A 72,089-nucleotide genomic window follows, 5' to 3' on the forward strand; every position below is an offset into this window, starting at 1 on the left:
TCCTCTCATCTGGCCAGTTAACAATACCTGCTCTGATGTTGGCTGTAGATTTAAATTTTCTTGTAGGGTCATTCAAACTCAATTGGAATGATGAGCTAAGTCTCAATAAGAAATTAACCTCTCAGCTATTAAAAGAAAAACTCCCACAATTACTGGGTGGATCTACATGGTTAACACCAGGCTATGATTATTTAAGTTTAAATACTCCTTTATGTTGGGAATGGTTAAATCATACTAAAAATGATCAACCTGATAATTATGAGACAAGGCTGGATCCTTTATGAACTATGTCTATTATTACCCTTAGAGAGAGAGATTGGTATGGAACTCAGTGGATTTGTGGCACTAATTTATGGCCCTGACATCTACAGGGATGAATATGAAGGTGTAGCCTGGAAGTCCCATGAAAATTAGAGGTAACCCCAACCAATCTACTATTGGTATGATCCCAGTGGATCAAAGATCTGTATTCTATTGGTATGACCATTTAGCAGTTTTGTGTGTGTGTGTGTGTGTGTGTGTGTGACCTCAGTGGGGTTAGAGGATGTAATTGGTCATATCAAAGCCTTAAATTTCATAAGCTTTAAATGATAGTAACTGGGCCTATTGAATTCTGAGATCTCTGTGATGAGAAAGACAGTGCTACACAACCACAAGGCCCTTGACACCTTACAACATCTCAGAGAGATATCTGTGCTACAATTCAAAGTGAATGCTGTGTTTTCATTCCTGGATATCCTTTAATGTAACACATTTGATGAACCATATGAAAACTCAGATTTCTGCTTTAAGTGACCCTAGTCTTGATGATCTTTTAAAAAACTGGTTTGGTGTGGGAGGCTCATGGCTAAAATATTTACTTTTAATTCCACTAATAATATTAACTATACTATTTGTATTTTGCCCATTTCACAAGATTATTACTTCTTGTATTACCAAGTGTATGACTCAGTCTCGAAAGAAAATAATGATGACTAAAGCAGTTGATCAAATGTATAGCTCAATATATGATCAGTGATTGTAATAGTGTAACTCTAGATACAGGAAGATGCAATGAAAGGGAATACTTTACTGGACTATAACTAGAAGACAGGTGTCCAGAGATCTTTGACTTTTAAGACCTAGTCCAGTAATAAATAATAAATTGAGTGGCCTAGCAATAAAACCTTCTTCAGAACTGGTAATGAGCCTTCCCAGCAACGTGGGACAAAATAGTCATGAAATGCCCCCAAAGTATGGTCGGATATATGACCACAAGGAGACCATGTCAGGTAGAAATTGGCACTTACCAAGAGCACTGCCAACAACTGAACAACAAAGGCATTTGCCATCTGCCTCTACAGGAGATTGAGCCCCATGCTGCTATAGATGTTGACCTTCAACATCCCCTGAGGGAGTTCAGGGTGGCATGAGGTACTCTGTGCTCCAGGGAATCTGGTGGGACAGGTCTTTAGATAGGAACAGATTTTATGATCTCAATCCTTGCATCTCCTCAGATCTAAAGAAACACTAAATCCCTTCATGGTGACATCATATCTTCATGACTAACAAAATTCCTTTTGTAAAATGAGTGCTTCATAGTCTTGAACTCCCCCTTCACGAAAACCTTTTATATTGACCTTCTCCCGCTGTCGCTTTGCAGCAGTCTCTCAGAGCTATTTGCGATGCTCTCTCCTGGGCTGCAGTTCTGATTTTGCCCCAAAGAAAACTTAACTTGCAACTCTCAATTTGTACATCGCTTTTTAGTCGACAAACATATGGGTTTTCTTTCATAATCTATTAATAACTTATTGACCAGAGATGTATGAATACAACATTAACCAGAGTGTTTCAGTGATCACTTACATGACAAATTGCTGGCCACAGGCATTAGTTTCTTCAAAAATTCCCCATTCAATAATATGTTAATATGGTGACTCCATTGATAGATTTTTGAGTGTTATATCAAACTTGCATTTCTGGGATAGACACCCAACTTGTCCTGATATATATTATCATTTTCATATGTATTGTTGTGTTAGATATATTATGATTTTGTTTATAATTTTTGCATCTAGTTTATGAGAAATATTGTCTTGCAATTTCTTTTCTTGTCATGTAATTGTCTGATTTTTGTATTGGAGTATGCTGACTTCATCATGGTTGTTATGTAGAACTCATATTATTTTTCCTAGAAATTCAGTAGAATTCACAAGTGAAATTATCTGAGCCTGAATTTTGGGGGGAAAGTTTTAAACTACAAATTAATTCCTTTAATCCATGTGGGCTACTGTGAATATTTGTTTATTCTTGATTGGGCCTTTGTAGTTTAAGACTTTCAAGGATTTTTTTAAATTTCATCTACATTGCTAAAGTAATTACATAAAATAATCTATAATATTTCATCTTTATCTTTTGGTGTTATTGACTTTGTTGTGATATCAACACTCTCACTCCTGATACTGATAATTTGTCTGTTCTCTCTGTGCTTCCCACCTAGAACTTGATTATTTTTATTGAATTTATAAAAAACCAGCTTTTCCCACTTATTTTCTCTCTCTCTTTTTTTTTTTTCTGTTTAAATGACTTTCGTCCTGGTATTTACTATTTCTTTCTTCTCCTTATTGAGGTGCAATTTATCTTTACTTGGTTCTAATTTGCCTTCAGGTAGATTCTAAGGCGATTGCTTTGAAAATTTTTTTTTTTTTTACAAAATATATTTTGTTTCGATTTCTGTTACCTTTAAAATATTTTCTATTTTCCATTTTGATTTTTTTGACTTCTAAATTATTTAGAAGAAAGTGATTTAGCTTCCGAACATTTCAATTTTTCAAGTTTACTTTCTGTTATGTATTTCTAATTTAATTTTATTGTGGTCAAATGACATATTTTATATGATTTGATTACTTTTACATTTATGGTGACTTCTTTAATGGGCCAGATTATTTTGGTTTGAGTTAATGTTCTACAAATGAGTCGACTCATTGGAAAAGACCCTGATGCTGGGAAAGACTGAAGGCAAAAGGAGAAGAGGGTGGCAGAGGACGAGCATAACCGACTCAATGGACATGAATTTGAGCAAACTCTAGGAGACAGTGAAAGACAGAGGAGCCTGGTGTGCTGCAGTCTATGGGGGGTCACAAAGAGTCAGATGTGACTTATCAACTGAAAAACAACTGTGTTCCACATACATTTGAAAAAGTACATTGACTCTTGGATTCATGGGATCTTATTTTAGATGGAATATTTTAAAGACATCAACAAAGTCAACTTAGTTGAGTATTTTTCACACCTTTCATATACTTATTTATAGCCTGTATACTTATATTGATAATTAAGCCTGTGTGCGTGCATGCATGCTCAGTTGCTCAGTCAAGTCCGACTCTCTGGGATCCCATAGACAAAGAGTAGGTTATTAAAATTCCTTAGTACCATTGTGGATTGCTCATTTCCCTTTGTAGTTCTATCCATTTTCCCTTCGTGGTCTGGTGCATGATCACTTATGTGATCAGGATATGATTACATATGACTGTTGTGTCCTCTGGATGAACTGACTCTGTTCTCATTTTGAAATGGTCATGTTTATCCTTAGTAATATTTATTACTCTGAAATCTACTTCCTCTGATATTAGTAGAGCCATTCCTTCTTTCTTTTTATTGGTGGTTTCCTGGCATATATTTTTCTTACTCTTTTACATTTAACCTATTTTTATCCTTATGTGACATCAGTGTAAAACAGGATCTTGCTCATTTAGGCAAAATGATCACATCTGCCTTTTAACTGGGATATCCAGACAATATCATACATTATCATTATTGACAAAGTTAGATTCAAATCTATTTGTTTAAAAAGTTTCCCCATTTTCCTCTCTTTTCTCTGGCTTTCTTTTAATCAAGTATTTCTCATAATTGCATTTGATTTCACTTGTTGCCACCTGAGGTATAATTATTTGTAGTGTTGTTTTAGCAGTTACTTTTGGATTTGTATTATATGTCATTTACTTATCATATTGCACATTCAAGTGACATTATAATCACTTCACATGTAAGAATCCTATGAAAATGTACTTCTCTTTCTGTCTTCCTATTCTTTGAACTAGTCTTATCATACATTTACTTATGAATCAGACAGTTATTATATTTGCCTTAGTACATACTCTGTTTTTTTTAATAGACTTTGCTTTTTAGAGCAGCTCTAAGTGCATAGAAATATTGATCAGAGTTCCTGTGTAGACTTTGCCTCTCCAAACCTACAACCCAATACACTATCAACATACTGCACCAGAATTGGTATAGTTGTTACAATCAGTGAACCTATATTGATATATCATTATCATCTGTAGTCCATAGTTTACCTTGGCTTGTCCTATGGGTTTTTTACATTCTGTGATATTGCACATTCTGTGAGTTTTGTCAGATGTATATTGACATGTATCCACCATTGTATCACATAGAATAGTTCAACTGTCCCCAAAATATTTTGTTCTGCCTATTTTTCCTTCCTCATTACCCCTAAAAATCACTGAACTTTTAATTGGAATCATACAATGTTTTCAGATGGCTTCTTTCATTTAGGAATATGCATTTAAGTGCATTTCTCATGATTTAATAGCTCATTTATTTTTGGCACTGAATAATATTTCATTGTCTGGATATATTAATACCATGGTTTATATATTCATTCACTTACTGAAGGACATCTTGATTGTTTCCAAATCTTGGCAATAATAAAGAAATCTTCTATAAATATCCACATACAGGTCTTTGTGTAGACATAAAATTTCAACTCATTTGAATAAATACCTGGGAGAGTGATTGCTGGATCATATGAGAAAAGTATGCTTAATTTTGCAAAAAACCTATTAAACTGTCTCCCAAAATGGCATTACCATTTTGTATTTCCACCAGCAGTAGTTGAGATTCCCTTGCCAGAATTTGGTGTTGTCAAGTGTTTTAGAATTTATTCTAAATAAATTTATATAAACTCAAAATGGATTAAAGATCTAAGTGTAAGACCAGAAACTATAAAACTCCTAGAGGAGAACATAGGCAAAACACTCTCCGACATAAATCACAGCAGGATCCTCTATGACCCACTTCCAAGAATATTGGATATAAAAGCAAAAATAAACAAATGGGACCTAATGAAACGTAAAAGCTTTTGCACAACAAAGGAAACTATAAGCAAGGTGAAAAGGCAGCCCTCAGATTGGGAGAAAATAATAGCAAACGAAGCAACAGAGAAAGGATTAATCTAAAAAATATACAAGCAACTCCTGAAGCTCAATTCCAGAAAAATAAACGACCCAATCAAAAAATGGGCCAAAGAACTAAACAGACATTTCTCCAAAGAAGACATACAGATGGCTAACGAACACATGAAAAGATGCTCAACATCACTCATTATCAGAGAAATGCAAATCAAAACCACAATGAGGTACCATTACACGCCAGTCAGGATGGCTGCTATCCAAAAGTCTACAAGCAGTAAATGCTGGAGAAGGTGTGGAGATAAGCGAACCCTCTTGCACTGTTGGTGGGAATGCAAATTAGTACAGCCGCTATGGAGAACAGTGTGGAGATTCCTTAAAAAACTGGAAATAGAACTGCCATATGACCCAGCAATCCCACTTCTGGGCATACACACTGAGGAAACCAGATCTGAAAGAGACACGTGCACCCCAATGTTCATCACAGCACTGTTTATAATAGCCAGGACATGGAAGCAACCTAGATGCCCATCAGCAGATGAATGGATAAGGAAGCTGTGGTACATATACACCATGGAATATTACTCAGCTATTAAAAAGAATTCATTTGAATCAGTTCTAATGAGATGGATGAAACTGGAGCCCATTATACAGAGTGAAGTAAGCCAGAAAGATAAAAAACATTACAGCATACTAACACATATATATGGAATTTAGAAAGATGGTAACGATAACCCTATATGCAAAACAGAAAAAGAGACACAGATGTACAGAACAGACTTTTGGACTCTGTGGGAGAAGGCGAGGGTAGGATGTTTTGAGAGAACAGCATTGAAACATTTATATTATCTAGGGTGAAACAGATCACCAGCCCAGGTTGGATGCATGAGACAAGTGCTTGGGCCTGATGCACTGGGAAGACCCAGAGGGATCGGGTAGAGAGGGAGGTGGGAGGGGGGATCAGGATGGGAAATACATGTAAATCCATGGCTGATTCATGTCAATGTATGACAAAAGCCACTACAATATTGTAAAGTAATTAGCCTCCAACTAATAAAAATAAATGGAAAATTTTTTTTCATAATTTGGTGTTGTCAGTATTTTAGAATTTATTCTAAATTTATTCGAAATTCATTTCATAGACATGTAGTAGTATCTCATTGTTGCATTTCCTTGGTCACATATGATGTGGAGCATATTTTCACATGGATATTCATCTGTAAATCTTTGGCAAGATAGCTGTTCAGATCTTTTGCTTCTCAGGTTTTGTTTGTTTGTTTAGTCTGTGTCCTGTCTTCTCTTTCTCTTGATCCATTCCCCTTTAAAGAGTTTAAATAGTTATAAATATGGTCTTTAATGTTATCTATGTTATTGACAATTCTGGTGCTCTTCATTCCTGTGTATAGGTCTATAATTTTACCTTACATCATTTTCCCTCTCCCTTTGACCTTTCAGTGTACTTCTGCTATACTTAGGAACTCATTCAGTTTTGCTATGTGTTGAAAGTACTTATCTTGTCTTTAGTTCTAAAAAATATTTCCAATGGGTATAGAAGTCAAAGTGAGAGTATATCTGTTTAATCATTTTACTGCTTTGAATTTTTTCCTCCACTGTCAATTGGCAGGCATTGTTTCTGATGAGAAGTCTGCAGCTATTATGATACCCTTCTTTTGGAACATATGTGTGATGGCTATTCTTGTTAAACTTGGATATTTGAGACATTATTTCTTAACATGTTTTTCCTTTACAGACTCCAATTAAGCTGTTTGAAGTTTTCTCAGAAATCATGATATTCTGTTTACTTTATACCTATTTTTTCCCCTCTGTATTTCATTTGTATGGTTTTTATTGCTATATCTTCAAATTTAGTAATATAATCTATGGCACTGTATAATAAACTGTTAAACTGTTAAACCTTTTGGATATTTTTTACCTCATACATTGCAGTTTTCATCTCTAGAAGTCCAGTTTGGGTCTTTTCTCTCTTTTATCTTTCATTCCTCTATATAATATCCTCAATCATTCTCCTAGTTTTTTCTCATATTATATATACAGTTATAATAACTATTTTGATGTGTTTGTCTACTTAATCTATTGTCTGTTCCATTTCTGGTATGGTTTTTGCAGATTGTGTTTTCTGTTAATTATGAAAAATATTTCTGCTCCTTTGTCTGTTTAGATGTTTTGTATTGAATTTTACTCATTATGTCCTGATATTTTTGCTTTCTTATAAATATTTTTGAGAAGTTTTAAAAGAGATTTGGCTAAATTGTTAGGAAATTGATCTTTTTAGGCCTAACATTTTCAAATATGGAACAAAGAAGTTGTTATCTAGGGTTAACTTTGACTCATTACTGAAGCAAAGTTTTTCTGCATGCTCTATGTGATACCCTCTGAATTACTCCGTCTTTGTAGGAAAAGGAGTTATTTTCAACCAGGTTTGAACCCTTGGAGTTTGTCCTTCTAATCCTTTTAATGGTACTTTCCCACATGCATTCACTGATCAGTATTCAGCTGAAGACTTAAGGGAGATCCTCTACAGATCTTTAGAGATCTCTTTCTGTGTGTAGCTCTCTCTCTCTCTCTCTCCCCTATAAATTTTAGGTATCTTTCCTGATCAGAATTCAAGATTTAGTCCATCATAAAGAGATCTCTGGGTACTGCTCTGGTTCCCCATCTTATGCTGTGCCTGGGAAACTGTCAGTTGGTGATAAACTGATGAATGTAAGAGCTCATCTCATTTGTTTCTTGTCTCTCATAAATCATTGCCCTCTGTTGCCTGATGTTCTATTTCTTTTAAATCATTTTCCTTATATTTTGCTGGTTTTTTTTACCTTAGTTGTCTCTGGTGAGAAGGTGAATTATGGTCTGTAACTTTATCTGGTTTAGAACATATATTTTTTCTCTGCTATTTTAAAGCCAGTTCAGCTTGGGTTTCTGATCCATGCTAATTATCTTATTTACTATTTTATTGAGTTTGAATATTGATATAACCAGAAAACTATTGAAATTCTAAAGATGCAACATCTGGACATATTTTACTTTGGAATTGCAATAGCCACAATCCAGTCATCTACTCTTTTTTTTAAATGAGCACTTGCATATACATTAAAAAAATTATATAAAGCCAAATTCAAACATTTTTTTCCTCTGTTTTTATGTAACATTTTGAAAAAATAATTTCCTATAGGGTTGTGAAGTGCTGTAGATTTTACTGAAGAATATGTTGCTCCTTCTTTGGATGGGAACATTTTAATGAGGTACTCTTTCAAGACAAAAGATGATTTTTAAGGCCCTTTCCAAGGTCTTTCACACTCTGTAATGCTAAAAGTTGCTTTCATTGCTAATTTTTATAATCTCATGTATAATTTTTCTTTGTCATAACAATTCTCATGCATTTTAAAATTTTATCTAGGTTTACAGGAAGCAATTCCAAATTTTAACCTTAAATTGGTAAACTTCCTTGTAAATATTAACACTATTATTGGACTTGTAAATACAGTAAAGTTAGAAGAGAGTTCCATAAAGTCAATGTTTGAAAATATCTCCTAATATTTAAAGTATGAAAGTCAACCCCAAACACTTTCCATTTAATAGATGCTAAATTAAATGCAGAATAACAATGGACTCTTAAGAGCATTTTGATTTCCAGGCAGCTCCACTTACAACTAAATCAGCTTTACTGGTTCATTATTCTTCCTTCTTTCCTTCTTTTTTTCCCCTTTTTAGGGGTATGTTGGAAGTGGCATTAAGTTACAATGGTAAGTAATAATTGTAAAGTGGTACCTAGTAGATTTGAATTCTAGCACAAATAAAAGTGAATAGGATTTACTTTACTTTTCTCCACATTTTTTTCAGTTAAAAGTACAAAGAATAGCTTTAGATTCATGCAGGTAGAAGTCTCACAAATACATACACGATGAAAAAAATTCAAAGCATTTACTCAGAATTAAGGCCTTAACATTCTCACTTTCATCTGATATTTCAAAATAATAATTTCAAAAACTGTTTTTCCTTAAAGTTTCTAGACCTATGTCTTATTTGCACTATGCCTTTTGCGTACAAACATATCTTAATTGTTTCTTGAAGTCTTCCAGTCACGTTAGAGTTTTTTAATTGATTTGACTGGTAATCTCACAATTTTATTTAGATATTTATATCCAGGCAATCATCAGGTACTAAAATAAGCTTTGTTAAATGACAAATATAAAAACTTTTCCCAGTTGAATAGTGGCTGAGCTGAAACAGACTTGTGAATTTAATGATCCCAAAACCTGGGATGTATGTGTATTGATATATCTAAATAAAGAATATCCAGTCTTATACTTTTCTCAAGTTTTTATCCACCAAGCCAGCTTTATGAAACAGATGTGCTATTTATCATGTCTTTGTCTTCTCCAAGTTGGTGTCAATTTTAGAAGTCAATGAGAAGCATTAACTCTAAAAGCTAAAAGCCTTTGTCAAAATAAATGTGGCAGAGAAGACATCAGAATATTACAAGCATCTATTGGAAATATATCTGCTCATTGGTTCTTATATAGTCATCTTTCTGCAGGAATCTATATTTATGCATGTTCCTTGTTTGCTTCCTTGGAAATCTATAAATTATATCTGTATCCGTCAGTCTGATAAATGTATTACTTTAAACACCAAAGGAGAATTTTATCAGGAGAATTTTAATGGCCTGTAGCTATCGAACACAGCTGGTGACAAATCATTTCTTCTGGTCAATAAGACCAGAGTTTTAGAACAGCTTTCAAAAACAGCATCCTAGAAAATCAGGAAAATTGGGTACAATATGCCCTCTTTCATTTAAAACAAGATGGTATTAATAGAACAAAAATGTAGATTAAATTTAAATTGCAATTGAAGAAATTGAAGAAATGCCATAATTATTATATCTGACCCTCTGAAAAAAAAAATCTTTACATTTAAATCCTGAAAAAAAATGTTATAATATTATACCACTTAGGGGACCAGAAGAGGTTCAGTAATTCTATTCATAACCCTTCACATTCAAAGTACAACCTTCATCTCAAAGTTTTCCAAAATGTTTCCATTCACTGTATGTCTGGTACTTTAATGTATTATTTAATATTCAGAAAAAAAATTTTTTCATGAGGTAGGAAATCTTTTACTAATGAGAAGACTAAAACTTGATTAAAATCAGTATATATAGTTGACATTTGAACTAGGACTTTTCTACTTAGAATTTTTGTTTGTTTTAGTTTTAATTACACAATATGCTCTCAGTTATGTAGTAGACAGTGATGTTATAAGTGAGAACTTCAGTTAGATTGTTGATTTCAAAAATATTTACAACCTAAAATTTGAGAATTGTTTTATTTGATGGGAATTTTTAGGACTTTAAGCCCGGGAGACAGCATCTCAAGTAACTCAGAGAGAACTGCTCTGAGGAGATGAGGAGTCAGATTATATAGAAGTTTTGCAACAAGGGCAGGTAGTCAGAACATCAAAAGAGTATTGCTAATTAAAGAAAACCAGATAACCGAAGTTAAGGAATTTAGCACTTTCTTATGTATGGGAAGATGTAAGAGTCTGGGCTCACTGAAATCATCCCTTTGATAGGCCCTTCAGCTATATGGGGCCATTGTCCTATGCTTTCTACATCCTGAGCGTCCTTGAGGATCACCTTTAGGAGTGGGGAGTAGTTGCAGCCTGATGGCTGTTGGGATGGCAGGTATCCCTCCTGAGTGCCCTTAGAGCTCGGGAATTCACATTGGAGGGCTGCAATCGCTGATGACCGTGACAGCCTTGTTTACTGATAAGGCAAGGAATATTTCGTTTCTCAGGCAGATAGTAAAAACAGGGATTTAGATATTCCTTAGCACATACTCTGTATTAGATGAAATAATGGGTGAATAAATTGAACATCAAGAGGAGGAGATACATTTCTTCTTGAAGTGTTTCCATTCTTTTTCTCCTCTTGCCTTTCTTGCTCTATAGTATTTAATAATGTAACATTGTAAGAAAATAAAACTAAAAGTTCATAGAAATGGTCATTAAGCACTTCAGGTAGAAGAAGTCATAAACCCATTTTATTTCAGAATACTTTTCAAACCACTGTGTTTGAGAAATTGCCATGCATTTTCAGAATCAACAAGTAAGACACTTTCTTTATAGGTTGTTTTATGGTAATAGATGCTATTTACATGTGTGCCATCAATTGCAATATTACACTGAGATTTTAGTAATTGGCTTTCTTTTAAAAAAAAAATTGTATTCTTTAGAGTGCCTTAACTGGAATTCCATTATTACTTTCTTGAAAGTTGGCCCAAGCTAGACCATAGAGGCAGGTAACTGCATTAATTAGTAGCGCTTTTACTACTTTAAAGATGTTACTCTATTTCAAATGCTTAATTTTGTGTCTTGAATGTGAAGTTCAGATACTATCTCTTGTAATAAAAGAAAGAGGGCTTCCCTGGTGGCTCAGGGGATGCAGGAGACCCAGGTTCGAACTCTGGGTAGGGAAGATTCCCTGGAGAAGGGAATGACAGCCTGCTCTGGTATTCTTGCCTTGAGAAATGTATGGACAGAGGAGCCTTTCTCTTCTTTTGAATTGTATGACTCTATGATCCTTTTCTTTTTTAATCAAATTCATATCTTAGGGATAGTGACTCTTTTCAAATAATGAAATAATTATAAACTTATTTCCTCAGGCCTATCCTATTTAATAATTTCCAACCTTAAAGTTAGATTTTCATTGATTCATTCATTTATGAAATATTATTGAACACCTGGACTTCCCTGGTGGCTCAGCTGGTAAAGAATCTGCCTGCAATGCAGGAGACCTGGGTTTGTGCACCTGGGAGGGAAGATCCCCTGGAGAAGGGAATGGCAGCCCACTCTAGTATTCTTGCCTGGGAAATCCCATGGACAGAGGAGCATGCCGGGTCAAAGTCCGTGGGGTTGCAAAGAGTTGGACATGACTGAGCGACTAGCACTTTCTTTCTCACTTTGAACATCTACTATATGCCACCTCTGATGCTATATTCTAAGAATAAAGTGATACAACAAAGGAAATATGAACTTTTGCAGTGGTCTGTAGTAGGTTGGCTTGGAAGATATTAATCACATTAGGTTAGAAATGCATTTAATTTTTTATCAAATCACTTACTTCTGATCAGTGATGTCAAGTGCTTAGAAGAAAAAGGACAGGGTGTTCTAGAAATATACATCGGGAGACCTGATGTGGTCTGGTATGGGATGGGGAAGTAAGCTTGAAAATCTTCCCTTAGAATGATGTTAAAATTGATATATAAAAGGATGTGTAAAAATTAATTAGGCAAAGAAAGAAGGGAAACAGTAATTCAGAATAAGAAATGATACAAGCAGACTCCTGAGATGAATAAGAGCATTGCTGGCTTAGAAGGAAAGCAAGAGTGACATGAGATTAGCTAAGAGAGAGAGAGAGAGGTAGGCCAGATTGCATAAGACTTTGAGATTATTCTATGTTTTTTAGTCTCTATCCCAAGACCATTTGGGAAACCATTGAAGGATTATGCCTTATTGCCCCTGAATAAATATCTAGACCTTCTATCCCTCCTAACTACCCCACAAGATAGAAGAGGAAATATTCTCTTTGGTTGTACATTTTAAGTTGAATGTGGTAGAGTATATATTCAGTCTTGAAGTATAATGCTATCTTCCTGTAAGTGAATAATGACTTAGGACAAAAAAAAAAAAAATCACAATATTCACTGTTTGTTAAAGGAAGGCTTGATGAATGTTACTACAGAATTGCTCTGTGGTGGCTATAGGATATGAGCATTCTAAACTAAATTCTGTTGCAATAAGTGCTTAACCCCACATCCCATTCCTTGAAAAATTTGATTCTCCTTGAAGTTCCAATAGAGAAGTTAATTAAATTCTGAAAGAATTAAGTGTGGAGAATCTGTCATCTGCAGGTGCTTGGTCATCACATTACTCTTTCCTGACAACTTATTTTCTATTTATCTAATATATCTTCAAATAATGTTTATGTCCTCCTAAACTTCTTTTTAAAAATTAGTTATGACTGTGCTGGGTCTTTGTAAAGTCATTTCCCAGTTTTTCAGTCCATTTTTCTTTCACATATTAGGCTTTGTTTTTAGAAATACTTCCTAATTTCATCAAAGATTGAGTTTATTTTTCCAGTTCTCAAACTTCTAAAAATTACTCATTTTAACAATGATTTACTTATTTGAAGTTTAGATGAACGCCAACTCTTTGCCAACTAGTAGAGCATGCATGCGTGCTCAGGCTCTCCAGTCATGTCCGACTCTTTGTGACCCTGTGGACTTTAGCCCGCCAGGCTACTGTGTCCATGGGATTCTCCAAGCAAGAATACTAGAGTGGGTTGCCATGTCCTCCTCCAGGGGATCCTCCTGACCCTGAATTGAACTCGTGTCTGCCTGTGTCTCCTGCTTTGTAGATGGATTCTTTACCTACTGAGTCACTTGAGAAGCCCAACCAAAAGAGCACACACATGCAAAGAGTAAAAATCCCTTTCAACACTTACTGCATTAATTAAGCCTCACATTGAATAAAGTTTCTAGTTTTATTTAAAGGGAGTTAGACTCTAAGGCCAGGGGAAGGGTATTACCAGTCAGGTGGGTCAGGCATTGGAACTCCACGGGTGCTGTTGCATAAAATGAGATATGCAATGGAAAGGTGGCTAAAAGAAGATGAAAAATAAAGATTTCTGTCTTAGTCTAAATGTTCAAAGATAATACAAGAACATAGATCTTCAGGAAATGGAGTCTGAGATTTATTGTGGCTTTGGTTCTTTATTCCATAATAGGAACTTTAATACCAGCTATTTTTACAGTGTTGCTTCAACATGTGCATCTCCACACTCCCTAACTATTCTTTCTATCCTTAAAATCCCTAATCTGAGTGTATGAGACCTATCTTCCTCAGCACGTATTTACTAGTGCAAAAGACAGACCATACAGAGGGTCTGAACTGCAATCTCTGTTAGGAATTCAGGGGTAGAAATCAAAGGGGACCATGTATCAAGGTGTAGCAAGAAATCTGGGTCTAGATAAGAATGAAAGAAACAGGCAAATTATCTGATTTATTTTATTTTATTTTGGCTGCACTTGTGTGATATATGGGATCTTATTAGTTTCTTGACCAAGAAAGGATGAGGTCCTGCCTTTAGTTTCACACAAATTGAACTGGAAATTTTAGAGGACAGCAGGATTTATAAGTATAATTATTTATATTTGTCCTGGAAGTTGGAAGGAAGGTATTGTGATAGGCAGATGGAAAAAGAATATTCCATTAGGGTGATTCTCAATCCTGTCCTGACCAATCAACTATTTTGTAATTCTTATTTACTATCCTGAAATTAAATTTATAGATGGCAGAACCTTCATACACACATTTTAAAGCTATTATAATTATAATATAAAGTAGCAATTAAAAGGAGACAATTTATATTTAAATGATAGATGTTTCCACATTTAAATACTTGGGCAAATAACTAGAAGATTCAGTATTCAAATGTTTGCATCTATCTTTAGAATGACCAGACAAGTGGTAGCTTTAGAAGGAGGGAAAAAATAGGTCGATTATGTTGGTTACTTAAGTGCAATGAGTATAATTGTTAAGGTTGGCATAATTTTTTTGAAAATGCAGAACATGAAACGCCCCAACATTCGAATCATAGGAGTCCCAGAAGAAGAAGACAAAAAGAAAGGCCATGAGAAAATACTCGAGGAGATAATAGCTGAAAACTTCCCTAAAATGGGGAAGGAAATAGCCACCCAAGTCCAAGAAACCCAGAGAGTCCCAAACAGGATAAACCCAAGGCGAAACACCCCAAGACACATATTAATCAAATTAACAAAGATCAAACACAAAGAACAACTACTAAAAGCAGCAAGGGAGAAACAACAAATAACACACAAAGGGATTCCTAGAAGGATAACAGCTGACCTATCAATAGAAACCCTCCAGGCCAGAAGGGAATGGCAGGACATACTGAAAGTAATGAAAGAGAATAACCTACAACCTAGATTACTGTACCCAGCAAGGATCTCATTCAGATATGAAGGAGAATTCAAAAGCTTTACAGACAAGCAAAAGCTGAGAGAATTCAGCACCACCAAACCAGCTCTTCAACAAATGCTAAAGGATCTTCTCTAGACAGGAAATGCAGAAAGGTTGTATAAACGTGAACCCAAAACAACAAAGTAAATGACAACGGAACCACACCTATCAATAATTACCTTAAATGTAAATGGGTTGAATGCCCCAACCAAAAGACAAAGAATGGCTGAATGGATACAAAAACAAGACCCCTATATATGCTGTCTACAAGAGACCCACCTCAAAACAAGGGACACATACAGATTGAAAGTGAAGGGCTGGAAAAAAATATTTCACGCAAACGGAGACCAAAAGAAAGCAGGAGTCGCAATACTCATATCAGATAAAATAGACTTTCAAATAAAGGATGTGAAAAGAGACAAGGAAGGACACTACATAATGATCAAAGGATCAATCCAAGAAGAAGATATAACAATTATAAATATATATATGCACCCAACATAGGAGCACCGCAATATGTACGGCAAACACTAACGAGTATGAAAGAGGAAATTAATAGTAACACAATAATAGTGGGAGACTTTAATACCCCACTCACAACTATGGATAGATCAACTAAACAGAAAATCAACAAGGAAACACAAACCTTAAATGATACAATGGACCAGCTAGACCTAATTGATATCTATAGGACATTTCACCCCAAAACAATCAACTTCACCTTTTTCTCAAGTGCACACGGAACCTTCTCCAGAATAGATCACATCCTGGGCCATAAATCTGGTCTTGGAAAATTCAAAAAAATTGAAATTATTCCAGTCATCTTTTCTGACCACAGTGCAGTAAGATTAGATCTCAATTACAGGAAAAAAATTGTTAAAAATTCAAACATATGGAGGCTAAATAACACACTTCTGAATAACCAACAAATCATAGAAGAAATCAAAAAAGAAATCAAAGTATGTATAGAAATAAACGAAAATGAAAACACAACAACCCAAAACCTATGGGACACTGTAAAAGCAGTGCTAAGGGGAAGGTTTATAGCATTACAGGCGCACATCAAGAAACAAGAAAAAAGCCAAATAAATAACCTAACTCTACACCTAAAGCAATTAGAGAAGGAAGAAATGAAGAACCCCAGGGTTAGCAGAAGGAAAGAAATCTTAAAAATTAGGGCAGAAATAAATGCAAAAGAAACTAAAGAGACCATAGCAAAAATCAACAAAGCTAAAAGCTGGTTTTTTGAAAAAACTAAACAAAATTGACAAACCATTAGCAAGACTCATTAAGAAACAAAGAGAGAAGAACCAAATTAACAAAATAAGAAATGAAAAGGGTGAGATCACAACAGACAACACTGAAATACAAAGGATCATAAGAGACTACTACCAGCAGCTCTATGCCAATAAAATGGACAACTTGGATGAAATGGACAAATTCTTAGAAAAGTATAACTTTCCAAAACTGAACCAGGAAGAAATAGAAGATCTTAACAGAGCCGTCACAAGCAAGGAAATCGAAACTGTAATCAGAAATCTTCCAGCAAACAAAAGCCCAGGACCAGATGGCTTCACAGCTGAATTCTACCAAAAATTTAGAGAAGAGCTAACACCTATCTTACTCAAACTCTTCCAGAAAATTGCAGAAGAAGGTAAACTTCCAAACTCATTCTATGAGGCCACCATCACCCTAATTCCAAAACCAGACAAAGATGCCACAAAAAAAGAAAACTACAGGCCAATATCACTGATGAACATAGATGCAAAAATCCTTAACAAAATTCTAGCAAACAGAATCCAATAACATATTAAAAAAATCATACACCATGACCAAGTGGGCTTTATCCCAGGAATGCAAGGATTCTTTAATATCCGCAAATCAATCAACGTAATACACCACATTAACAAATTGAAAGATAAAAACCATATGATTATCTCAATAGATGCAGAGAAAGCCTTTGACAAAATTCAACACTCATTTATGATTAAAACTCTCCAGAAAGCAGGAATAGAAGGAACATACCTCAACATAGTAAAAGCTATATATGACAAACCCACAGCAAGCATCACCCTATATGGTGAAAAATTGAAAGCATTTCCTCTGAAATCAGGAACAAGACAAGGATGCCCACTCTCACCACTACTATTCAACATAGTGTTGGAAGTTTTGGCCACAGCAATCAGAGCAGAAAAAGACATAAAAGGAATCCAGATAGGAAAAGAAAAAGTGAAACTCTCGCTGTTTGCAGATGACATGATCCTCTACATAGAAAACCCTAAAGACTCTTCCAGAAAATTACTAGAGCTAATTAATGAATATAGTAAAGTTGCAGGATATAAAATTAACACACAGAAATCCCTTGCATTCCTATATACTAACAATGAAAAAACAGAAAGAGAAATTAAGGAAACAATACCATTCACCATTGCAACAAAAAGAATAAAATACTTAGGAGTATATCTACCTAAAGAAACAAAAGACCTATACATAGAAAACTATAAAACACTGATGAAAGAAATCAAAGAGGACACAAACAGATGGAGAAACATACCGTGTTCATGGATGGGAAGAATCAATATTGTCAAAATGGCTATTCTACCCAAAGCAATCTATAGATTCAATGCAATCCCTATCAAGCTACCAACGGTATTTTTCACAGAACTAGAACAAATAATTTCACAATTTGTATGGAAATACAAAAAACCTCGAATAGCCAAAGTAATCTTGAGAAAGAAGAATGGAACTGGAGGAATCAACCTGCCTGACTTCAGACTCTACTACAAAGCCACAGTCATCAAGACAGTATGGTACTGGCACAAAGACAGAAATATAGATCAATGGAACAGAATAGAAAGCCCAGAGATAAATCCACGAACCTATGGACACCTCATCTTTGACAAAGGAGGCAAGGATATACAATGGAAAAAAGACAATCTCTTTAACAAGTGGTGCTGGGAAAACTGGTCAACCACTTCTAAAAGAATGAAACTAGAACACTTCCTAACACCATACACAAAAATAAACTCAAAATGGATTAAAGATCTAAATGTAAGACCAGAAACTATAAAACTCCTAGAGAACATAGGCAAAACACTCTCCGACATAAATCACAGCAAGATCTTCTATGACCCACCTCCCAGAATATTGGAAATAAAAGCAAAAATAAACAAATGGGAGCTAATGAAAATTAAAAGCTTTTGCACAACAAAGGAAACTATAAGTAAGGTGAAAAGACAGCCCTCAGATTGGGAGAAAATAATAACAAATGAGGAAACAGACAAAGGATTAATCTAAAAAATATACAAGCAACTCCTGAAGCTCAATTCCAGAAAAATAAACGACCCAATCAAAAAATGGGCCAAAGAACTAAACAGACATTTCTCCAAAGAAGACATACAGATGGCTAACAAACACATGAAAAGATGCTCAACATCACTCATCATCAGAGAAATGCAAATCAAAACCACAATGAGGTACCATTACATGCCAGTCAGGATGGCTGCTATCCAAAAGTCTACAAGCAATAAATGCTGGAGAGGGTGTGGAGAAAAGGGAACCCTCTTACACTGTTGGTGGGAATGCAAACTAGTACAGCCACTATGGAAAACAGTGTGGAGATTTCTTAAAAAACTGGAAATAGAACTGCCATATGACCCAGCAATACCACTTCTGGGCATGCACACTGAGGAATCCAGATCTGAAAGAGACACGTGCACCCCAATGTTCATCACAGCACTGTTTATAATAGCCAGGACATGGAAGCAACCTAGATGCCCATCAGCAGATGAATGGATAAGGAAGCTGTGGTACATATACACCATGGAATATTATTCAGCCGTTAAAAAGAATTCATTTGAATCAGTTCTAATGAGATGGATGAAACTGGAGCCCATTATACAGAGTGAAGTAAGCCAGAAAGATAAAGAACATTACAGTATACTAACACATATATACAGAATTTAGATAGATGGTAGCGATAACCCTATATGCAAAACAGAAAAAGAGACACAGAAGTACAGAACAGACTTTTGAACTCTGGGGGAGAACGTGAGGGTGGGATGTTTTGAAAGAACAGCATGTATATTATCTATGGTGAAACAGACCACCAGCCCAGGTGGGATGCATGAGTCAAGTGCTCGGGCCTGGTGCACTAGGAGGACCCTGAGGAGTCGGGTGGAGAGGGAGGTGGGAGGGGGGATCGGGATGGGGAATACGTGTAACTATATGGCTGATTCATGTCAATGTATGACAAAACCCACTGAAATGTTGTGAAGTGATTGGCCTCCAACTAATAAAATAATATTTAAAAAATAAATAAATAAATAAATAAAAATCATCATGAAGTTAAAAAAGAAAAAAAAAAGAAAATGCAGAACAACTCTTGAACAAGTTGCAAAGGAAAAACGAATTTTTTTTCACAATTTATATGTTAGTTTCATTCTTCTAAAATTTGGTACATATGCAAAGTGTACAATAATATAGTGTTTACACATAAAATAGAATTATATTCTTAAATAGCAAATGAAGCAACAGACAAAGGATTAATCTAAAAAATATACAAGCAACTCCTGAAGCTCAATTCCAGAAAAATAAATGACCCAATCAAAAAATGGGCCAAAGAACTAAACAGACATTTCTCCAAAGAAGACATACAGATGGCTAACAAACACATGAAAAGATGCTCAACATCACTCATCAGAGAAATGCAAATCAAAACCACAATGAGGTACCATTACATGCCAGTCAGGATGGCTGCTATCCAAAAGTCTACAAGCAATAAATGCTGGAGAGGGTGTGGAGAAAAGGGAACCCTCTTACACTGTTGGTGGGAATGCAAACTAGTACAGACACTATGGAGAACAGTGTGGAGATTTCTTAAAAAACTGGAAATAGAACTGCCATATGACCCAGCAATACTACTTCTGGGCATACACACTGAGGAATCCAGATCTGAAAGACACGTGCACCCCAATGTTCATTGCAGCACTGTTTATAATAGCCAGGACATGGAAGCAACCTAGATGCCCATCAGCAGATGAATGGATAAGGAAGCTGTGGTACATATACACCATGGAATATTACTCAGCCGTTAGAAAGAATTCATTTGAATCAGTTCTAATGAGATGGATGAAACTGGAGCCCATTATACAGAGTGAAGTAAGCCAGAAAGATAAAGACCATTACAGTATACTAACACATATATATGGAATTTAGAAAGATGGTAATGATAACCCTATATGCAAAACAGAAAAAGAGACACAGATGTACAGAACAGACTTTTGAACTCTGTGGGAGAAGGCGAGGATGGGATGTTTTGAGAGAACAGCATCGAAACATGTATATTATCAAGGGTGAAACAGATCACCAGCCCAGGTTGGATGCATGAGACAAGTGCTCGGGCCTGGTGCACTGGGAAGACCCAGAGGAATCGGGTGGAGAGGGAGGTGGGAGGGGGGATCAGGATGGGGAATACATGTAAATCCATGGCTGATTCATGTCAATGTATGACAAAAGCCACTACAATATTGTAAAGTAATTAGCCTCCGATTAATAAAAATAAATGAAAAAAAATTGTAAATGGACTTTACATCTTCATAAATATCTGGGAGTACTTGAGAAAGTAAGGAAAGCCATATATTTTAGGACAGCTAAGCTAGCATCACTGTGTGGCCTCGTCGATGTAATTGGCAAACACGCACATCTCCATCAGAAAACTGAGACAACCAAAAACGTCCCCCAAATTCCTAAAAGCCTACTGGGGAAAAGTAACATGTCTTACTGATCAGTGTTCTAGGAACATAGGGAGAGTGGACCAGAAAATAGTATGATTGTATTGAGGATTTTAAAAAATGCAAGATGATAGATCTTTTGTTGTTGTTCAGTCACCCAAGTCATGTCCGACTCTTGGCAACCCCATGAACTGCAGCATGCCAAGCCTCCCTGTCCCTCACCACCTCCCGAAGTTTGCCCAAGTTCATGTCCATTGCATTGGTGATGCCATCCAAAATCATCTCATCCTCTGATGCCCTCTTCTCTTTCTACCCTCAATCTTTCCCAGCATCAGGGACTTTTCCAATGAGTCAGCTGTTCACATCAAATGACCAAAATACTGGAGCTTCAGCATCAGTCTTTCTAAGGATCTAAAGAGATACCCTTAAACATCCCCTAAATGGGATGTTGCACTTTCTTTCTTGCACAGGTTCCTTAATTTGTATCTTTTTTTCTCTTCCATATAATGTTTCTCACTCTTTGCCTTTCGTCTAGATGAAGTGTACAGACATAGAATTATTGGATTAAAGAGTGCTAAAGCTGGAAGAGTCTTTAGAGATTTCCTTCATTTTAGAACCAAAGAGGGTAAATCTACAAACTGCATAGTATGTCCCACTGGTGGTGCAAAATTGCCAGTGGAAAGTGGAAAAACTTGATATCTTACCTGACAGATACATGATATTTTTAACCATATGTACCAAACACATGGCTTCCCAAAGGGCAGTAGTGGTAAAGAACCTTTCTGCCAATGCAAGAGACAGAAGAAACACAGGTTCCATCTGTAGTCAGGAAGATCCCCTGGAAGAGGGCATGGCAATCCACTCCAGTATTCTTTCCTGGAGAATTCCGTGGACAGAGGAGTCTGATGGGCTACAATCCATTTGGTCTCAAAGAGTCAGACATAACTGAAGCAACTTAGCGCATGCACACACACACATACCAAATGCATAATTTAACAATAAAAAATCACAAACTTTTAGTTATTACAGAAACACACTTATAAAAGCACATAAAACTTCTAGAACTTGGCTATAATTCCACCAGTGTTGGTACTTCAGTCCAGGAATCTGTAACCAGTTGACATCTAGAAACTTGTCCCCATATAAGTCTATACCTACCCAACTCTAACAGATCTTGACATCTCTTATCATGCTTCTTCTTTTCTAACACTCATTTATTACATATTTTATCCATTTTTGGTTATAACTTTTTTCGGTTGGGTTGATACTGTTTGTAAATTTTATTTTTAAAAAATCAAATTTGTTTGCCCTCTGGCCATTTCAGGGCATTGTGATGGTGGTGGTGCTCAGTCATATCTGACTGCGACCCCATGGACTGCAGCCTGCCAGGCTCCTCTGTCCATGGGATTTCCCAGGCGAGAATACTGGAGTGGGTTTCCATTTCCTACTCCAGGGGATTTTCCCAACCCAGAAATCGAACCCACATCTCTTGCATCTCTTGCATTGGCAGGCAGATTCTTTATCACTGTTCACCTGGGTATCCCTTTATAGGGCATTACTACTCCAAAACTTCTGTTGACTTAGTTTCCTCACTTGTCTTTTTCACATCATGATCTCTTTCCTCACCTGGCCCATGATCCTTGCAAGTGATCAGACAGTGTGTAAACAGAGTCCCCAAATTAGGAGACATTAATGTATTTTCATGTACAATAGGGTTTTACAATCAGGAAGAGCAGCCTATAACTTCCTCATTCATAGTATGTACACATGGATATATGTACATATATATGCATATATACATGCATATATATGCATGTATGTGTGTATATCCACACATGAATATATACCTATGTATATATACAGTTGTATATATATGTATATATGCATGTATTATACAGTTAAAGTGGCTCAGCAGTAAAGAATTGACCTGCCAGTGCAGGTGACGTGGGTTCAATCCTTGGAAGGCTACAGTCTAAGGGATCACAAGAGTCAGACAGAGCATAGCAACTAAATGACAACAATAAACACTCATTTATTCATTCCTATATATGGTTGGGAGTAGACTTCCTGTTGAAGTTCTTGTTTATAAGCCACTATGTATTTTGAAATACTATGCATTTAAAATTCCTACTGTGAGAGAAAGACAAACTGATGTGCAAGGACACTCAGTAGGAAATCAGATTATAATCTCAGTTCTGCCACTAACTGATAATTCAGTGCTTCTTCAAACAGAAAGAATTTCAAGGGAGTTTCTGGTCATACTGTTGGATTATCCAGTATGCCTCTGAGGATCTTTGCACTTGAGTGAATTTGTACATAAATTTGCTTTAACCAGAGATTTCCTTCCAACATATATATGAAGCCAAATGGCCAAGCCCTGTGGAGGAAGAGCTGTCCTCTCTCACTTCTACATTAGGAAAGAAATTTCTACATGGAGTAAGACACTCCAATTCAAATGCTTGTAATTTACAGAAGAAGCATATTATGTCTATAGTAGTGGTATTAGTTGGTCAGTTGTTTGACTCTTTGTGACCCCGTGGACTGTAGCCCCCAGGCTCCTCTGTCCATGGGATTCTCCAGGCAGGAATACTGGAGTGGGTTGCCATTTCCTCCTCCAGGAGACCATCCAGACCCAGGGATTGAACCTGGGTCTTTGGCATTTCAGGCAGAGTCTTTACCGTGTGAGCCCCCAGGGAAGCCCCTATTATGTCTATAGGTAAGGTAGATTTTAGTTGCTCAGTCATGTGCAACTCTTTGTGACCCCATGGGCCGAGCCCACCAGTCTCCTCTGTCCATGGAATTCTCCAGACAAGAATACTAGACTGAGTAGACATTCCACTGGGCAGTCATTCCCTTCTCCAGGGGAGCTCCCTGACCCAGGGATCAAACGCATGTCTCCCACACTGCAGGCAGAGGCTTTACCCTCTGAGCCATCGGGGAAGCCCACATTGTGTCTGTGCGCGTGTGCTGAGTCTCTGCGCGACCCCATGGACTGCAGCCCACCAGGCTCCTCTGTCCATGGGATTCTCCAGGGAAGGATACTGGAGTGGATTGCCATGCCTTCCTCCAGGTCATCTTTCCAACTCAGGGGTTCAACCCGTGTCTCTTATATCTCCTGAATTGGCAGGCATTCCTCCATATTCTCTACCACTATTGCTGCCTGGGAAGCCCCGTATTTTGTCTATAGTGTATTTTTATTTCAGTTGTAAAACAAATCTGGGATCTTTATGTTTTCTCTCCTTTTTTTCCTCCCATCATTGCTTTATTTTCCTAACTTTGGTTACTTTTGACATATTTTAATGGATGTTCTCATAGTAATAGGGAAAGTTGGGATATTCATGTCATTTCACTATCTGCCATTCAGAAATGATTCATCAGTATGTCAAAACAGCATAGGAAGAAATAAAAACACAGCCTATGCAATCTGGTAGCCCCAAACATATATTCTGCATCCCGACCACTACCCAGAAAAAGCAATGAAAGTGTTTTGCTTAGGAATTTTTCTTTTCTTTTTTTTCATTCAGGCAGTGTGCCCTTAATGATATCTCATTGATTTTGTAATGTTTAATTTAAAAGGGCAGTCAGGCTAGTACATAATCTTGTGTCGAGTAAAGACAGGGTTATTTATATGGCAAAGCACCAGATGAAATGTAAAAGTTCCAATTGACTAACAAGTACATAATTCAGACCAAATCACATCAGGAAAGACTGCATAGACTCCAGCACAAAAGTATCCCCAGGGACTGTGGCACAGATCTCTTTGCATTGGAATCAAACCTACACAAATTGCACAGAGTTCTCAGCGTTTGGACTTTCAGTATGAAACTCACCTCCTGTGAGAGTTCATCCCTGCTTCCTGACCAGATGGTCATTTCTTTGAATTTTAAAGGGGCAAAAATAAAGCCTTTATCATAGGGTTATTCTGAATATTAATGAAACAGGTATCAAGTGTGCTTAGCATACTGCCTGGCACAACCCAACATTTAATAGATGGCTGTCATTCTTTTTCTTCTCCTTTATTCCTTACACAGATAATTACTGAGTGTCTCGTTACTGCTGGGTATTGGGTGTCAGGCAAATGACACTGATTACAACAGACAAATTCCATGCTCTTGGTGGGAAAGGATAGGTCTATAAATGAAATAAGTAAGTGAAAATACATATAATATGTCAGGTGCCAAAAATGCTATGACAACAAAAAACTATCAGACTAATATAAAGGAATCATGCAGTGGTGGGAGGGATGCCTTGCTGTTTTTATAGGGTGGTCAGAGATGCATTCTCAATGAGAGTGACAATTAAGCAAAGACCTGAGGCATGGGAAGGAGGGAGCTCCCCACATGTCCAGGGAAGAGCAGTCCAAGTGGGCAGGAATGAAGATATAAAAGCCCTGAAGCTGGAGAGTGCCTTCTTGCTTGGAGTTCAACTCCAAGTTTTATCCAAGTCAAAGGGAAAAAGTACGAGAAGAAAAAGGAAAGAAAGGATTCTTTTTTAAGGAATACATTGATTCATAGATAGCTATGGTATATTGGCCACTTTCTGTACATGCTGACTTGATCCATAATGGATGCTCAATCAATGTCTGTGAATGAATTTAAAAACAGCTATAATATGGAGACACTATTTGGGGAAAGATCCCTGATAATAATTAATAAATCTTCCTTCTCCTGAAAAATAAAGTAGCTATATCAAGCACTGACTCTAATCTAGATCTGGTTCTAGACATATTTTATGGCATAGCATATAGAATTCTACAATAAACCATAGATTGGTGATCCACAGCTACATCATCCATGAAATGTTAAGATAAATTATTAAACAAAGAGATTGTGAATATTTATTAAATAACAAACAGTCTAAATATGTGCTTACTTCCATGAATGCCAAATGCTTCTTTTAATTTTTGATGGCCACAGAAAAACAAAGTCTCAGAATTGCACAAGATAACAAGATGTCATCTGTGTACTTGCCAAAGACTCTCAGGGCATCCTGTCCTCACTGGCCCAAGCCTGGGCATTCTTTTCCAATGAACAAGTTGACTTAGAGTTACTAGGAAAATAAGGAATTATAAAGTGAATTTATCTACTTTTACTCTAAGCACTTCCCCTGCTTTCATAATTCGCAAAAGGAAAGGAAAAAAAAAAGTCATTTTTCAGGTCCCTGGAATCATCCCTATAGTGTTCTTTCAAAATACTTCTTTTTTTCCTGTTCCCCTCAGGGGAATTCCCACATACCCAGTGCTTTGATTCTGTGGTTGTTCCTCACACTTTGCATGAGCTGGCCTTTCTTCACCAGTCCCACAGCCATTAGCCAAGTCCAAGGTTGCCTCCATTTTACCTTGTAAATCATCATATGTTTAACCTCTAAATGCAAACTGATTCTTATTTATTAATAATCTATTCAATAAAAATATCAACTTCAAATTTTTATTGAATTGTATCTAAAGTCTCTATTTGCTCATTATTCTCTCAGCAAAGAGTGATAATTTTGTGCCGAGGTTCAGCAGAACTTACAAAGATAAACAATTGTACAAGATATCATGTAAAGAACTTTGGTTCTAAACTAATACCTTAGAGCTGAAGGCAAGTTGAGTGGACAGAATGAGACACTAAGCAGAAAAAAGTATTAATACTTGGTATTTGGTTTAGTCACTATGTTAGGTGTGACTCTTTGCAACCCCGTGGACTATAGCCAACCTGGCTCCTACGACCACGGGATGTCCCAGGCAAGAATACTGGAGTGGGTTGCCATTTCCTTCTCTAGGGGATCTTCCTGACTCAGGGATTGAACCTGGGTCTCTTGCATTATAGGTGAATTCTTTACTGACTGAGCCACCAGGGAAGACCTATTAATACTTAGGACAGGTTTTGAAAGTTCTGATATCACGTGGGATTGTCTAGTTTCATAACCACACAATTAATAGGCAACTTTTACATGGCTCACAATTTACTTGCTCCTGCTTTGATAGGTTCCTCATGGCAATTCAGAGGCTCTTGTCTCGAAATTTACATTTTTGCTTACCCCAGTACTTGTCACGATACAAGACTCATCTTCTGTGTTTAGTAAATAGATAGTTTATGGCTCTGTCACTAGTTAAGTCTGGTGGTAAGTCACTTCAGTCATGTCCTACTCTTTGTATTCCCATGGAGTGTAGTCCACCAGGCTCCTCTGTCCTTGAGATTCTCCAGGCAAGAGTATTGGAGTGGGTTGACATGTCCTCCTCCAGGGAATCTCCCAACCCAGGGATCGAACCCATGTCTCTTATGACTCCTGCATTGCAGGCAGATTCTTTATCACCAGAGCCACCAGGGAAGCCCAAGTAAGTCTATAATTTTGAGCAAAAATTGTAAACTCTTGAACCCTTATTGGGTTAGATCTTCTCTAAGCTCCCATCTGACTCTGAAAGTCTATGGTCACATGTTAAGAGTATAGTCAGGAAATTCCCGAGAGGGTGTTAAGAATGTGTTCTCTTAAATATTGTTTATAAAAGCAAATATTAAATATCCATCAATAGAAGATTGGCTAAATAAATTATGGCATATTATTAAGATGGATCAGGCATGTTATTTTTAGTGTCTCTGCAGTACTTACAAACTACTGTTCGTTATTGGTTATAAAAACAGTTTATAAATCATGTATAGCATGGCCTCATTTGTGGAAGGATATTAACCACAGTGCAAACTTCAGTAATCTCTGGAAGGAAGACCTTCAGAGAAATTCTATTTTCTCTTCATCGTTTGATGATTTTTGCAATGTCCCTGGATTGTTTTTGGATTCATGTAAAAAAGCAATCTAAATGTTGGAGAAAGTAAAATTGACTACATAAGATTATCAAAGTAAATATAAAATATAACCCTGTGATTATGTAAATTAATGTGCCACCCCTCTAGATATTTCAGAGCTTTCTCGACTTATCTTTCCTCGGAACAAAAACCTCATTTCATTCAAATATTAGAACACTCTAAATGGTGAAAGAGAGAAGCAAATGTTTAAGTCTGCTATCACAATGATAGCTTTCTTGTCTGAAGTTTTAAAACATTGCAATCATTATCCAAGGCAATGGAGTAAGTCGATGCAGAGAAATCTGAATCTCAGTATACTGATCACTCACTTCTTTTTATTTATTGGTCATAACAGGCAATTAGCCCCTTAAGATTTCCATTCAGTTTCTCATGTGAAGATGTGAGCTGCTTTATTTCTTCCCTCTGCCTTATTAAGTAAAAGCTACAAAAGACTCAGAGTCATAGTACCTGAATTCAATCAGCAGAGTCCTTTGCAGTTTCAAAGGGGAATATAGTTTAGCTGTTCAGTCCCCACAACCTGAAAAGTCTATATTCTCAATTTAGAGTGTCAAAAAACTATGGCTAATTATTCTCATAGCAATGATAATCACACTAATTATGATTCTTAAAAGAACTGAGGAGACAAAAGTACAGATAAGACTCACAAAGACAAGTTAGGAAGGAAAAAAGAAAGAGAATGCTTTCAAGTGTTATGAACCTGCATCTACATAGACTTTTCCTTTTGGAAAGAATAACAATTAAAAAGATATGAAAGGATCAAATTATTGCTATTCAATCTGTTGAAGGTGGGTGAGACAACATTTGTATTATCATAGTTATTCCCACACATGGGGACCACTGCCAGCTTCCTGTTTGTAGCTGTCAAACTTCATCTTCTTCCCACTCCAAAATGTATATAAAAAAAAATGATCAGCAGGAACTTGAAGGAAATGAAAATTATAAAAGTAAATATATGGTTTATTTGAGAGAGTTTATCTTTAGGAAACTTTATGGAAGGTAGTGAAATTTACAGCTTTTATAACAATGAGTCTTAGGTTAATGCTTTATTAGAAAGAAACACACATTTCCTTCTATTTTATTCAAAACTCAAGGAAGCCTTGTATTTTGCTGTATTAGTAATGGTAACAAGGAAAATCATCTAGATTATTCTTTTTGTCTCTTGCTCAAATATTGATAGATCAGTAAGTGGCAATTTTTTACTTCAAAATTATACTACATATTTCATGTCAATTTTTATGATCAAGGCAGAAAGTGTTAGTGATTCAGTCATGTCCAACTCTTTGCAATCCCATGGACTGTAGCCTGCCAGGCTCCTCTGTCCATGAATTCTCCAGGCAAGAGTACAGAGGTGGGTAGCCATTCCCTTCTCCAGGGGATCTTCCTGATCCAGGAACTGAACCCAGGTCTCCCGTGTTGCAGGCAGATTCTTTACCATCTGAGCCACCAGGCTAGCTAAAACAGAGATCATAACACAGTGGAGTTTAATTTAAAATCTAATAAGTCTGTAAAAAGATTCATATGTAACAAGTACAGTCCTAGAATTTAAATGGTGGGTACATCATGGAAAATATGAAATCTATAAGCTTGTTGTGCTCTCAGTTTCCATAGGAAGATAAGGAATTTTCTCAAATTAGTTCCAAAATCTGCCATACTAGAAACCTATAATTAGAGTGGATAGGTATGTAAAAAGCAGTCAAAGTTTACATCCCTTTTCTTGGTTTAGATTTCCACAACAAAGTACCAAAGACTGGATGGCTTATAAACAAGCTCGATTTCTCCTCATTCTCAAGGGTGGAAGTCGGAGGTGAAAGAACCAGCAAGCTGGGGTTCTGATGAGAGCTCTCTTCCTGTCCTAGACTGCTGGCTTCTCAATGTAGTCTCACCACTATGGGAGGAACAAGCTGGCTCTCTGGCCTTTTCTATCAAGGGACTAGTCCGTTTCAGGAGGGCTCCACCTCTGATGATCTAATCACAGTCATGAGGGGCTATAATGGCAGACTACAGTCCATAGGATTGCAAAGAATTGGAGACTACTGAAGCGTCTTAGCAAAGCACATGGACTGCGTGTGTGTGCTACCCTAATATCATCACACTGGAGGTTAGGATTCCAGCATATGAACTGGGGGAGGGAAACATAGACACGCAGTCCATGTGCTGTGCTAAGTCGCTTCAGTCATGTCTGACTCTTTGCAACCCAGGGACTATGCCCGCCAGGCTCCTGTCCATGGGGTTCTCCAGGCAACAATACTGGAGTGAGTGGCCATGCCCTTCTTCAGGGGATCTTCTTGACCCAGGGATCGAGCCCACATCTATTAAGTCTCCTACATTGGCTGACGAGTTCTTTACCACTAGTGCCACCTGGAAAAAGTGAAAGTGTTAGTGGCTCAGTTGTGTCCAATTCTTTGCGACCCCTTGGGCTGTAGTCCATCAGGATCCTCTGTCCATGGAATTCTCCAGGCAAGAATACTGGGTGGGTAGCCATTCCCTTCTCCAGGGTATCTTCCCGACACAGGGATCGAACCCAGCTTTCCCGAATTGCAGGCAGACTCTTCACTGTCTCAGCCACCAGGGAAGTTCGTAACAGTCCATCAGTTCAGTTCAGTCACTCAATTGTGTCCGACTCTTTGCGACCCCATGAATCGCAGCATGCCAGGCCTCCCTGTCCATCACAAAATCCCAGAGTTTACTCAAACTCATGTCCATGGGGTCGGTGATGCCATCCAGCCATCTCATCCTCTGTTGTCCCCTTCTCCTCCTGCCCCCAATCCCTCCCAACATCAGGGTCTTTTCCAATGAGTCAACTCTTCGCATGAGGTGGCCAAAGTATTGAAGTTTCAGCTTCAACATCAGTCCTTCCAATGAACATCCAGGACTGATCTCCTTTAGGATGGACTGGTTGGATCTCCTTGCAGCCCAAGGCACTCTCAAGAGTCTTCTCCAACACCACAGTTCAAAAGCATCAATTTTTCGGCACTCAGCTTTCTTCACAGTCCAACTCTCACATCCACACATGACCACTGGAAAAACCATAGCCTTGACCAGACGGACCTTTGTTGGCAAAGTAATGTCTCTGCTTTTTAATATGCTGTCTAGGTTGGTCATAACTTTCCTTCCAAGGAGTAAGCCTCTTTTAATTTCATGGCTGCAATCATCGTCTGCAGTGATTTTGGAGCCCCCAAAAATAAAGTCTGACACTGCTTTCACTGTTTCCCCATCTATTTCCCATGAAGTGATGGGACTGGATGCCATGATCTTAGTTTTCTGAATGTTGAGCTTTAAGCCAACTTTTTCACTCTCCTCTTTCACTTTCATCAAGAGGCTTTTTAGTTCCTCTTTGCTTTCTGCCATAAGGGTGGTGTCATCTGCATATCTGAGGTTATTGATATTTCTCCCGGCAATCTTGATTCCAGCTTGTCCTTCCTCTAGCCCAGCGTTTCTCATGATGTACTCTGCATGTAAGTTAAATAAGCAGGGTGACAATATACAGCCTTGTCGTACTCCTTTTCCTATTTGGAACCAGTCTGTTGGTCCATGTCCAGTTCTAGCTGTTACTTCTTGACCTGCATACAGGTTTCTCAGGAGGTAGGTCAGGTGGTCTGGTATTCCCATCTCTTTCAGAATCTTCAAGAAAAGTAGAGATACCAAGGGAACATTTCTGTGTGGATAACAGTCCATAACACCTCCAATTCACTCTTTGGAATGAGGTAAGATACCAGTGAGTGAATGAAAGAATGAATGAATGAGTCAGGGTTTGTTGCCTCTAACGAGAGCATACCCTCATGGTTGCTATGAACACAGATGGAAATGTCCGTGTCCAGCATCCTTGTTAAGGGTCCCTATAAAAGAACTAAGTGTTGATTTAAGCGGAAATCAGGCTGTTTCTCTGCTTTTTATACTGCGATGATTTCATCCCATTTTCTATTAATGCTCTAGGTGCTTCTGAAAATAATGCCAAGGGACTGTGCAGCCTTATGGCTGAGAAGCAGGCCTTTCTGAAAAGTGTCACCCGAAGGAGTTAGCAGAGGACTCTGAGCTATAAGCACATCCCTTTCTCTCTTTCTGCCTGCTTCACTCCCCCACATCCCCACCCTCTTCCCACTCCCCCCTGCACATGTTCTGTAGCTGTCAGGTTTCTTTTATAGAAATAAGTGAAGTTATAATGAGACAAGAGTTGGGCGTGCTGGGGATGAAAAGAAAGACTTTAAGGAAAGAAGAAAAGGAAATGGCTCTTTCTCTTTGAAAGCCCTAAAGAGGAGGAAGGAGGTAGATGAAGGGGTTACTCTGCTCAGGAAGATCTCTCCTTGCACATTTGACTTTCAAAAATGCCTCTGATCTTTGCCCAGAGAGCCTGTGCAGAATTCAACTGGGTGCAAACAAAGCTTCACTGTGGGGGCTGAAAAAAGTCCAGACCCAAGATTTCTTTCCTTTCAGCCTGAATGGCTGTGGCCTGGAGTTGCCAGTCACGATTCCTGCCCTCGTCAAGTTTTTTTCATTCAGAACAGAGACTGCAGTTATATCGGAAAAATAAGTCTTAAGAGTCTTAAAATCTTATGTACAGCATGATGACTATAGTGAATCATACTGTTTTCTGTACTGGAAATTGTCTAAAAGAGGAGATTTCAGATGTTCTCACCAGAAAAATATACAAAAGGTAAATATGTGAGGAAATGTATTTGTTAATGAACTTGACTATAATAATCGCTGTATCACATGTATATAGAAACATTATATTGTTCTCCCTAGATACATACAATTCTTATTTTTAAAATATTTAAATTATAAAAAAGACAGAGAGAACAGATATCTTCCCACTTCCTGATTTTTGTAACATAGCCAGTTGGTTTGTTGTATTCAACAGGATATTCTGGTCTGCTCCTTTCCATATCCATAGAACCTGATTCAAAGTTTTTAAAAAAATTAGAGATAATAATTATAAAAGCAAGTATTTGTGTAGTGTTATACAATTTACAAAATGCATTCATCTATATATCCTTTGGTTTGGGAGGGCTTCTTTTTCCCTCAACAACCTTATAAACTTTGTGTTGTTATTATCATTTTACAGATGACAAAATGGTCAAAGTCACATAGTTAGGAAGTGGTAGAGTCAGGTCTGAAAACTTGGCCACCTTCCAATTAAGAATATTCCATTTTATTGGTGATGATGTTTAGGTTCCAGAATGTTCTGTGACTTGCACAAGACCTCTCTCTAAAATTAGAGGCAGAGCATGCACTGGAATCCCGGCTTCCTTATCCCAGATAGACAGCCATGCCTGTCTGTGTCCTGGCTGAGGGACTGTTGTGGTGTGAATATGCATGCTGTTTACCAAGATAAGGGAGGCTTGGAGGAGAAGATTACAAGCTTAATTTTTAATACAATGAGGCTGACCTCTCTGAGGTAGAGTTAAATGGAATTCTATTAGGTCTATGGAACTGGTGTTCATGGGAGATACTTGGACAGGAGATACAGACTTGTATTCATGAGTCAGAAACTGAGTCCAGAGGAATAGATAAAAATACCCAAGGGGAGTGCATTGAGTTTGAAGAGAAATGGATTTCTAATTTGGTGGTAGGGAATGACAGCATTTAAGGTCCAGGCAGGAGGTCGTGTCTTTGAATAAGGAAGAGAAGAAGTCACCAAATACCTGGATAAATTAGAGAACAGTTTTTATCTAAAATTATGAATTAAAAAAAATTCTAAAAATTAAGTTTTTGTAGCTTGAAAGTGAAGTGAAAAGTGTTAGTCGCTCAGTTGTGTCTGACTTTTTGGGACCCCATGGACTGTAGCCCACCGACTCCTCTGTCCATGGAATATTCTCCAGGCAAGAATCTTGGAGTGGGTTGCCTTTCCCTTCTCCAGGGGATTTTCCCAGATACAGGGATCAAACCCAGGTCTCCTGCATTGCAGGCAGACTCTTTACCACCTGAACGAGTAGGGAAGCCTCAATTATGTTTTTAGTTGCTCAGATGATAATGAATCTGCCTGCAATGCAGGAGACAACAAGAGATGCGGTTTTGATTCCTGAGTTGGGAAGATCCTCTGTAAAAGGAATTGGCAACCCACTCTAGTATTCTCGCCTAGGAAATCCCATGGACAGAGTAGCCCGGTGGACTACAGTCCGTGGGGTTGCAAGACTCAACATGACTTAGCAACTACATTATCATTTTGTAGCTTATTTGTCAGCAAAGCCTGACATGACTTTACGACTGCATACTAAATTCCAGAGCATCTCTTGATTTATAATGAAAAGACATATCTGGAAAATCACCTAGGATTGGAATAAAGACTTGATTAAATGAACCATAATTCTATGTCTTCTGCACTTATTCATGTGATGTATCGAGGAGACTAGAGTCATATGGGTAGTGATGGTTTTAGCCACCTGTCTCTATTGACACCCAGGTAAGGACAGGCTCTTAGCAGTTCCTGCAGCAACAGGTATTGTTGTGAGCTTGTCTGTCTTTTCTTATCAGAGCTCTTTGCTGAAGGGATCAAAAGGCCATTGCTGGCAGGAGCTCTTCCAACTCAAAAAAAGGAGCTAAGGAAATAAGCATGGCACAGATTTGAGATACCCTTGACCCTACTGTGAAGCTGATTTAAGCCTAAATATTATTTATCCAAGATGTCTCCCTTGAGTCTTACTGGTCCATAGATCATAGTAGTAAGCTGGATCCCCAGAAATTAGTGTTAGCTCAGAGACACACTAAAAGTTCTGGCTGGATATTTCCTTTATTCCAGTCTTCATTTATTCTGTGTGTTACAGTTTGATAGAGCCCTTCCTGAAAGTTGCCAGCACCCTCTTTTATTCTAAGTTTGTGAATGGTTTCACATCAGACAATTAAGACAGGGGTTGTGACTCTAATGGGGTCTTTTAAACCAGGCTGTCTTTGGTCAACCTGGAATTTTCTCATTGTATACATCTTGGAGAAATTATACATGTGTCTGATCTTATGGACATGTTTGTGGAAACATGAAGTCACAGGTGGGGAGATGCTGGGTTGCTCTCTGTCAAGGTCACCACCTATCCCTTGTCTCTGCTGGTTTAGTGTTATTTTGTGGTTCCGCCACCCCAGGATCTTGCTGTCTCCTTTGCAAGTCAGAGAGGCCATTCCACTAGCAAAGTGTCCTACACAACAGCAACTACCAGCCTCCAAATACAGCCATGATATTCTTGCCCAAGAGCCACCTCACTACCTTCATTCCCCAGTCTTTCTCAAGATTTTGGGTTGGTTCTGCTTTTAGGTCCTCCCAGGGGCCATAGATTAACTCAGGTGGTTGGGGGAATGGGCAAAGATAAAACATTTCTAGCGATCCTTTTTCTGTGGATGTTTGGATCATTTCTCCTATTATTCCAAAAGGTTTCTGGCATATTGTCTCCTTGGAAACATTTTTAAATATAATGGAATTTGGGTCCACAAAATACAGATGGTGGACGGTTTCAGTGGAGCTAGATTCTGTGATGTTGGACTTGTGCTCTGAACATGAAAGTGTTAGTTGCTCAGGCATGTCTGACTCTTTGCGACCCCACGGGCTGTAGCCCGCCAGGCTTCTCTGTCCTTGGGATTCTCCAGGCAAGAATACTGGAGTGGGTTGCCTTTCTCTTCTCCAGGGGATCTTCCTGACCCAGGGATCAAACCTGGGTCTCCTGCATTGCAGGCAGATTCTTTAACATCTGAGCCACCAGGGAAGCTCTGAATGTGGGCAGGTACTTTGCTGAGAGTGTGTACAGACCTATGCTGAGCTGGTCAGCTTCTTACAGTGGTACAGTTGGCTTTAAGCTGTCCTGGTTGGGGTAAGAGACTTTAAGTCAGTCATGGGTGTTTTGATCTCAGGGACTGATTACACTTTGTGCTCCACAAGTAAGTGCTTATTTCTGTATAAAAGGGGACTGCAACAATGACTCTTGGGCTTCTACAAAGCACAGGTCACATATCAGAGCCAAGAGGCCGGTGATCTGAGTCAAGAAGGGGACAGGCTTTGGCCAGACATCAGGATCCGCATAGAAAAGGCCAGCCACATGGGTCTTTATCAAGTTTTACCCTTCAATGTCAGGATCTCACAACGAAGGCTGCCTCAGTTTATTGCCTTGGTTTTCCGTAGGAAGACATGATTAGAGCTAATAGGTATTGGTATCCAGAGTGGATCTTCTATGAATATCCAGTCATCTATATGATGAAATTATTTTTCATAATAACCATGTAATAATCAGTATAATCATTGTTTTTGTTCTTCAGTTGTAAACAACAAAGGAAGAATACATTTCTGTTTTAAAGATGTTATTGAAATTCAATAAAATATTTCATGTATAAACTAAAATTTAGACTTGACAAACAAAAATACTACAGCTCACAGCTGGCATTCTGTTTCATTCTTGCAAAGGTTAAACACAAATAAAGCTTCGGTGTTTGCACAGACAGAACTAAAGAAACCAAAATTAGTTTCTTTGCCTTTACAGTAACTGTGCCATCCTGCTTATGCAAATCTGCAGTTTAAATGTGGGAATATGTAATACCACAGGGGCATCTGGGGATACAAATTGCACCTGGAACAAACTTGAACAGTTCCCAGCATTAGCACACTTGCTTTTGAAACAAATGTATATAGATGAGTCTGTATATGTCAGGGGTTTATATGGGGGTGTATCCATTTACATAGGGGTGTTCAGAATTACCTTCCAGGTAAACTACAACATTTGTTAAAGGGCAGGTAAAAGTGTGCAAATTTAAAGCTTATGTATTATTAAAACTTAATGATAGCAATCATTTTGAACTTAGACTAACAAAAGACTTTATCGGAAAGGACTATTTTATCACCAGTGTTGTTTAGAATTGCTGGTAAATGTTAATAGTAAATAGACCAATTTTAAGAAGTTTTATATGTTTCTTAATTTTCTTAAAGCATCTTATTTTTTATAATCTTATTCTTTTATTTTTGGCTCAACTGGATCTTCATTGGTGCAGGCAGGCTTTCTCTAGTTGTGATAGTGGGGGCTACTCTAATTGCAGTACACAGGTTTCTCTTTGAGATGACTTTTCTTTTTGCAGAATATGGGGCCTAGGCATGTGGTCTTCAGTAGTGTTGGTGAATGGGCTTAGTTGCCCCATGACATGTGGAATCTTCCCGGACCAGGGATCAAACCTGTGTTCCCTTCATTAGCAGACATATTCTTAACCACTGGACTGCCAGGGAAGTCCGTAAAGCATCTTCTTAATGCCTCCAACCAGGTTGACTGACCCCTCCACCTTGCTCTTGGTATGTCAGTAGTTAAGAGTTCCATGGTAGTGGAAACAATGCTATTTATACACTTTTAATTTATGAGGAATGAGAAATAATATTTGCTCTTTTCAAGCTATGTGGTTTGATTGCAGGCACCATAGTGAACATGGGTAGAGTTGCCATTGTAAATGACTAATTCCTGGCCTAGTGAGAAAGAGTAGATAGGGGACGTTGGTGAATAAATTCCCTGATCCAGTGCTCCCATGATTATATGAATTCCTTATTAGCAAGCATACTTGACTAAGAGACTAAAATTGTGTCTACCTACAGGTTCCTAGTGGTAGGACAGTTTTCTAGAGAGTTGGTGTACTTGCCTCCATCTTTTCCTTTTGCTTCCTTTCTAGGGTTGTTCTTCAGCTGGGCAGGGAACTGAGTGCTATATCCTGCACACCTCAGCAACAGTTACTGTTTAATCCAGGATTCATTTTAGTAACCATGCAAAAATGTAGAAACAGCTGTGTCTACTCCAGTTAGCGCACTTAGTAGAGGATCTCTGATCAACACATCTCTATTGATAAATTCAGACTAATCCAAAAGAATGCTCTACCCTCTTTGCTTTAATCTGTTTCCATATCTATTCCCCAGATTTTTACTGAAATTAAAAAAAAAATGATTAAGTTTTACAACTTGGAGGATTTCTCAACTTTCTCCTCCCAAGGCAAAGCTTGTAATTTCGTGCTCCTGAGGTTTGCCAGAACCTGGTTCTAATCAGTAATCTTGAAACTGATTGCTGGTGTCAGGGTGTGAGGAGAATTGCCATCTCCTTGTATGTGACCATGAATAAGGCTCTTCTTGGGTCTTTGGAAGGACAGCTACGTCCCTCCAAGGAAGAGAAGGGAGGGTGCCCACAACTCAAAGAGATTTAAGGAGGGTTTGGGTGCAGCCGAGTCTGGGGACTAGAGTACTTCAGGAAACTCTGAATGCTCTCAAATCACTCTGGCTATATTTCCAATTTTCAGTGCATACACTTTTCTAGGAAATGTCCTAAAATTCTTATGAGAGACCTAGACTGTAAATATAAGAAGCTCACAATCATGGGGCCCATTGGATTAGCCTTACTGTTGCAGCAAGAAAAAAGATCTCTCAGCCTTCATGAGAAAGCTAAAATAAGAGTTTCTTATAACATAGTCATAAAAGAAAAAAAATCTCTTTTAGTATAGTCACAAAATATCAGTCTATAACTTGTTCGGAAGATTTAAGAATTCCATATCGGCAGTCCTTTTTCTTTAGCTTCCCAGCATTTTGTTAGAAATAGGCTTCCATATCACAGTCCTCGAATTTAGCCGTCTCTTCCTGGAAGGGTCTTCTCAAGTCCCCACAGCTTAGCCTTCAATGGCACTTCATAGCAGGTGACCATAGGTGAGAATTAATAAGCTTCTTCACCACTGCTTTCCATGAAGTGCTGAGATCATATTCCCTAACACTAGTTGATTTTTATTGCCTTTAGCTGTAAGCAAGGCAGAAAACCAATTCCAGCTCCCTTACCCCACTATGATGGTCTGTTATGTGGATCCACTCCTGGAGCCAATTTCTATATCAAGTTGAAAGGGTTTCAGTTGCAAACAACCAAACTAACTCTGAATGATTCAAGCAGAAAATAAAGGTTTTGAAAAGTTATTATCTTGTTCATAGACTTACAGGAGATGCTGGAGAAGTAAGCAGAGAAAACTGGAAATATCAAAGGGACTTGAAAATAATGTTCAGATCCATTCTTTTCCTTTCTTTTCTTTATTTTTGGCTGCGCTGGGTCTTTGTTGCTGTGCACAGGCTTTTTTAAGTTGTGGTGAGGGGGAGCTGCTCTCCAGTTGTGGTACCTGGGCTTCTCATTGAAGTTCTTCTCACTGAGCTTCTCAACAAGAGCTTCTCTTGCAGAGCACAGGCTCTAGGCACTTGGGCTTCATTAGTTGTGGGGTATTGGCTTAGCTGCTCCTTGGCATGTGGAATCTTCCCAGGCCAGGGATTAACCTGTGTCCCCTGCATTGGCAGACAGATTCTTAACCCCCGGACCAGGAGAGAGGTCCTCAGATTCATTCTTCTGAGATGTATCTGCTGCCTTCAATGAGTATGGGATACCAGACTTCACTCTGTCTCTCTGAGGTCCTACCTTAGACCTCAGTGGTCTCTGCTGGCACCCCTGCCACTGCTACATCTTGTTGTCATCCATCTCTAACTCCAAATTCAAGGTCTGTCCTATTGGTCTGGCCTTGTGCTTATGGCCTTCTGTCCTCCACCTTATCTGGTGTTTGCTTAAAGAAGCTGCAAAACCGAGAGACGTGGATTGTTAGTTTCTATATCATTACTCCTTCAGCAGTGTCAGACTTTTTGCACCCCATGGACTGGCCCCCACCAGGCTCCTCTGTCCATGGGATTTCCAGGCAAGAATATTGGAGTGAGTTGTCATTCCTTTCTTCAGGGAATCTTCTGGACTTAGGGATTGAACTCAGGACTCCTGTATTGCAGGCAGATTCTTTACCATCTGAGCCACCAGGGAAGCCCTGTTAGTTTCTATATCAGGAGGAAACTTCTGCTTCCCACCAGAGTGTGTAAGGTGAGGAATTCTCTCAACATTGGAAAGAGGGCTGCTGTGAACCAGCCAAGGTTCACTACATCCCTGTGTTCTGCACCAACCACATTGCCCACTTCCTTCTTTCTGGGAAATCTCCAACCACCTTCTTTTTAATATCCTCCTGTTGGGGACTCTTCCCCAGATCTTCCTATTAGCGAACTTCTCATCATCATATATGTCCCATATATGCCATTTTCTCAAAGTGGCCTTCCTCAGCTACCCTATCTGAAGGAAGGTTGCTGACCTTATCCATTTCCATCAATCACTCTTTACCCCATCACTCAGGGTTATTTTCTTCATCCCTTCTCACTGTCTGAAATGGTCTCATGTAGATGTGTAAGTGCTTATTGTCTGTCCTTTCCATCCAGAATGTAAGTATTATGAACTCAAACATCTCAACCGTGACCTTACATGTTTTGATTACAGACTGAATCCTCAGCATCAAGAATGGTGACTGTTACATATTAGGGTTCAGTTGGGATGCATGGAATAGATAAATTAGTCAAGATCCCAGTCTGATGTAGGCAAAGACTGCTGTGGAATTCAAGGCCAGGACAGAGCAGGGACACAGGTACCTCCTGTAACGCTGGTGTGTACTATTGTTGGCTTTCATTTTCCCCAAAAGAGTGCTCAGCACGGGGCATCAGCTCCTAGGTTCGGTATGAATCTAAATAATGCATGATTGTGAGAAACTTTGAAAATATAAAAGACCACATCAATTCTAAATCGTATTCTCGATGCATGTGTATTGTTCTGCAGGTACCACTTTCTGGTCAATCAAACCACACATTATATGTGATGTAGTGATCCTACTGAGCAAATCACCATTTCAGCATATACTGATTTATGGCAATTTTTTGTTGAAATGATGAACTCTGCATGCTTCTATGGTGTGTGCCTTTGACAGGCACTGGGTAGTGTCACAAATTTCAGTGTCTGGGGTTTTTTACCTTAGATAATTCAACATATTTCCTGATGTCACTGAAATGGTTGGAAAACCATGAAAACATCATCAAGGCAAGTCACAGTGATTCTGGGACACCAGGCAAAATTTTCAAGCATATATGGGTAGGGCAGTTCTCACACTCTGTTTCTAAAATGACATAAAACACTGAGTGAATGATAATTTGCTTGAAGCAATTAGACCTTGTCTTTGGCATCTCAGTTCAACCAAAAGAAAAAATGCATTGTTCAGAGACCCAGGACTGAATCCATAAAATGAGATTATTTTCATTTCTGCCAGAGCATAAATGTGTGATCCTGGGAAGTCACTTTATCATTATCAACCACAGAATGTTGGATAAAATTATCTCTAAGTCCCATGGTACTGATACCCCTGTTCTTTGAGATCTGTGAATTAACCTCTACATACCCTGTGTGATGATGGTAGAAACCTCTACCATCATGATGAAGAGGTAGAACTTGACTCGATTTTGAAAAACATCATGTCTCAACCATATTTTTTGGCATTCATTCCCCCCCCCCATGTGAATTATAAAGGTGATCTCTTTCTGTGAGGTTCCCCCATCAGAGAAGTATTGTCTATTAACTAAAAACAGGTAAGTATCTGAAATTTCCATTTCACAACTGCCTTGGTCTGTTTCTAAGTAGCCAATGTTCTGAACTCAGGTGATGACTTTTGAAATCCTTTTCAGCTTGCTGCCTCATTTAGCTTTGACACAGAGGAGACTCGCCCGTTATCTCTAGAAATTCCTTCTTTTCTTGTTAGCTCTGCAGAGAATCATCTCCATTTTTATTACTTTGTTCTATCAGTGATTACCATGTAAGCCCCTGATGTCACCATAAGAAGCTCCTGATCATCTTTGGTTGATTAGCTTCCTGGAGGAGAGGGACTGGGGTTCAGTGAGAGCACCTCTGGTTTTGCTTTCAGGCGAAGGCAGCTGGGCTCAGCTGCCAAATTGATAAGGAACAGAGAACTGGGCACCATCCAAGCAGAAAACTCAGAGTCTCAAAAATTGCTAAGGCAGAGAAAGGCATAAGACACATGTGACTAGTTCTGAGCATATGTGCTCAAGCCAGAGAAGAAAATTTAAGGGAAAGACTGCTTTCTCGTGCCAATTAGAACTCCTTATATCACCCATTTGACAGGCAAACCTATATCCCTTGAAATTTCTAAAATACAGCATGTCTCTCACATATGGCATAGAATATTTTTATCCCCAAATCTGTATGATCTCAATTGGGAAATTATAAAGACAGAACCATAGCAATGTGTCTGGGGGAAAAATTGGCCACTCCCAGACCCTTGTGTCTCTCCCGCTCCATCCCCTATCCACTCCACTGAGAGCTACGACTTGTATTCCCCTTATATCTGCTCCTAATATGTATAAATATTTATTTTAAATTGTCAAATTCACTGAACATGCATCAAATGCTTATTTTAATAGAGTGCATCAAGGAAAGTATTGCTGCAGTAAATTTGCATGCGGCAAAGTTTTCAAAATGATGAGGCCCAGAGACACTGTAAATTTCTACCACATGCTGTTATTGCAAAAATAAAAACCTAAATGGACATGAAAAGATACATCGTCCCTCCAGGCATGGACTCTTGATGAAGCTGTTCAACTCCAAGCTCAGGTCACTGCCAGCATTAGTATTCTATGATTATCTGTCTTCACAAAACAAACCTCAATTTCAAAGTCCTATTCAACTGGCTGCAGAAACACAAGCAAAACTCAGGCATCTTGGTGTACCCTCTAGTCTCCCAAGAGATTCTTCAAGGAGATACTGACTCACTTTGAAGAATGTGACACCTGGTGACTCTCAGTGCTTTTAGGAAGGCCACACCCACCCCAGAAGCCTCTATGCTTTCTCATTCGCATTAAAAAAAAAACACATTTATTGGAGAATAGTTGATTTACAGTGTTGCATTAGTTTCAGGTATACAGCAAAGTGGATCAGTTATGCATATACATATACCCATTTTTTAAAGATTCTTTTCCTTAGTGCCTCTTGATAAAGGTGAAAGAGGAGAGTGAAAAAGCTGCTTAAAACTCAACATTCAAAAGACTAAGATCATGGCATCCAGTCCCATCATTTCATGGCAAATAGATGAGGAAACAATGGAAACAATGACAGACTTTATTTTCTTGGGCTCCAAAATCACTACAGATGGTGACTGCAGCCATGAAATTAAAAGACATTTGCTCCTTGGAAGAAAAGCTATGACAAACCTAGAAACCATATTAAGAAGCAGAGACATTACTTTGCCAACAAAGTCCACTCACTGCAACTAGAGAGTAGCCCCTGCTAACCACAACTAGAGAAAAACCCCAACGTAGCAACGAAGGCCCAGGACAGCCCAACATATTAGAAAAATAATAATAATTAAAAAGAAAAACAAGCTGCCTTCCAATGAAGGGGACATGTGTTGAATCTTTGGTTGGGAACTAAGATCCCACGTGCTTAGGGGCAACTAAGCCCACTCACCAAAACTGGAGAGATCCCACATGCTGCAACTAAGATGCAATGTAACCAAATAAATAAATAAATATTTAAAAATGGAAACTGTGTCAAAGCTGTGGTGAGCACTAAGGGAGTAAAATACCAAAGTGTTTAGAATAGTGCCTGGCCCATGATAAGCATTCTATATGTGTTTGCTGTCATTATTATGTGATACATCAACTTCTTACTTCTAAATTAATACTTTATGTAACAATATAGATGATTTCCTCCATTGGTTCCACAACTCTGTGCACTTCATAGGAAAGATAAATTTACCCCATTTTGGAAAACTTGATATATTCTAGCTGTTAGCTATGATGTTAGAAAGAAGGAAAATTATACCAATATTCACATTTACTGAATGATGATAACTGGTCAGACAGGATCACCAGTTCAAAGACAATGGCTGAAGAAGCCATTCTGAGGTTTTGGCTCTTTAGAATTGTATATTTAGTTAGGAACACATAATGTGAGTAGATTTTTTCTTTTAATTCCATGTGCTGTAAGAGTTCTTTACTAATGGTTTCTTGAAACCATTAGTAAACAGCTCTTTACTAATACTAGCTAATGGTTTCCCTTGTAGCTCAGGTGGTGAAGAATCTGCTTGCAGTGCGGGAGACCTGGTTCAATCCCTGGGTCGGGAAGATCCCCCAGAGAAGGGAATGATTACCCACTCTGGTATTCTTGCCTGGAGAATTCCATGGATAGAGTAGCCTGATGGACTACAGTTCATGGGGTTGCAAAGAGTTGAACACACGACCGAGTGTATAGGAGAGAAATTACTTTTGCCTGGGGAAATCAGGAAGGGATTCACAGAGGAGGTGTCATTTTTGGATGGCTTTTGAAGGAAAAGTCAAATTGATCTAGAAGAAAGACTCAGTGGTGTACCAGGAAGATGTTTGGTGACTTCTAGCTAGATATCTTCTCATGACAAGTCTGTTATCATCAGTTAATAATATTTCCTGAAAACTGGATTTACCTCTTGGTGGTTGTTGAGCCAACAGACACAACCAAAAATTAGGAGAAGGAAAGATTTATTATTACTTGCAGCAAATAAAGAGAACACCAGGGATCTTTCCCTAAGGCATATCTCCTCAACAAAACTGGGCAATATTTAAGCTAAGGGCACATGGGTTGGAAAGATCCTCAGGAGAAGGAAATGGCAACCACTCCAATATTCTTGCCTGGAGGATTCCAGGACAGATGAGCCTGGTGGGCTATAGTCTATGGGGTTGAAAAGAGTCTGACATGACTCAACTGAGCAAGTAACAAACACATACACCTACATATTCATGAAGGGACTAGACCAGAGGAGAATTTAGCATAGAATTGGGGCAAAGGTCAACAGAGTCCAAGTCTTAGTTGATTGAAGCCAGGAGGATCAACATCATCATTCCATCTTCCACCTTGTTGGGCTTTTGTTTTTGCAGGAATCTAAGATATATTATGATGTAAATGCTTTCAGAAGGAACTAGGACTCTGCTTTGAAAGTGAGTGTTAGTTGCCCAGTCATGTCCAACTCTTTGCAACCCTGTGGACTGAATCCTGCCAGGCTCCTCTGTCCATGGGATTTCCCAGGCAAGAATACTGGAGTGGTTTGCCGTGCCCTTCTCCAGGAGATCTTCCCAACCCAGGGATCGAACCCAGGTCTTCTGCACTGCAGGCAGATTCTTTACCATCTGAGTCACCTCAGAAGCCCAGAACTCTGCTTTATCACTGCACTATTGTTTGACTGCCTTTTCTCTGTTCCTGCATTCCTTTGTTTCCTTAAGATCTTCCATTACCTAGACCTGTTCAAGGGCAAGCATCATAACCAGGCTTAGATCACAAAATGGCATAGGTCAAAATGGGTTCTCTCCTGTCAATAAAGCCAGGGTTGGTCCTTTTTCTCAAGGGACCACCTGTCATATCTGCTACGGTAATGCCTGTCATCCCTGGAAGTGCTTTGGAGAGCCTGGGAATGCCGCCGTACTCTGTTCTCTTTACCGATGCTCTTACCATCTTATCTAGAGTAGTTTGTAGGGGGAAAAAAAAAAAACTAATATAGACTTGAATATCCTGTCAGCATATCTGACTCACCTACAAGTGTCTGTGGAAGTCTCCTAGTTCAGTTTAAATTATTTTACTTCCATGAAAACATCTCAAACTTGAATTCCTTTATTTAAGTCACTAACTGCAGCAGACATTATAGAATATCTAACTTAACTTGTGGGCTCCCCTGGTGGTTCAGTGGTAAAGATCCCTCCTGCCAATTCAGGAAACGAGGGTTTGATCCTTGGGTTGGGGAGATCCCCTAGAGAAGGAAATGGCATCCCACTCCAGTTTTCTTGCCTGGGAAATCCCATAGACAGAGAAGCCTGGCTGGGTACAGTCCATGAGGTCACAGAGTCAGACATAACTTAGCAACTAAACAGCAGCAACAACTTAACTTGGATTCTCAACTTTTCTCTAATACTTCATATTTTGAAAGTTGTACATTTAAAAACCTCTGCTCAGTCTTCCCGTGGATCTCAAAAACCCAAATAATACCTCTTCAGTCAATGAGACATGGCTGACGTCTACTGAGGAAGGTACAGCTGCAACTCCTAATATCCCTCCCCACTTCTTTTTCTCTCTAATGCAGGTGTTTTGCTAAACTTCAGTGCCCAACTTGTGCCTGGGAAAGAAAGGTCAAGAGAATCACATAGATATTGTGTGTCTGCCTTAGTTAACCTATTAAGTTAATGTCAGCAGTCACTTAACTTCATACTTCTTATAATATGTGAAATAATCTGCTAGTTGTATAAACTTCTGTAAATTAGGTTTCTTGTTACTTGCAACTAACATGTTCCCAGCCAATGAACCAAAGCCGTATTCCAGACCTGGAACCGTGGTGCCGTCATGGACTGCCTTCTCTTCACCAAAACATAACCTCATTCTGGACACTATAGTGCAACCCCTGTTGTTGTTGCTGAGTCACCCAGTCATGTCCGACTCTTTGCAACCCCATGGACACACCAGGCCTCCCTGTCCCTCACCATCTGGAATTTGCCTGAGTTCATGTTTATTGCATCTGTGATGCCATCCAGCCATCTCATCCTGACGCCCTCTTCTCTTTCTGCCCTCAATCTTTCCCAGCATCAAGGACTTTTCCAGTGAGTCATCTGTTCACATCAGATAACTCAGTATCAGTTCGTCCAGTGAATATTCAGGGAGATCTCCCTTAAGATTGACTGGTTTGATCTCCTTGCTGTCCGAGGGACTTTCAGAAGTCTTTTCCAGCACCCCAGCTCCAAATTATCAATTGTTTGTCATTCTGCCTTCTTTACAGTCCAGCCCTCAGAACCATATGTGACAACTGGGAAGACCATAGCCTTGACAATATGGACCTTTGTTGGTAGAGTAACGTCTCTGCTTTTCAACATGCTGTGTAGGTTTGCCATCACTTTCCTGCCAAGAAGCAATTGTCTTCTGATTACATGGCTGCAGTCACTGTCCACAGTGATTTTGTAGCCCAAGAAGAGGAAATCTATCACTACTTCCACCATTTCCGCTTCTATTTGCCATGCAGAAATGGGGCCAGCTTTTATAATATTTATTCTTAAGCCGGCTCTTTCATCCTCCTCCTTCAACCTCATCAAGAGGCTCTGTAGTTCCTCTTTGCTTCCTTTCATTAGAGTGGTGTGATCCACATGTCTGAGGTTGTTGATGTTTCTTCCGCTATCTTGATTCCAGCTTGTAACTCATCCATCCTGGCATTTCTCATGGTGTGCTCAGCGTATAGGTTAAACAAACAGGGTGACAGCAGACAGCCCTGTTGTACTCCTTTCTCAATCTTGAACCAACCAGTTATTTCATACAGGGTTCTAACTGTTGCTTCTTGACCCACATACAGGTTTCTCAGGAGACAGGTAAGATGGTCAGGTATTCCCATCTCTCTAAGAGTTTTCTGCAGTTTGTCATGATCCATACAGTCAAAGGCTTTAACGTAGTCAATGAAATGGAGGTAGATGTTTTTCTGAAATCCTCTTGCTTTGTCTATAATCCAGCCAATGTTGGCAGTTTGACCTCTAGTCCTTCTTCCTTTTCTAAACCCAGCTTGGATATCTGGAAGTTCTTGGTTCGGCACATAATGCTGAAGCTTAGCTTGCAAAATTTAAAGCATGACCTTACTAGTATGGGAGATGAGTATGATTGTCTGATGATTAGCACATTCTTTGGTACTACCCTTCTTGGGAATTGGGATGTAGAGCTCTATAATTCCTGAATGAAATGAGCAATGCCTATTTCCTCTTCAAATTGTTTTTTTTTTTAAATTCACAACTCGTATACTTTTATAGAATAGCCACCACACATGTAAAGCAAAAGTTGATAAAAATACAAAGGGTAAAAGACAAATTCATCATCATAGTGGGAGATTTTCACTCATCAATTTTAGTAGTAAAATAGTCTTTTAAAAGTCAGTGAACAGATAGATTTGAATAGTACAATTAAAGTTGATCAAATGGGTGTGTTTACAATTAACTCCAAAATACATATTTTTATGTGCATATGAATAATCTATGAAAAACAATCACCCAATGGGTCAAAACACACCTTAATACATTTCAAAGTAACTGACATATAGAGCATACTACTGTCTGTGCTGTGTTTAGTCACTCAGTTGTGCTCAACTCTTTGCAACTCTGTGGACTGTAGCCGGCAAGGCTCGTCTGTCTATGGGGATTCTTCATGCAAGAACATTGGAGTGAGTTGCCATGCCGTCCTCCAGGGGATCTTCCCGACCCAGGGACCCAACCCTGGTCTCCAGCATTACAGGTGGATTCTTTACCATCTGAGCCACCAGGGAAGCCCAGATATTTATGTGTGTGTGTGTACTTAGTCACTCAGTCATGTACAACTCTTTGCAACTCCATGGACTGTAGCCTGCCAGGCTGCTCTGCTCGTTTGGGATTCTCCAGGGAAGAATACTGGAGCGGGTTGCTATGCCCTCCTCCAGGGGAATCTTCCCAACTGGGAGATCAAACCCATGTCTCCCATATTGGAGGCAGATTCTTTACTATCTGAGCCACCAGGGAAGCCCAAACACTTTGGGCCTCATGGGACACTCAGCTAAGAGCATTGAGGGGGCGCCAAGAGGAATGGGTCAGGGACTGGCGGTGGCTTGCCTCCAACTGCCCACAGGCTCCCAAGATCCAACTAAGATCTTTTTAACTGAAGTAGCTATTGGAGCTGGAATTATGGCAGCTGGTGGCACCAGACTTGCTCTCCAATGGATCCTTGATAAAGCATTTAAAGTGGACTCAATCCAACCACAGGGCCTTGAAAGAGTCATGTATTGTTTTTTTCCATCACTATCTTCCCTGGTCAGGAGTGGGTAATTTGCAGTCCTGCTGCCTTCCTTGGATGTGGTAGCTGACCACAGAATAAATGTTTTTGTTATCTATTTTTGCTCAACAAAGAGGAGTAGAAAAATTCATAAAAGTGAAAGTGAAGTCACTCAGTCATGTCCAACTCTTTGCAACCCCATGGACTGTAGCCTACCAGGCTCCTCTGTTCATGGGATTTTCCAGGCAAGTGTACTGGAGTGGGTTGCCATTTCCTTCTCCAGGGGTTCTTCCTGACCCAGGGATCGAAGCCGGGTCTCCCTCATTATAGGCAGATGCTTTACCGTCTGCGCCACCAGGGAAGTCAGAAAAACTCATAAGTGAAATTTACTTTTTCTTTTTCTTAAAAAAATTTGTTTTTCAAGTGTTTTAAAATGATTCTGCAGTTCTAATCAGATGAAGGTCCAATGGCCTAACTTGGCAAATAATTCTAAGTCCTTCACAATCTCTTTGTAATTTACCTTTCTAGACTTAACTGTCCTGTTAACATATATACACATTTTATCCACTCCCATCTTACTTCTCCAGTGTCTCCTTAAGTATTTATATTGCTCCTTCCACAGCCTTAGTTATAGTCCCCCCATCCATGTCTGGACTACTTTGCTTCTGCTCAGCACTGTGGAAAGCTTGCTATCTTTTAAAAGCCAAGTGATATGTTACATTGCTCTGATCACCTTTTCTGATTCCTCTCCAGTCAAAAGTGATCCCTTCTATCCTGCAGTCCTTCTGGGCATGCACAGATTTTACTAAGGCCCAGACATACGTAACAAGCACTGTGCTAGGTATTAGGAATTGATGTGCCTGTATATGTGTGAAAGAGATAGAAAAATGTAATTTCAGTATGTAAAGGTCACTTAGCTAGGCCTTGGAGGGTCAGCCTCTGAGATGGTGATGCCTGAGGCAAAATAAAGAGTCAGTAACCAAGTGAAGAAGGCAGTGTCATTCCAGACAGAAGAAATAGAGAAGAAACGCCATGCTGGGTTTAATGAACTATAAGCAATTCGCTACTGCAGAAGTTGTCCTTTATTCAGTAACCAAACTTTATAGAGATGAAAGGCAATCTGATGGATTAAAATGTCCTCAGATTTGATTTGATGGCAAACACTTACATAATACCACACTCCTTTCTATGACTGGGCTATTTGTAGTGCTTCACTTTGTTTTTTAAAGTAAGAAAAATAAAAGAAAATGACCAATATGTCTAACTTGGTAAAACTGTCAGTCTCTTCTTTTTGTTCCTGTCCTCTGGATTCTCTACAGAATTCAATCTCTTGTGGGTGTTTATTAGAAGAAAATAAGAAAAATTATCTACAAAAATATTAACCCTCATTTATTAAACTATGCAAGCATGTAAAAGCTACATATAAAACTCAGAGATCATATTGCTTAATTCTTATACTGTCATGTGAACTTGAGTTGATTCATTAAGGTTTTACTAACAGCTGTATCAGATCAAATGTAAAATTTCTGTTGCTTAGCACAATGAAATACATACAAGTGTACATATCAGAACAATGTGAACCTTTCTACTTGAACACTTCTCTTCCACAGACTGATTTGGAGGTCCTCAGTCTATCTTAAGGCTCATTTTTCAATACATGGTTCGTAGGTTCACCTTTTCACTGTTCTAACTGCATGGGAAGGATTTCCCTGGTGGCTCAGATGGTAAAGCATCCGCCTACAATGCAGGAGCCCCAGGTTCGATCCCTGAATCGGGAAGATCCTCTGGAGAAGGAAATGGCAACCCACTCCAGTACTCTTGCTTGGAAAATCCCATGCATGGGGAAAAGAAAAAGCAGAACTTGGTGTAGATGATCACTTCTATACACTACATTGTTTCTACTCACACTGCTTTACTAGGAATTTCCTAAGTATTAGGGGAGGTTTGGGAATATGGTTGCATTTGCATTTTAGAAACACAGAATGGGCTACTTGAGAAAATTAATGGGTAAATTAATTTATCCCAGTGGACAAGTGATGACTTTGTTCTAAAATTAAGGGGCTAATATATTGTATTAGGAGAATGAAACTGCCTATTATACCACTTTTATCCTCTAAAGGCGTTTAATTTTATTTGTTGATTGATTCACTCCCTTGTTAATGTCAACAAACATCCACTTAGCACTTAACATAAGCTAGGCATAATATTAGGAGTGACTGCAAAGAGACACAAATCAGAGATATTGATATGGAATAATTTGTCTCTCCATCTGGTAGAGTGCTTGTCCCAAAATAGGTGTTCTCTAAGCATTTGTTAAAATAATTATTCAATAAATGATCAATCCAACATCACAAAATATACTGTTAGAAATCTGGAATAATTGCCACAGAGGTGATGGTGCTAACAATATTTTATATTATATTGAGCTATCTGAATTCCAAAAACGCTGCCCTGGGTATTTTTTGGCTATTTGTTGGAGAGATAAAAATCTCATATACTGATTTGCTTCCACTGTTCATTAATTCCTTAGCTAAATAGTAAAACACCTAGAACAGTGCCAAATACCAAAGGAACATTCAATTATGTACTATTTAATGAGGGTGATGACAATAAAAGTTACAAGTCTGGAAAATGAATAGCAATACAATGATCCCATTTTAACAAGCTGGATGGTTCTTCAAAATTGCTACATTTAGGAATTGGGACTTTTTCCTTGTTTTTTTTTTTTTTTTTTTTTTTTTTTTTGGCAGGGTTTGGGGGGAGCTTTTTTTTTTTTCCTAAAGAATAAGAGAGTTGTTGCCATCTAGTATAGCATTTACAGTTCTTTAATTGATAATAGAACTTTTTCTGAAAGCCATGTAAGTGTTAACAAGGTGACCATAAAGAGGAAAATCTGTGAATTTGATTTGTCTCAAGGGAGTTTAGATCAGTCAGCTGATCAGTTTACCACATTTTTAGAGACTATTGTAAGATTAATTAATCTACAAGAAATATATTTTATAAGTGCATGCATGTTCAGTTGCTCAGTTGTGTATGACTCTTTGTGACCCTATGGACTGTAGCCTGCAAGGCTCCTCTGTCCATGGGATTCTCCAAACAAGAATACTGGAGTGCGTTGCTATTTCCTACTCCAGGGGATCTTCCTGACCCAGGAGTCAAAACAGCGTCTCCTCAGTCTTCTGCATTGCAGGAAGATTCTTTACCAATGAGCCATCTGGAAAGCCCATATTTTATAAGTATGGTACAATAAACGTATGTTTTGGTGTGTTCTCTTCTCCAAATGATATAAATATAGAATAATAATAGATAACAATGTAAATGAGATAGTTGGTAGGTTGTCTCTAGTCTTATAAACAAGATAGACATTTCCATCCATACTAAGAGCACAGAAAACTGATAGGTATAAGAGAGGTAGACCATGGAAACTAAAATCTTGGCTTCCACTAGGGAACAAAGCCTAAGAGTGAGTGCTCATTTAAAAAAAAAAAGGGCTAATAAGATGAATACCTACACTTAAAGCCAGGGGTTGGATAAATTGGTCGTTAGCAATGTATAAGAAAGACTGGGAGAACTACTCTGCATGGACCTATGGCTTCATAGGAAGCTCTGGGCCTAGAAAGGCCAGAAGACAAAGATGAATTCTGATGCCAAGGAGGTGGAGAGGATAGCATCTACTCCATGAATAGGTGTTTAAATATTCCAATCTCCTAGCTGAGAAGGATCCCCAAACCTCATTCCTGCCAGGTGGCTACAAGCAGTTAGGTGAAGGAAATACTTAAAAGTTTAGATAAGAAAGGATATAGTGAGAAACAGGCAAAATTCAATACATAAATGTTTCCACACAAAATAAATCGTTAAGCTAGAATTTCAAATATATATAAAAAAGGAAAAAGAAAACTAAGATGGAACACCATAGAAATAATGTTAGGTACAGACTTAATTTCAAAAACAATATTTTATTAACTGAATTTGGAAAAACGTTAAATAGAATTTAAATGCTCAAAGTAATAAATGAGTTAATTTTTAAAAGAAATAATTACTTATATATGAACCAATATTTTCTTTTCATTAAAAATAAGCAAAGATCAAATAAAAATTCAGAAATGATACAACAGGAAGATTTTTTAAACCCTATTTGTATATTATAAAGGAAAAGCATAGCTTTTGAAATTAAAAATATATATTAACATGAAAATATCTTCCCAAGATAGGATTCATGAATTGGAAAATTCACTCAAAATTCAACAGAAATAAAATGAGTTCAGAAATATGAAGGAATAATCAATTTCTAAGTGTAAAAATTTAAAGATTGAAGATTTTATATGTGTTTTTTTTTTTTTAATATACATACACTACAGTGCTATCTGATCCATGATCTCATGCTATGATCTCTTCTACTCTAATTTATCCCTTAATTTAGTCTCATTCACTTTCAATTTTCCAGAAGAAACTCAAATAGTTTACCTGTTAGTCTTCCTTCTTCTCATTCATAGCATTGACATAAATTCATTCTTTCATGTGTTTCTGCCACCTTAATGAGATTTTCTGAAGGAAAGTGTGTGTGTGTGTGTGTGTGTGTGTGTGTGTGTATGTACATATGTGTATGTCAGTCTTGACAGACTCTTTGCAACCCCATGGACTGTATCTCACCAGCCTCCTCATATATATATATATACACACACATATATATATACACACACACATATATATATACACACACACACACACACACATATATATATATATATATATAAACACATACACATACATATATATGGCTACCAATGCTTATGTAGAAGTGAATGACAATAATGGTATAATGGATGTGAGTGAGGAATTAGGGGTATTTTATCGTTATAAAGTACCTGCACTACTTGTGAATCAATAGAGTGTTATCTGAAAGTGGATTTGGATTGGTTGTAAATGAATATTGCAAATTCTAGGACAACCATTTTAAAAGTTTAAAAAAAAAGAAGAGAAAATAAAAGCATATGAAATATTCAATTAAAACCACAAAAGCAGAAGAAAGTGTACAAGACGAAAGTAAGATTCCAACCCAGGGATCGAACCCAAGTTTCCTGCATTACAGGCAGATTCTTTACCATTTGATCCACCAAGGAAGCCCAAGAATACTGAAGTGGGTAGCCTATCCCTTTTCCAGCAGATCTTCCTGACACAGGAATTGAACCGGAGTCTCCTGCATTACAGGTGGATTCTTTAACAGCTGAGCTACCAGCGAGGCCCCTTGTAAAAGACAGAAGCAGAGAAAACACTTCCTAACTCACTCTATGAGGCCAGCATTACCCAATATTGAAAAAAGATATTGAGGCATGGAATAGTTTCATGATTTGTCCAATGTCACATAGCTCATAAGTGACTGAGTCAGAATTTAAACTTGGACCCATCCATTTTCAAACATAATGTTCTTTTCTGTGTTCTCAGCTACATCACTGTCAGATCAATGACCTCCAGGATTTTTTTTTTTTTTCTGTAGCACTTTGCTTTGTTACTGTGGGGCCAGTAAGTCCATGAGCATAATCACTCCTTTACTTCTCTTGATCTGGTGTTTGAACTTGAAAACACCAGGAACTTGAAAACCTAACTCTGACAATCTGTGTATCTTATCTCACTTTCTGCTTTCTGTCTCTGATCTCTCAAACTCATCCCCAAATTTGCATTTTAAAATTGTTACTTTTTAAAAATTTTAATTGTGACAAGGCTGATCTTGATGCTAATTAGTTCAGGGTGATTTTTTTTTTTTCAGATAGAATAGTATTTGCAGTTTGCAAGATGACTAACCAGAATTAGGAGCATGTTATGTGGCTATTCAATAATGTTTTGTTGAATGCAAGTGGTATTTTATAATATTCAGGTTCAAGTAGGAATTAAACCTTCCCCTTATTTGCATCTGTCATTCATGCAAATAGTCTCAATAAGGAGTTAGAAATAAATACTATTAAAAACTCAGAATTTTGGCATAAATATAACACTATCCTTAAAATGTATATGTCTGGTAGTTCTAAATTCAGTTAATACATGTAAAACATAGGGGGAAATGTAAACTATTAATATTTTATTTGGCACCTTTGCTAGTGTATGCTAGCATCAATTTCAACATGACTTTTTTCCCTGGAGAAACACTTTTCTTAGTTTATTACTATTTTTAAATCCAATGTCTTTTTAAAATGCCACCAAGTTCACTATGGTATATATAGATATAGCTTTAATGAAAATACAAACAATCTTTAATTTTTTCTTCTTCTTTTTTAGAAACACTTGTTCAGTATTACCCAATAATAACCTATATGTCACATCTCATTTCCACTTCCTCCTCTATAACCTTTTGCAATGATTATAAACTAATGTAACTCAACAGTACAGACTTCATCAGAACACACATTTACTGGGAGATTTTTCTTTTGTCTGATTCTGCTCAGGACATAATCATCAAAAACTTGACAATGCTTGCCTGTTAAAATTAGAAGAATGGCTTAAAAAGAAAATTAAAAGTATCAAGTACTGAAAAAAAAATCAAAGCAAGTGGACTTCTCATAGATTCTTGGCAGAAGTGCAAAAAGGTGTAACCATTCTGGAAAACAGTTTGAAATTTTCTCATAAAGTTAAACATACACCAAGCTATGGTTCAGCCATTCCACTGTTTTATTTACCCCAGAGAAATAAAACAAATATCCAAAAACAAGCATGAAAACACTTAGAGTGGCTTTATTCATAATTGCCGCAAACTAGAAACAACTGAAATCAGTCCTGAATATTCAATGGACTGATGCTGAAGCTGAAACGCCAGTACTTTGGCCACCTGATGCTAAGAGCGGACTCATTGGAAAAGACCCTGATGCTGGGAAAGATTGAAGGCAGGAGGAGAAGGGGACGACAGAGGGTGAGATGGTTGGATGGCATCACCAATTCAGTGGACATGTGTTTGAGTAAACTCTGGTAATTGGCCATGGACAGGGAGGCCTGGCGTGCTGCAGCCCATGGGGTTGCAAAGAGTTGGACAAGACTGAGCAACTGAACTGAACTGAACTGAGAAACAACCAAAATGTTCATGAGCTGGTAAAAAGAATATCCACATAATGAAATACTACTCAGCATTAAGAATGGATAGAGGACCACTACTTTCAATAACAGGGAGAAATCTCAAATGCATCATGTTAGGATAAAGAAGCCAAAATCAAAAAGTTGTATAAAAAGTTATACGATTTCATTTATATGACATTCTGGAAAAAGCAAACCTAAGGGAGTAGAAACCAAATCAGAAATTCCCTGGGGCTGGGCCTAGAGTGCGTGTGTGCTCCGTCATGTCCAGCTCTTTGCAACCCCATGGATTGTTGCCTGCCAGGCTCCTCTGTCCACGGGATTCTCCAGGCAAGAATATTGGAGTGGTGTGAGATGCCTTTTCCTCCTCCAGAGAATCTTCCCAGCCTAGGGATTGAATCCACACCTCTGTGTCTCCTGCATTGGCAGTGAATTCTTTACCACTGAGCCACTTGGGAAGCCTGGACCTGGAGGAGAAAGATTAAATATGAAGAGTGAGATAGAACTTTTGGAATGATGGAAATCCTCTTGTGGTGGTGGTGGTTATACGATTATTAATCAAACTTCTTAAAATTTACACAAAAAGGGTGAATTTTATTAGATAACAATTTTATTTCAGTAAACTTGAAAGAGGAGAAAGAGGGAGAGGTATGTCGAGAAGGAGGAAAGGACAAGAAGGAAAAACAAATGAAGGATGGAACTGTCTGAGGGATTTTTCTGGTCACAAGGCCTTCAGGATCCTGATACTCACATCGGTCAGACCCACGCCTTGTGGAAATTCAGCCTTTCCTTTCTGTGGAAGCAGATTCTCCCCCTTGCATACAACCCCTCCAGGCTCCTCACTCACTGCTGATCCTTTATATGGAGCTCAGCTTCCAGCACACACAAGAGAATGTAAAGCAATACAGAAGAGATGGCAAAATAAAACAACAGCAAAACCTCACATCTCCAAGATGCAATGCCCTGGCTGAACTTGATATCAATGAGTTTATCTTGGAAACAATGGCCATTTCCTAACACAAAAGGGAAGTTGGTGTGATAGAAAGAGGGTGTTAAATAATAAAGAAGCTGAATAATTTACAAAGTCTCTTCTATTTTTAGTCTTTTCTCTTTAACTTTATTCTGTTTCTGAAGTTAAAAAAATAGATAGATATGCATGCATTCTCAGTCATGTCTGACTCTTTGTAACCCCATGGACTATTTATTGCCTGCCAGTCTCCTCTGTTTATGGAATTTTCCAGGCAAGAATACTGAAGTGGGTTGCCATTTCCTTCTCCGGGGGATCTTCCCCACCCAGAGATCCAACATATATTTCCTGCATTGACAGGCAGATTGTTTACCATTGTGCCACCTAGGAATCCCAGATAGATAGATAGATCTGTATATGCAATAGGTTACATTTTTTGGTAAACTTATATCATAGTTTTAAAAGCACAGTCCAAAACACATACAAAAGAATTTAAAGGAATTCACAACTTATTGGTTTTTTTTTTTTTTCTTGAATGATATGAAGGGCTTCCACGTCCTAACCACTAGCAATATTTCTCTCACTCTCCACCTCCCCCCTCCCCCACCTCTACTCCATACTCCATGGACCCTCTGATTCACCAGATCCTCACAGTACTCTTTCTCATTCATCACTACTTACTTTGTACATGCTTTTAGGCAAAAATATTCTCTACCCACTATTCTTTGCCAGATACTGACCATGGCTCCTTACTGACCGTGGCTCCTTAAGAACGATGTTTCTTTTTGTGTCTTTGCTTTTCTTCTGAGAATCCTCCTGGGTGTCTTTAGTTCATTTCTCACTTTCCATTGCAGTTCTACATCTTCTGAGGAGACTGGATTTATCATAGTTTATAGAGTATAGAAAATGAAGCCACTTCCTGTGCAGCCAACTTTCAACGTGAAGTTCTTGTGAAAGAAACACAATATGACAAACAAACTTACTGAGTTTCATTTACTCTATGACACACATTTTCCTACACTTTTATATCTCTTATTAATAATTTATCTTAGTTTAAAGGGCAGCATTGACTTTTCTTAGTGACATAAAATGTTATATCTTTTAATCAGGAACCACAGATGGGATAAAACTTCAGAAATGCCTTTATCATGTGTTCTAAACACCCAGAAGATACTGTGTAACCTAGAGCAAGTACACGGGAATCTCTCTTTGTACACCTCAGCTCTCTCTTCTGACTCACTGAGATTCTCCCTTGCCAGCCTGTTCAGTATGTCATTTATTCCCAAGTACTTTCTTTATTACATATAAAGAAACATTTCTTTATTCTATGGCACACAAGCCCAAAGAACATAACTGGTGAGGTAGGAGAAGAAACTAAGGAATTAAGAGTTCAGTTTGGATGAGCAGAGCTTGAACTTCTAGAGTTCATATTAGCAACTTTGACCCTATCACATTTATTAGGAGAAGCCTAGGAAGCAAGACATTTAATATCCCTATACTTGTTTCCTTCACATATGAAATAGCATAATTCACAAAGTTTATCATAATAGTATCACTGATTCATTTCTCTGATTTCCTAAAATAAAGTGCCTCTATCAGGACAATGGAGAGTTGTCTGTATTCACTCATCCAATGACAGACACCGAGCTTGCTTCCATACCTTGGCTATCATAACACTGCCATGAGCATGGGAGGACAATACCTCTTCAAGAAAATGATTTCATTTTCTCTGCATAGAGATAGAGAAATGAGATTACTGGATCATATTGTGGTTCTATTTTTAATTTCTTGGGGAAGTTCCATACCGTTTTTCATGTGGCTGTGTCAGTTTACATTCCCACCAACAGTGTAGAAGACTTCCCTCTTCTCCACATCCTCACCTGTGTTTGTTATCTCTTCCCCTCCTTTTTAAAAAATAATAGCTATCTTAATAAGTGGTCTTCCCTCGTGTCTCAATGGCAAAGAATCCTCCTGCCACTGCAGAAGACATGGGCTCCAGCCCTGGGTTGAGAAGATCCTCTGGAGAAGGAAATGACAACCCACTCCAGTACTCTTGCCAGGAAATCACATGGGCGGAAGAGCCCGGGGGGCTACAGCCCCTGAAGTCACAACAGAGTTGGACACAACTTAGCGACTAAACAACAACACCAATCCTAACAGGTGTGACGTGATCTCATTGGGATTTTTTCCTGCGTTTTTCAGTTGATTAGTGATATTGAGCATCTTTCCATGTACCTGTTGGTCATTTGTATGTCTTTTTTAGAAAAATATCTATTCAAGCTTCTGCCCATTTTTAAAGTGGGCACCACTGAATATAATTTATCCTTAAAAAAAAAAAAGACGAAATCATGTCATTTGCAGCAACATGGATGAACCTGAAGGATATTGGAGACTATACAAAGTGAAATAAGCCAGACAGAGAAAGACAAATAGTCCATGGTATCACTTATATGTTGAATTGGAAAACATAAAATAAAAAGTTGAATTCATATTAACTATAGTTGGTAATACTGTACTATATAATTGAAATTTACTAAAAGAGTGGAACTCAAATATTCTAACCCTAAGAAAGTAAATATGGGAGGTGATAGATGTGTTAATTAACTCAGTGGAAGGAATCCTTTCATAGTGTAGACATATGTCAAATCTTCATGCTGTGCACTCTATTTGTTTGTTTATCTTGGTTGCACTGGGTCTTCACTGCGGTGCTCAGGCTTTCTCCAGTTGCAGTGAGCAGGAGCCGCGCTCCAATCGCTGCACTGGTGCTTTTTATTACAGTGGCTTCTCTTGTGGCGCATGGGCTCTAGGGTGTGTAGACGCGGTAGTTGTGATGCACCAGTTTAGTTGCCCCGCAGCATGTGAGCACTTCCTGGACCAGGGATTGAGCCTGTTCCCCTGCATTGGCAGGCAGTTTCTTAACTACTAGACCACCAGGGAAGTCCATGTTGTACACTTTAAATGTCTTACAATTTTATTTGTCAATAATACCTCAATAAATCTGGGAAAGAAGGACAGTAAACTATTTTCTTGTACATTATATTGAGATGGATAATGTTACTTTGGTTACATATATCATTGCAGGTAGGGACCATCAGGATATTTCCTTGAAATTAAAACCTTCCTCAGAAGCTAGACTCACCTTCAAGTTTTGACATGAAAACCATGATTGCACTAATAAAACTATCAGCCTTTGGTTATTAGTTTTTGGCAACTCTTATCTAATGGAATAAGTTAAAGTAAACAAATGTATGCCAAGATAATAACTGGGTCAAAGACTGTATTTATCACAAATCCATAGCCAGTGATTTATATCCATTTTTATTCCATCAGATTTGTGACTTCAACTCTGGGGAATTCATAATTTTTGCCAAAGAGATAAGAACAATGGTTTTGTTTTCATGGATTTATTTACTTTGTTTTAAAATAAAGAAATTATAATACTAAGGTGAGATTTGCTACCTTAGCATGACTGCAATTATGCTAAATAAGAACATATGCTCACTTTGTTGGTGAAAAAAATTCAGTGGCATTAATACTAAGATAGACTAATGTAGCCGTTTGCTAAGACATATATTCATGGACACATCTTCCAAGAGGACAGTATTTCCTATGTTGAATAATGATCCCAAGGGCTAAAAAAAGGTCTTTCCCTTCTGATATATTCTCTTTCCTCACTTTCTATGTCTCTCTAGAATCTTAGCTGTATATATAATATTAAGATTGGAGTAATAATTACATTAAGTAGTTATCTCCCTAGGTTAAGCATGACCTCGACTGATGTCACTCCAGATAGTTTTAGATTTAATAATACCAGTGTTTCAGCACCTTATCCTGAAAATTCTACTGAAAACTCTAGTGCTTGGCACTTCTGAACTGATTAAAATGTGTGATGATACCCCTGGACAAACAAAATTTTGATTAATAGAAGTGTTCCCGTTCCTTCCATAAATTCTACATTTTTTGTGTGTGTACTGGAACTCTGTAACTGTACATATTCTAGAGAGTTTTATCAGATCTATTTTTCTAGTTTAATTTTTCAGTATTTTATATCTTCTTTATAAGTATCCATTAAGGTTTTTATCTGGGCTTTGAGGAGGTTTGGTTCTAGGACCTGCTCCACTTATTAAAATTTATGAATGTTCCAGAACTATAGTCAGCCCTCTGACTATATGGTTCCACATCCACAGATTCAATCAACTTCAGATTATGTAGTACTGTTATTATTTATTGAAAAAAAATTCCATGTATAAGTGGACCTGTGCAATTCAAACGTATGGGTCAGTTGTTCAAGAATCAACTGTCCTCATCTCTGTTTCCCATGGCCATTAAAATTGTAACTCACTGGTTATCAAGATCTGAAATCATTCTATGAAAACCTCTTTGAAATCTATTTTGCTATTCTTCTTTTAATTTTTTTTAACAGAAGATTTCCCTTGATTCCATGGGAGCTTAACTATGCATCTTAATGAATGTTTGTTATATTTATTCAGAATTTATCTTTGCTTTATAATTGGAGTTTTTTTTCAGCTTATACATTATATCACATTGTCAAGAACAAAAACATATTCTTTATTGGGAGTATTCTGATATCATTCTTATATATTTGGCTTCTCATAGCCTCCTCATTAGTCATATCTCATAAAACATAAAACATCATTCTTTCTGGCATCAAGAAATATGTACATCATTAATCTATGATGGTGATTTATTTCCCATTTTATCCTTAATTAAACTCTAGTCCATTAAAAAACATAGCATCCATAGATATGATAGCTGCATCCATAGATATAATGAAAGGAATAAAATTGTAATACATATATAATAAAAATTGGGTTTCTTCATTAACATAGCACATTAGTATGATTGAAAAATTTAATGCTGTTTTATTTAAAACGTTTTATTTCCTTCATCTGAGATTCAGAAAAGTACTTATAACACAGTATCTGTGTAATGATTCAATATGTCTCTTGACATTTTTTAGAAATGCCACCCAATTTATTAATGCTAAGTATATTGTTGCTGAAAGAAAAGTTAAGGACATGTTGAATATCAAGATTCTGATCGCCGAAATAATATGACATAGTCTATTCTTTGTAATTGCTGTTGAAACCAAATTGGTCAAAGAATTAATTCAGAGACTGTCATAATGTTGTTTTCAGTTTCTGGCCATATTCCATGATTATATTAACCACTAGCATAGCTATTTTATCAGAGGTAAATGTGCCAAATTAAGGATGACTGAAAATCCAGGGACAAGAAGGGCCCATTGAGATTCACAGAACATATACTGCTGTAAAAATAGTCTTAGTAGCAAAGAGGAGGGTAAAGTATAATATGAGAGGAATGTGAGTAAATGTCCAAGATAGAGAATCAGTGGACAGTGTCAGAGTTTAATAACATGGGTGATTAATAATTCACTATCCTTGTGTTTCACAGGTAAAACCAACCAGAGTTATTAGCAACAGGTAGTAGAGATCCAGCTCAAATTTCAGACTTTGAAAAGACTAAAGGAAAAGGCAAGAAGTGGTACCATTACTTCTAGGTCATGGTTACTCCTTGCAAGGCAGTCAAAGAAGTATTAAAGGTTAAAACAATAGAATTGGAATCAACCTGGGCAAAACTCAGCAGAAAATGTTGATAGATGATTCCTCACTGTAAGATTAGAGTCTTTATATTCCCTTTGTCAAGGGCCAAATTGATTACATAAACTAAGATGAATCTGAAGTTTTAGGTGTGAGGAAAGGACAAAAAGCAGGTAGGACTTTGTTGAAACAGAAGAATGCATTGGAAGGACTCAGGAAGTTTGTCAAACAGGACACTGGGTCAGTAGAATTCATTAGTCTAGTTGGGTTTATGCATAATCATAACAAACGTTTCCATTTATGCACTTTTAATGTTATAGTCCACTCATTCAATTTCCTTTTACTTACTGTTAGTAGAGTATATTTTTGTTAACCCATTTTCATGGTAATTGTGACACAGCAGACATTGTAAATGGAGTTGTTTGTAGGATGGGATATGCTTTTGAAAATGATGAAAGTGTTCCCCTGGTGGCTCAGATGGTAAAGGATCTGCCTGCAATGCGGGAGACCTGGGTTCAATCCCTGGGTTGGGAAGATCCCCTGGAGAAGGGAACAGCTATCCGCTCCAGTATTCTTCGCCTGGAGAATTTCACAGACAGAGGAGCCTGGCAGGGGTGGTGTGGCAAAGAGTCGGACATGACGGAATAACATTCACTTTCACATGGGTTTGAAAATGATACAAGAACATCCTATTCTTATATGTTAAAGAAAAAAACACAGAAATATTAGATACAGCCTTAATAAATGAAGTGTATTTTCATTAACAACTCCTCAAGTTTTTAATTAATATCTATTTACAGAGGCTGGCTTTATATCTCACATATTAATGTTATAAAAGTCCATTTTCTTTCCATTATATTATATAGTGTAGAGGGCTTCCCTGGTAGCTGAGTGGTAAAGAATCCACCTGCAATGCAGGAGATGAAGATTCGATCCCTGGGTCAGGAAGACCCCCTGGAGAAAGAACTGGCAACCCACTCCAGTATTCTGGTCAGAGAAATCCCATGGACAGAGGAGCCTAGTGGGCTACAGTTCATGGAGTTGAGAAGACTTGGATACAATTTAGTAACTAAACAATAGCAACGTATTGTGTTATGTATTCTTTTCAAGGTTATACCACAATTATCTTTGCTTCTTTTAATTGTTTTAAATTTAAATATGAAGCAAAAGTTGTGTAATGGAACCACAGTTTGAAAAGTTATACCCAGAGCTCTCTGGAAAGTCTTCTATTCCACAAATGGAAATAAACACTTTATAATCAATTTTAAAATTGTAGGCATTGGCTCTACATTTATTTAAATGGTGTGGTTTCTGCATCGTATTCCCAATGAGTCATTCTCAATGGGAAATAGAAATCTCTTTATCTGTACGAACCATTGTTACATTTTCCCCCTTTCCCATTAATTATGAGCTGAAATTAGCATGTGAATTCTATTAATAATAATCTAGAAGGATATTGTCATTTATATTATTAGTCATGACCTCATTCTTATTAGCTATATTTCTTGCTAGGAGAGGCAGATCTATGAAGCAGTAAAACTTGGGAATTAAAAAGTCCCTAGCTTGACTTGGTCTGCAAGTTTAGGGTGTACAAAAAACCTCTATCTGCCAGGCTTTTGGCTACCCATCTCTCTTTCACTGTCCATTCAAAAGTATTATTGTTCTAAAGCAAAGGAAGGGAGGACTTCCCTGGTGGTCCAGTGGTTAAGACTCCTTGCTTCCAATGCAGCAGTGGGGTGGGGGCGGGGGGCCATGCTGCACAGCCACATGACATGGCTGTGACATGAAAAAACAGTGTTTAAAAAAAAGTATTACTGTTCTGTCTTGGTGAATGACTATGATTCCCGTAGGAAATATTTATACTTAAATTGACATCTTTATGACATGTGGCTTTTAATGTCGCACATCCAATATCTAATACCAAATTTGATTATTTTTCATGTTTAGCAGAGATGGGAGATATGTGGGAAATGCCAATGAAAGTGTGCCACCTGATATTTCTATTTAGTCTTAGAGTCTATTCTTTGTTGATTTTCCCCTCAAAAGATAATGATTGTAGACAATTATATTATTCTTCCTAATTATTTTCTATGAAAAGAATTATATTTTATGATACAATCTTTCCCAGTGTGATGCAAAATGCTCTGCACTATAATTTTAAGAACTCAACTTGGACAGTTGAAAGACTGCCTTTTCCTATTTTATGCCATTGTGGAATAATACTTCTTAAAAGAATAAGGATTGGACTTGTCTTTGGACTTTAAAATTAGCAACTGTGCTTCAAACTGAATGGTTTGAGGTCCAGTGAATTAAGTTTAATAAAGCCTTTCAATTCCTCAGTGTACAAGTAATGGGTGTGCAGGAACAGTCTGTTGAAGGGCATATGTATTTTCAAAACAACTGACTTTTCTTCCCTTTGTAGTTGAAATTCTTTTACAATTGTTAAGATGAAAATAAAAATGCCAGAAAAAAAATTCACGTGTTTAGCTTGGAAAATTGTTGTTCTAGGAACCTGGGGAATGATAAGCTGACTATCCTTCCTCCTCAAGAATATCACATGCCGGGGGCTTCCCTAGCAGCCCAATGGTTATGGCTCTGTTACCACTGCAGGGGCACAGGTTTGGTTCCTGGTTGGGGAACCAAGACCCAACATGCCACCAGGAGTGGCCCAAAAATTAAAAAATAAAGTAATTTTTTTTTAAAAAAGCATTATGGCATCTCCCCATAGTGACAAAAAATAGAATGTCACATGACCATATATAGTTTATATAAAGTTCATGAATTGTCTCTTTTCTTCATCCTCACCACTCTTGAGAAAGGAATGGGGAGAGAGTAGAGTGACATGTAATTAGATATTCCTGCAAACCTTCTCTTGGAAGGTCTGGTAGAGTCTCCCTGTACAGTTGAAGGCTGACTGGTCGGCTGACTGCAGTGAGATGTAGTGGTAATCTTTTGACACTAACCAAAAACACATAAAATGTCCTCCTAATGGAGGCATCATATCTGAATGTCTTCTTTCATAAGTACTACTCTTTCACAAAATTTTAACTGTGAAACTAAAACTTCACTACTTACAATCTTAGAATGAGAATTCAGAATATTTGTGGGAATGTTTGCAAAGTTCTGGGCTTCCCTGGTGACTCAGACAATAAAGAATCTGCCTGCAATGCAGGAGACCAAGGTTCTGCCTCTGGGTCGGGAAGATACCCTGGAGAAAGGAATGGCTACCCACTCTAGTATTCTTGCCTGGAGAATCCCATGGATGGAGGAGCCTGGTGGGCCACAGTCCATGGGGTCACAGAGAGTTGGACACGACTGAGTGACTAACACTTTCACTTTCATACTCTGCAAAGTTCTGCTGGCTACATTCAGCCTCACCCAGCTTGCCTTATTAAACATGAAACGTTAAGAAGAGAGGAAAGGGAAAAACTCCTTCCTTCTAACTTGCAGGATTTTTGAATGGAGCTAAGCTAGTCTTGATTTTTCTGGGCTCCAAAATCACTGCAGATGGTGATTGCAGCCATGAAATTAAAAGGCACTTACTCCTTGGAAGGAAAGTTATGACCAACCTAGATAGCACATTAAAAAGCAGAGACATTACTTTGCCAACAAAGGTCTGTCTAGTCAAGGTTATGGTTTTTCCAGTGGTCATGTATGGATGTGAGAGTTGGACTGTGAAGAAAGCTGAGAACTGAAGAATTGATGCTTTTGAACTGTGGGGTTGGAGAAGACTCTCGAGAGTCCCCTGGACTCAAGAAGATCCAACCAGTTCATCCTAAATGAGATCAGTCCTGGGTGTTCATTGGAAGGACTGATGCTGAAGCTGAAGCTCCAATACTTTGGCCACCTCATGCAAAGAGCTGACACATTGGAATAGACCCTGATGTTGGGAAAGATCGAGGACAGGAGGAGATGGGGACGACAGAGGACGAGATGGCTGAGTGGCATCATCGACTCGATGGACATGGGTTTGGGTGAACTCTGGGAGTTGGTCATGGACAGGGAGGCCTGGCGTGCTGCGGTTCATGGGGTCGTAAAGAGTCAGACATGACTGAGTGACTGAACTGAACTGAACTTATTCTTCTTTGCCCGTGGTCCTAGCATATTCATGCAAACCCACTGCACTTTAAGACGTTTCTTCATAAAAAGGTCTCTTTAGAGATGACCTTTTTTTGATGGGTGTTAATTACATTAAGAGCTTCCCAGGTGACTCTTGTGGTAAAATATCTGCATGCCGGTGCAGGAGGCACAAGAGATGCGGGGGTTCGATCTCTGGATGGGGAATATCCCCTGGAGAAGGAAGTGGTAACTCACTCCAGTATTCTTGCCAGGAAAATCCCATGGATAGGGGAGACCGGTAGGCTACAGTTCCTGGGGCCACAAAGAGTCAGATACAACTGAGCACCACATGCACACAAAATTACATCATGTGTGGGGCACATGTAAGGTTGTTTCTGCAGACAAATATTGACACAGTCACATGTAGAAATGAACATATAAATAGTGGAGAGTTGCAAGTGCCTTTTTAATCATAACAATGGCTATTTCTTAATTAGCATTACTTAATTAGTGCTCACTGACTCAATGGATATGAGTTTGAGAGAACTCTGGGAGATAGTGAAGGACAAGGAAGCCTGGTGTGCTGCAGTCCATGGGGTCACAAAGAGTTGGATACGACTTAGTGACTGAACAACAACAACTAGTGCTAGTTAATAGATATTAAAATTTAAATTGAGGCCTTTCCAAACTTATATTTGTCTTTCTTGTCAAAAGCAAGATTCTTTCCTGAGAAGGAAAGGATTGGTGAGTCAATATTTTTGTTTTATTTTGCTAGTCCAGATCCTCTAAAATATGAGATATTTCATTTATTACTCTTCATTCATTTCCTTGCTACCTTCCTTTTTGAATTTAATAAACATTGCTCAATTAACTAATAAACATAAAACAGTATAATTGCCATTAAAGAAATATTAAAACAACTATATAAAGATGTCGGGCTTCCCTGGTGACTCAGATGGTAAAGACTCTGCCTGCAATGCAGGAGACCCAGGTTCCACCCCTGGGTTGGGAAGATCCCCTGGAAAAGGGAATGGAAATCCACTCCAATATTCTTTCCTGGAGAATTGCATGGACAGAGGAGCCTGGAGGGCTACAGTCCATGAGGTCACAAAGAATCAGACCCAACTGAGTGTTACCACCTTATAATAATAATGATAATAATGATAGAAGATACCACCCTATAATAATAATCCATTTTCTCTCCTACTTGAAAATCACTGTCAGATATTAGGTGATTCTTGTTATGGTAACCCTTCGCTTTTAATGCCAGAAGGAGCAAAGAAACATGTCATGAAGTAACATTAAATAAGACTTAGGCAGGCATCAGGGCTATACACGTGAACTCGTTTCCTTCCATGATTTTAAAACACCCATGCTTAACCCAACTCATTCAGTATCTCACACTTGTCTGGTTACACATCTCCACATCCGTAAGTTTATTATTCATGCTCCCTTGAAAAGCCCTAAACTTGTCTAAGTCCTATTCCTTCAAATGCCAACTCTCTTCCTTTTGATGAAGATTTTCTGACCTGAGCCACCCAGTGATCGCTTCCTTTTTTCAACAATAGTCAATTGTTTTGGAGATTGCTCTATTCTCCATGAGTTTAGCTTTTATCTATAGACCTGGTCTTTACAAACCGATTTTTAATAACTTACAAGAAGAAATAACACCTTGTTTCACTGTAACCCTCGGTTTTGCCTTGCAAATTTCTTAACAATAGAAAGGAAGGTAACAATGGAAAATAGAACCAGATAATGCAGAAAGGGTGTCATGTTAAATTATGCTCCCTCTTTCTTCATGTTCCATTGGTAACAGGAACACCAGGTCCACAGATTTCAGATTTCATTCTTGTATATGTGTTGCTGTTTCACAGTCTTACGCACATTTTTTTAAATGAATACCTAATAAATAAATCTAAAATTTTACCAACCTGTCACCAGGTGGTGGCAAAGTCACAGAGGTGCATAGTTTGAGCATTCCCAAATGGTAAATCATAAACACACTTGAACACATAAGAAAAGTATGCGAACATAAACACATGTCATTTCAGATTCTTTTTTAGCTACTTTCTGTTCTAAATTCCAGAAGCACTCAAGAGATCCTCAGTTCAGGTTGGAAGAGACTCTTTTCTATTCCTACACATTCACTTTTGTATATCTACTTTCCTGGCCACCTAAAGTGCATAATTCACATACGTGTCAGTTTCTCCAAACTCACAGCTCTCAGAGAGACCTGAACATGACAAAAAAGTTGGCCTCCACTTTCCCTCTTAGTTGAAAATTACTCTCAGACACTTGGTGATGCTTGTTTTAGTGACCCTTTCCTTCTTTTATTATTATTAATTTTTAATCCTTTTGGTTGTGCCACACTGCATGGCAGGATCTTAGTTTCTTGACCAGGGATCAAACCAATGACCCCTGCAGTGGAACCTGGGAATCTTAACCACCCGAGGGAGTTACTGAACCCTTCCCTTCTTTAAATGACATATGAAGAAGGAATGAAATAAGACACAGTAAATTTTCACTCAAATTTTCAAACAGTTTTATTAAATGTGACTGCTATTATTTACCAAGTGAAAGGAGTTATTTGGTCTCTTAGGGCTTCCCTGGTGGCTCAACAGTAAAGAATCTGCCTGCAGTACAGAAGATGAAGGAGATTCTGGTTTAGTCCCTGGGTAGGGAAGATTCCCTGGAGGAGGGCATAGCAACCCACTCTAGTATTCTTGACTGGGAAATCCCATGGACAGAGGAGCCTGGCGGGCTACAGTCCATAGGGGCACAAAGAGTCAGACATGATTGAAGCAATTTGGCATGCATGCACACATTTGGTCTCTTGTCTAAGGCCCCTTATTCTATGGTTCTCTCTTATCCTTTGAAGCTCCTTCCTACACTGGACTTCCCTGGATGGCTCAAATGGTAAAGAATCTGCTTGTGATGCAAGAGATCCAGATTCAAGCCCTGACTTGGAAACATTCCCCTGGAGAAGGGAATGCAACCCACTCCAGTATGCTTGCCTAGAGAATTCCATGGACAGTGAAACCTGGTAGCTATAGTCCATGGGGTCACAAAGAGTCGGACACAACTGAGTGACTAACTTTTTAGAGCCCTGGTAGCTTAGCTGGTGAAGAATCCACCTGCAGTGTGGGAGACCTCGGTTTGATTCCCAGATCAGGCAGATCTGCTGGAGAAGAGATAGGCTATCCACTCCAGTATTCTTGGGCTTCTCTGGTGGCTCAGATGATAAAGAATCTCCCTGCACTGTTCTGTGTATGTCAGTAAGTATGCCTTCCATCTCAGTCCTCTGAACATTCCCCATATTTCCCAGACTCTGTGCATTTACTTTGCTTGTAAACTGCTTTCTCTGCTGGTCAGAATCTTACTGAAATTTCAGGTACAGTGTAAATGTCACCACCTACATAAGATATTACCTGTTGCCCATTGCTGTTGGGATTCTTCCTCCTTTTGAATGCTTATCTTGGTTTGTTCATTCCTTTATTGACACTCATATACAGCCCAGGATTGTATTTATTTCAGTCCTATTTTATTTTCTGCTAAACTGAAAGCATCTTAAAGCACAGACCACACTAACTACCTTAATTTCCTCTATTGCTTTAGAAGTTCTATTTACATTACAAAAGCCTGGTGATTTCGTATGAGCAGAACTTGTTATATGATATGCAATATGACCTAACTTTTGAGTTGCTTTGGTTGTGTACAAGATTTTTTTTTTTTAAAGAATGAACAGCTAGAGTGAAATTAGAGAAATCTTTATCAAATGTGCACACGTAGAATGTTAAACTGAATTTGTTCACATACAAGGACATACCATTTTGACTCATACAAAACAGGAAAACACAGGGAGCAAAGAGACTTTTTTGAGATCTTAGGCTAATCAAGCCTATACTAATGATTTTTGTGATGGAAATTTACATGAAGAGAGGAACATGAAGGGAAATTTGGGGAGGCAGGTAAGGTAGCATGAAAGTAATTGACTAGATGGAAAAAGGAAAAGTGTTTCTAGAAATAAATTAATAAGTGAAATAAATTACTAAGGGTAAGCTTAGAAAGCTTGAATTATATGTAGAAAGTAAGTGGGTGCAAGAGAAATGATTCAAAGAGAAAAATTACATGAATTGAGTGGGAGAAATATGTGATTTTACAGTAAAACATTTTTAAGTACACAGGAATGAAAGAAGAAAAAAAAATCATAGGCAGTTACAAAAAGTAAAGTTTCCTTAATAAAAATGTGAACAATCACACATAGAAAATGATTCACTGCAGAATGAAGGGTGAACCTCAGATCTGTAACAGTCATCTCAGTATGTCGACCTTTGTAGATTGAAGAACAAATAGGAAATGCCAACAGGGCATCCACCATCATCACAAAGGAGGCAAAGTTATCATAAAAATCATAGATTTAAGCTACTATTGTGCAAAAAAAAAAAAAAAAAAAACCTTAAAATGATAGGAGCCAAAAAGCCCTAGATAAACAAAACCCTAGAATTTTTTTTTTTTTTTTGTAAAGGCTAAAATTATATGCATCTCCACTGTGAAAATACTTCAGATATTCTGGGGACCCAAGAACACATCTATACAGTATGGTTTTTTTTTTTTTTTTAAGTTTTTTGCTGTTGCCAATAATATATTTAAAAATATATTTTAACAATTATATATTGACCTTAATATTAGAATAAGACTGATTTTTATTTTGATCACAGTTCAGTCACCTCCTCTCTGTAATTATAGGCAAGTTTATTACTTAAACTTCCCTATTTTCATTGTCTTTGCTGGTAAAATATGAGTAATGCTACCTACTGATCAAATTACTTGGAGAATTAGCAAGGTGAATTGAGTAATGTCAAGCTCAGAGCTTGTCAAGAGGTAAGCCTTCAGTAGGTTCTATTATACTTTGTAACACTTTGTAAATAATGCTTCTAATTCACACTTTGTAAAGAGAGTTTTTAATTGAATATTTAACAATGTGTTAACTTATTGAATATGCTACTATCCAGGTGATTTTCTCCATGACTTCTTAAGTTCAACTCAAATTTAGAGACTAGGTCTCATAAAATTGTAAAGTTCTGATTCCTTTAACAATCTATTGTCTTTCCTGTGGATGTTTTCCACATTTACCCTCCATTCTAACTCCCACACCGCTACTGCTCAATATTTCCATTAATTAGTCAGGAATGTAGAGAGATTCTATATTCAGGACCATGATGGTGCTAACTGAATGTAGAAGAATCCATCCAGAGTAAAAAACAACAAAGCAAAATAAAACAGAAAGAGATCAGTCAAGACAAATTTTGACGTTCAAGGTCTCTATAAATTTGCACCACAAGGAGTTACTTATTATTGAAAACTTGTGGAATATGTATGTGTTTGAACTCCTGTGAAAGCAACAAGGTTATTGTATAAAAGTTAAGTGTCGGGCTTCCCTGGTAAAGAATCACAGGACAGTAAAGAATCCACAGGAGACATGGGTTCAATTCCTGGGCTGTGAAGATCTTCATTCCTGGAGAAGGAAATAGAAGCCCACTCCAGTGTTCTTGCCTGAGAAATCTGATGGACAGAACCTGGTGGACTATAGTCCATGGGGTCACAAGGGTCAGACACAATTTAAAGACTAAACAACAGCAATCCCATAACAGAACTTCAAAACATGTGAAGCAAAGACTGATGTAACTGGTAGAAAAATGGACACATTTTTAATTATAGTCAGTGATTACAAAATCTCAGTTCAGTTCAGTCACTCAGTCGTGTCCGACTCTTTGTGACCCCATGGACTGCAGCACGCCAGGCCTCCCAGTCCATCACCAACTCCCGGACTTTACTCAAACTCATGTCCATTGAGTTGGTGATGCCATGCAACCATCTCATCCCCTGTCATACCTTTCTCCTCCCTTCTTCAATCTTTCCCAGTATCAGGGACTTTCCAAATGAGTCAGTTTTTCGCATCAGGTGACCGAAGTACTGGAGTTTCAGCTTCAACATCAGTCCTTCCAATGAACACCCAGTACTAATCTCCTT

This window comes from Muntiacus reevesi, chromosome 2, assembly GCF_963930625.1.
Source record: "Muntiacus reevesi chromosome 2, mMunRee1.1, whole genome shotgun sequence".
Taxonomy (NCBI): domain Eukaryota; kingdom Metazoa; phylum Chordata; class Mammalia; order Artiodactyla; family Cervidae; genus Muntiacus; species Muntiacus reevesi.